Below are 72,089 nucleotides of genomic sequence, written 5' to 3'. Positions count from 1 at the left end.
GGCGGACTTCCGTGTGTTTTATTCCCTGATATATCTACCCCCACCCCTGCCTTCAAGAAGTGCCTGGGAATCCCTGGCCCAAGGCGCTCCCTAAATCGGTGCTGAGTTGACGTGTTTGGTGGCACTGAGAATTTCCATTTTCAGGTGGTGCGTTTTCGAGGGGTACTGCTTAACATCAGAAAATCCCGGTATGCCCCTGTGGGGGTTGACAGTTAAGGCTGAAAAACAAATACGAGAAATAAAAGGCCTGCCAATCAGATCAAGGTAACACGCTGTCCTCCGCCAGTCCCACCTGACAAAGGTGACCTGGTGAACTAAGCAGGTCAGATCTCAAGGGAAGGGGGAGGTTTTCCAGGTGTGGTGTGAGTGTTGCTGCTGAAGACAGCTGTTCCGTGGAGACCTCTCAACGCGGAAGGGGCCACCCCTGGCACAGCTGCTCACTCCTGCGGCGTCCAATCCTCCGCGTTCCTGGGATTTTGAGGAAGAGCCTGCTTGACCTCTTACTGCCGTGGGGCCAACAGCATGCAGGAAAACTGGGTCACGGGGTTTGCATTTCTGAAACCCAGATCTGTCCAGGACGCTGCTTCACATTCTCAATGACCTTGTCATCCGTGGACGAGAACCAATCGGGGGTCGTGGAGAACCCGCTCTGCTTTCTGGAACATTCTCTAGACGCTAGTCTCCACATCTGAGTTTGAAATCCCTCTTGCCTTCTGGTTATGGTTTAAGTATGAAGTTTCCCCCAAAAGCTCACGTGAGACCATGCAAGAAGGTTTGGAGGTGAAATGATCAGGTTTTGAGACCCTTAACCTTATCAGTGAATTGATTCCCTCATATGGACTACCTGGTGGTGACTGTACACAGGTGGGTGTGGCTGGAGGAGGTGGTCACTGGGGACATCCCTTGGGAACTATATCCTGTCCCTGGCTCCATGGGGTTTACATCTTGTCCCTGGTGAGCAGAGCTCTCTCTGCTTCCTGGTGCCATGTCCTGAGCTGCTCTCCTCCTCCAGGCTCTTCCACCATGATGTTCTGCCTCACCTCGGGCCAGAACCATGGAGTCAGCCCACCGTGGACTGAACCTCTGAAACCATGAGCCCAAATAAACCAGGTGGTAACTCAAGGCAGGTGGGGTGTAGTTGGAGGAGGTGGTCACTGGGGACATCCCTTGGGGACTATATCCTGTCCCTGGCTCCATGGGGTTTACATCTTGTCCCTGGTGAGCAGCACTCTCTCTGCTTCCTGGTGCCATGTCCTGAGCTGCTCTCCTCCTCCAGGTCCTTCCGCCATGATGTTCTGCCTCACCATGAGCCAGAGCCATGGAGTTGGCCAACCACGGACTGAGCCTCTGAAAAACATGAGCCTCAGATAAACTTTTCCTCCTCTAGCATTGTTCTTGTCAGGTCTTGGGGTCACAGCAGTGAAAAAGTTCACTGAAGCATTTCCTTTGGAGTATACTTATCCCTGGTGCTCTGACCCACCTCTTAAAGAAAAGGGGAAAGAAAAATGTCTTTCAGTTTGTTCAAGACCCCTAAAGTCACTCTTTGACAGATTGCCATTCATTTAAAGAAAAAAGAAGGAAAGAAAGAAAGAAAGCAAAAGACGGCCACCATGTACCAGGGCTTAACAAGAAGGAAGAAAAGAAACTTTCACTTGCATCATTTCTTTGTAATCCTCCAAAAAATTCTGTCTACATGATTATTGAAGTGTAGGACAGACCTTGAAAATGTGCATGTGTACGTGACCCCAGGACAGATAAATATGGTCAATCAACACAGGAAAAGATGTTCTGCTCACTGGCCATGAGAGAAATCCAAATCGAAACCAAGGTGAGATACTATTATACTGCAGACCCACTAATGAGAACATTTAGGAGAGGAAAAAAAAAACCTGATAGTACCAAGTGCTGACAAGGGTACCAGGCAACCAGGACTCTCACGTGTTGCTGGTGAGAATGTAAAACAGCAGTTACTCTGAAAAAGTTTAGCAGTATTTTATAAAACACTGGTGTTTTCATGCTGCAATAAATAGCCATGCTTTTCTCTCCACACACACATATAATACGGCTGCCACACTCCTAAATATCTGCACAACCAACAATAAGAACTGCACACAAAGACTTGTTTGTAAATGTGCTCAGCGATTCTTCATAATCACCAAAACCTGGAATCGATCCAACATCCTGCCACTGAGGAGTGGATAAAGAAATGATAGCATTTCCATAGGAAGGAATATTACTTGGTGGGAAAAAGAAAAGCTGTACCCTGCATGTAACAATGCTAACGAACCTCAGAGGCATTGGGCTCAGGGAAAAGAAGTTTGACATGGAAGTCTCACACTGCATAGTTGACTTTATCAGAAATTTCAGAAAAGCCAAGACAGTGGGAAAAAAAAATCAGACCAGTGTTGGCTGGAACTGGGATGTGGGAAAGGACCAGAGACAAAGGGACAAGCGGGAATTTGGGAGTGGTGATAATAGGATTGCTCTAGATCAGAAGTGCGATGCGGATTAGGCAATTGTCAAAGTTCATCAAACTGCACACCTAAAACGGGTGCATTTCACTGGTTACAAATTATACAGCAATAAAGCTTAGTGGGAAATATCAATCCGTCAATCAGTAGAACTTCAGGAGTCCAATCCACCAGTTTCTTGAATATGAGAGGTTGGGGATTACAAGGCACACCCATAGTTTAAGCAACTCTAAGGAGCAAAGGAAATATGAGATGTGCCTGGTTGAAAGAAGTATTCTGATTTCAGAAATATGAAATTCTGCAGAAATGGGTATTTTAGAATTGACCAAAGCAACCAAGGGCTGAGCTCCAGGCTCCCAACACAGGCCTGTGCTCCACGTGTGGGAACTGACTCTATGTCCACGCCCACCCCCCTGACCTGCAGGTTTGGGGGTGCACACACCACAGCCGTTGACATAGCAAGGACTTGGGTCCCCATGAGCTCTCCTAGTTCCAGGGTCCTTCCCCCGTGCCCTCTAAAAGCATCTAGTCCTACAAACTCTCCATTCTTCAGAAACCTTTAAAACTCACGCAAACGATCAAGGACACTTAATAAGGACTCCTGGACCTCCCACGTCTACCCACAAGTGTAAGTATCCACAGCCAGACTGTCCTTGCTGGCTGCAGAGAAGATCCTGCTGTGACCTCCAAAGAGGTTGCACCTTTTTCTCCTGCAATGGAGAAGTCCTCTGAGCGGCAGGTACGGTTAACTCGCTGTCTTATAAACAGTGGCCGCTATTCCCAAGACGTAACTCGGTGATGGATGGTTTCCGCCTCCAGATCCTTTCCCCAAGGAACTGCTCGAGGTAGATATTAAACCATCGAGGAAGCTTCAGATGGGGAGGGGCTCAACACACTTGAAAAGATTCATGTCGAGAGCTGAACATTTGTGTCCACAAATTATTTTTAATACTCTTCCTGGCCTGACACGGACCAAAGTCCCCAGCCAAAATATTCAGGCAACACAGAAAGCATAAGTGAATGTCTTCACATGTTGTTGTACCTGAGAAGAAAACGCCCTGCCCTCTGGTGTCAGCACAGAGGACCTCGCTCTGTCCTTCCCAGGGTCTGCAAGGATCCCGCCCTTAGGGGGCTTCTCATTCCCTCCATTCCCTCTATCCTCAGAAGTGCAAGTTGAAGGCGTTCTGTCAACCTCTGAGGAGTGTCCCAAAGCCGAGCATCTCCGGTGTTTGCACCAGCATAAAGAACCACACTTTCCTCTCCAGCATACCCTTGTGAGACGGAACACTTTACACACTTCGTGAAATGTAAAAGACGGCCGCGTGGAGGGCAAGCAGATCGGAAACAGGAGGCCACCAGTCTGTGCGGTGAGGCCGTGCTTCCTCCCAGGAGCCCCCACTTACAAGACATCACGGCTAGAATGTTCCTACCAGGCAGCTCCCTACAGCAGTGCCCAATTCCTGTCGTGCCGTGAACACAGCAGAAGAGATTTCTACCCAAACCAATGTGTTACGCAAACAGCCACCGCTTGAAGCCTTTTTCCTCAGGAGGATACTTGATCCCTACCTGATTGTCCCAGGAGAGCACCCAATAGTAGCAAATCCTCCGAGAGGGTCGAAATGCCTGTTATTTTTAAAACCTGAAACTTAAAACAATTCCAGACCTCTGACCACATGTTGAGCAAACTTCCAGATAAGTTAAACATGTGGAGTTGAATCCAGGATTCTGCACAAGGAGGAGGTCGTTCAGGTTTGGCAGCTTCTCATTTCCATATGGAACAAGTTACAGGGACTGGGCAGAGACGGAACTCCAGGGAGATGAACCATAGTGTACCAACGAGGATGCAGCAGTGTGAGATGTCATCCTGGCAAGAGACGATGCCCATATGAGAAGACTCAGTGGAGAGCTTTCATTATCCTTCAAAGGCAGTTTAAGACATTGGGAAAGTCTTTGAGGTCGTTCTGATTCTTGTGGGTTCTACATGTAAGGTTTGGGGACAGGGGTTAACCTTTCCCAAATCTGAGAGTCATCTGTCCTATATAGTCGATCCCTGGTGTTTGGAAAAGTCAGTGCTATTTAAAGTGTGACTCTGAGCTACTCGTGCAAATTCAGATCCTCCGCACAAGTGGGTGGATTCTGACCCTACATCTGTTTTCCAGTAAGAGCCTCCTTGGACGCAATTTGACGCTCATTGGCCTTGCCCCCGTGTTGGAAGGTCAAGCGATCCGATTCTGAAAATGAAGCTCCTGTCTCATTTCCAGGATTCCTCCGGGATGACCTCAGAAGCAAAGGGGTTCTGGGAGCCCCGGGGCGGAAGAGAGAGGCCATTGTCTGCATCCCAGGCTCCCTGTTGGGTCTGCTTAGAAGACACTGCTGAAGAGAATGTCATCCACAGGCTTTTCTGCTGAGTTTAGGTACATCTTTCCAGGTTCTTTCTGAAATCTGGTAGGACTTTGCCACTTTGGGAAGATCCACCAGCGGTCTCCTTGGTTATGGCAATTGCCAGATCCACTTACAAAGCCTCAGGACCAGGTTCCTCAGCCTCTGGGTGGGGAGGCCTGTTTGAAATGCAGGAAATGCAGAGTCTGCGCCTGCAGGCGCCCCTCACCCACTGAGCTGCAAACTTGATTGTAACACGTTCCTGGGGGATTGGGACCCGCTGGTGAGAGGAGGAGTCTGTAGGCCAAATCCGGCCAGAGCACACTTTGTAAATAGCCTTGCTGAAACAGAACTGGGGCTGTAAACAGATCTATGCTTTTCTGTGTCTGTCTTTCCCTATGCTGGCAGAATTGAGAAGTCGTCCTTTCAGAGGGTGGCGCACAAAGCGGAGGATATGTACTATCTGGTCCTTTACAGAAAACATCTGCTGGCCTTTGACATGAACATTTATTCTGCTTGGGGTGGGGCTGGGGGACACTGGACTCCCACACCTGCAGAAAGGATAGCAAGAAGATATCAGAATAAGAGAGTCTAGGAATGGACTGGAAGACCCACTTGGTCTATGTAGGGAATGATAATCATCGGTGTGTTTCTAGACCTAACAGTAAAACTGTAGCCCCTAGTTTGGTAGTGAGTGAAGTTCTGTTTGTTTGGTTTTGGTACCAGGGATTCAACCCAGGGGTGCTTAACCACTGAGTCACACCCCCAGTCCTTTTTTATATTTTATTTAAAGACAGGGCCTCGCTAAGTTTCTCAGGACCTTGCTAAGTTGCTGAGGCTGGCTTTGAACTCACAATGCTCCTGCCTCAGCCTCCTGAGCCGCGACTGGGATCATAAGCGTGCAGCACCACACGCAGCTGTGAGGGACGATTTTGAGAGAAGTTCCGCTCCCAGGGGCATCTGGAAGGCATTGTGCACCATATACAAATTGAAGCCTCGGTAGAGCTTTGGAGTGTGGACCAGATAAGTTTGGAGGAAAGATGGACCCTCTGCTTTCCACCGTTGGCTGGAAAAAACCTGCCCTGGAGATTTATGCCAACGTTCTCATCAGCTTTCTAGAAAACTGGATTCAGAGTCTAGGAAGATAAAATCTCTGCAGCCTGGAGGCAGATACTCCTTTTCAGACCCTAGTACCAGAATCTTGGTACAATTCTATATACCAGAGGCCCTTGCCAAATGAGACTAAGGCGTGACAAACTGTTTTGAAAAATAATACTGTGTTTGAATTGCGCAAGTTCAAATAAGCCAGCAATAAGCCAAATTGCCTGTCTTTTGGAGAGCTGGAGAGAGAAGAGGGTCAGGAAGGGAAATGACAAAATAAACAAATCACTGTGATGCACATCTCTACGGCTCACCCCACCTCTGGAACCAGAGTTCAAAATAGAAACGCTTCCTCCTTCACGCTGCTTATTCGAGCGCAGCATGTTGAACGCATGAGTTTGCTGGATCCTGTTCTATATTTTTCCATGATGCATTTGAAAGCTCCGCCGTTTCATTTGCTGCCTCCTCCTACACACCAGATACTTGAGAGCAAATCTCATTTAGATGATGTTTTGTCTGGAGGCAGCCAGGCTGCATTATAATAAGGCAGATGTAGAGGAGGCAGTTTGAACGCTCACATTCAAAGGCATGGAGGTAATTAGCTGTAACTGCGACAACAAGGCAGAGATGGATCCCTGTCTGGGCTCCTGCAGAAGGATCTCCGGGCTGGTCCAGGGCTGAGCCAAGCACTTCCTGGCCAGCACAGCCTGGACCCGCCATGCACCAGGTGGGTGGCAAGGGAGGAGCCACCGTGGGGGCAGAGCTCCACCCTCAGTTGTACCAGCTTGGCCCGGCTTGTCATACGTTCTGGCTTTCCAGTTCCGCTCCTTTGGGGCTGGCGAGTTCTCACTCTGGAGACCCACAGAGCTCACTGGCTTCACCCAAATCTGCCGGGACTGCCGCCACCCTGCGCCTTTGTCCAAGCCCCTCCCTTCCTTGCACTTGGCATTCAGCTTCTCCTATTCAAATCCCCCAAGATCACTTCACAGACCATCTGAGAAGGGCTGACAGGGCTGCCTCCTTACCACCCCTTCCTGACCGTGACAACCTTGTGTTTCTTGATAATCCCCATAAACCGAGCAGAGAACGAGACTCCACAAAGGTCTCTTCTGATAATCGAGTCCTTCAGTAGATGGAGGTTGTTATGCAGGGTCCAATCTGGTTACTAAGGTCGCCCAAAACGGTGCCAGACTTGCCACCAGGACTTCGCACAGGCTGGGAAGCACCAAGCCCTCTACCAACAGAGCTAGCTATACCCACAGCCTAGGTTCACCCTGTCTTTGCTCAGTTCCAGTGTGTGTGTGTCGAGGATGTGTGTCGAGGTCAGCAGGTTAGTAAGAGGGCCGGTGGACATTCAAATGGGAAAAGACCGCACCACGCACGCGCCTGTGCATTTGATACTAGCTGTCTTCCCCATCACTCTGCTCGGAATATGCGTGCCCCTGAAAATCCAGCTCATGAGCCACCATCTGGGGTGTCAGGATCCTTCCAAAATTCCTCCTACTAAGAGGTCTTAGCAAGTCCTTAGGGTTTAAAATATCCTCAGGTGGGGAAGACATGGATCCCACGCTTCTTCCGTCTCGGCTGCCTACTCTTCGTACCTAGCAAAATCTGCAGTGTTTGAAATCACAGCTCTTTTTCCTAAAGAGCTCAAGCTACTTTCTAGCACATAAGACCCGGCCCCCTAATGCGCTATCTGCAATTTTCCCTTCTTTTCATCCTGTATTTCTGATTGAAATGGTCCTTCTGGATTATCAGTTCCTTGGGGATAAGGCGCAGCATTGTTATTGTTGCTTTTTTCTCCTTGGAGTCTTTACCATGTGTCTTTTCAACTCTCATTTCTCTGAAATGTTTTCAGCTTCTGCTAAAAGTGAAAGTGGATACTCCAAGCCTTGAACACAGCTCCAACGCCTTCCTGCCCCAGGGGTCTTTCTTAAGAACTGCTGAGTAAATTAAACCGTAGGTGGGAGACAGCAGAGCCATCTCTCCGTGCCCAGCAGAGCTCACTCCCCAAGATCAAGAGCAGAGGGGGACTGGGGATACAGCTCAGTTGGTAGAGTGCTTGCCTTGCAAGCCTGAGGCCCTGGGTTCAATCCTCAGCACTGCAAAAGAAAAAAAAAAAAAAAAAAAAAAAAGTAGAAGGAAAAACAGCATAACACTGTTCAACAACCAGGTTGGGATTTGCCATGAAAGCAAAGAAATGCTTTCCAATTACAAAGTTCCTTTGATTTCCTATTTTCATTTCAGACATGCAATATTACTCTCCATGCTGGGCTAAGTGAATTTAGATTTTTTTGAATTATAGTCAGGAAAAGTAGTGATATTTTCAGTAAATTAATTAGAAGGGGCGTGTGTTAGGAATTCTGCTCTAGTGGAACATATCGAAACTTTGGTTACAGTATCTATCCATCTGAATATGCAAAAGGTCACATACATACGAACACATGGATCATCTACAGGCATGTGTGTAAACATGCATGCACACATATAAAATGATACATGGGTGACTTTTGCTATTATTTAGTTCAGATCACTTTTTATTTTTTTATTTGTTCTAGTTGGTTATACATGACCAGAAGAATACATTTATACATTTTGATAGATCGTACATGAATGGACTATGATCTCTGATTTTTCTGATTATCACTTTTATTGTTTGAGTATAATTACTAAAGTTCAGAGCATGGCCACTCTTCCAAGCTTGAGCTTTAATTTCAGACCCTGACATCCTATAAGAAATTCCAGGGGGGCGCTGGAACTGTGGTTCAGTGATAGAGCGCTTGCCTCGCATGTATGAAGCACTGGGTTCGATCCTCAGTACCACATAACAGTAAGTGAATAAATAAATGTTTCGAAAAAGAAAAGAAATTCCAGTGGGGGCTTTCTGTAGTTGAACCTTTCACCCCTGCAACTTTGCCAAGCACTGAGTTTGTTTTGTTTTGCTATTGGGGTTGACTCTGCATCCTCCCCCAGATCACACACCCCCTTACAGACAGCGAGGAGCCACGCCCACACACCCATACCCCACCGGTTCCATCATCCATCCATCCCACTGTCCATCCTCACAGCAAGGACTCACAGTCACATAGCGACACCACAGCTCAGAAGTTGCATTCGAGGAAGAACATCCACCTATTGATTGTTTGACCCATCAGACTGGAGAAAGTGCGTCTTAGTGTGTGCATGTCTTCATCAAGCAATCAGGTGTCCCAATGTAAAGTTGGGCCTTGGGCCTTGGAGCAATGCCAAAGACAGCTGAGCATGCTCAGGGTCAAGAGCGGGCGACATTCCCTGAAGGGCTGCAACTGAGCCAAGAGGGAAGGAGATTACATTTGGGCAAGCCACCTCAGAATGAAAGGAGGCAGCCACGGAGCTGGGTGCAGGGGTGCCTGCCTATAATCCCAGCGGCTTGGGAGGCAGGAGGATCACAGGTTCAAAGCCAGACTTGGCAACTTAGTGAGTGCCTGAGCAATTTAGTGAGACCCTGTCTCAAAATCAAATATAAAAAGGGCTAAGGATGTGGCTCAGTGGTTAAGTGCCCTTGGGTTCAACCCCTGGTACCAAAAAAAAAAAAAAAAAAGTTAAGGGAAAGAAACCAGATACAAAAGAAAGTATAAGATTCCAGTTACATGAAATACTCAGAATAGACGAGTCCACAGACGCAGAGAGCTGACTGCGGGTTGCCAGAAGCTGGGGAAGGAGAGTGGGGAGGCAGGCCTGGGAGGTTGGCTTTGCTTTGAGGAGATGAACGTGTTTAGAAACTAGACAGAGGTTACAGCTGTGGGACACAGAGGAAGCGCAAAATGCAACTGGCCCATTCACTTCAAAATGGTTCATTTTATCCTATGTACATGTCACCTCAGTTTCTTTAAATGCATGATTTAAAACATGAAATACATTTTGCTAAGTAAACCACAAGGTCTTTGTTCCAAGAGGTTTAGATTTCTTTTTTCTTTTTCTTTTCTTTTCTCTCTCTCTCTCTCTCTCTCTCTCTCTCTCTCTCTCTCTCTCTCTCTCTCTCTCCTTTTTTTTTTTTTTTTTTTTTTTTTTTTTTTTTTTTTTTTTTTTTTCTTAAGAAACTTTAAGATATTTATAAAATCTTCTACTAGGGCTGGGGGTGCAGCCCAGTGGTAGAGCCCTTGACAAGCAAGCAGACAATGTCCTGCATTAAATCCCCAGCACCTCAGGAACATTAGTGTCAGTTTTTTAAATACTCTTAGAGGACTCTAGGAATAGGTGGTCCCAAAAACAAAACATAAAATAAAGAATGCAACCCTCCGGCAAAGATAGTTGCTGTTTCCCTACCCAAAATTAAATAAAGGAAGCAGAGAGGACAGTGCACAGCTGGGCCACTACAGGCAGGTTATAGCAAGGAGATTTGGGTGTTTTTCCTGGTTTGACAAAAATGGGATGCCCGCATAGCCCTGGGCACCTTCATGTGTGCCCCAGAACCACCAACGTCGTCATTACCTGGGCGCCCCTTAAAACGCAGGGTCTCGTGCAAACCAGAAAGCCTGACTTGGAAGCCACATTGTAACAGGGTCCCCCACCAGATCCCGCCACAGGAGGAAAGGCAGACCCTGAAGCTGTGTGCTTTCCCTTCCACAGAAGGTCCCCACCAGAGGCACGTTGCACAAGCCTGTCTGGACCAGGCCCCAGCCACCCTCCAAGGCACCTGGAGTGTCCTCCCGTCGCCCTCAGGGGCCTCCAGGGGCCAAGACTGTCAAGCAGTGCTCCCGACCCGCAGCCCACAGTGAGTTGTCTACCGGTCATTACCAGCCCACCACGCTTTGCTTCCCCAGAACCTCAGCTCTGCCTTTGCTTCCCCACTGTCCCCTGGTAGACCAGCTGGTCCTCTTTCCGGCCATCTGTTTCTCACAGTCCGCATGTACCCGCCAATTGCTGTGTCTCTTTTTCCAACTTTTATCGCCCACGAAACAAAATGACCTCTAATTGCAGGGGACCCGCATTTAAGAAGAGCTCAGAGCGAAAAGGCTCGCGGCGGCGCAAGAAGCAGAGGTCCCGGGTGCGTCTTGAAGGCTAACCCTAAGGATGGCAGTGAGCTGGACAGAAAGGCCCGAGGACGACCCGGAGACTGGCGACCTGAGCGACCAGAGGACGGGGTTCCCATCCCTGAGTCGCAGAAGGCAAGTCCAATAGGGAGCAGACAGCGCACTGAGAAATTCTAGATACGCACATCTGTTGCCATGAGAATGGGCGTGTGGTCTAGAAGGGTGGTCAAGAAGCCCGCCGCACGTGCCTTTCTCGCAGTAGGCCCTACAAGGACCAGCAAAAGAATCCGGGTCCATACTGTGCGCACGCATGCACGTCACTGTAATGGCTAAAGCGAATTGTCAACTTGATGGATTAAGAGATGCCCATGATTAAGAGGCTCTGGGTGTGTCCATGAGGGCGGGTCTAGGAATGATTGGCATGTGAGACAGCCAACTGAAGTGGAGCCCCTCCCTCAGCCTGGGCAGCACAGCCCAATAGGATGGAATAGAAGCTGGAAGAACAGGAAGCAGATGCAGATGCAGCTCAGCTCTCCCTGAACGGGTTCTTGATGGCTGCTTCCATCCTCTGAGGACATCGGACTCTGGCTTCTTCACTCTTCCAAAGTGGACTCTGCCAGGGATTCTCCAGGGAGTTTCCAGAAGCCTTGGTCTGGGACTAGGTAGCACTGCTGAGCCCTCTTGTTCTGGGGCTTCTGCCTCTTGGACTGCGCAGCTGCTGGTTCCTCCAGCTCTCCAGCTGCAGACGGCCACGTGGACTCTCCAGCCTTTGCTGGTGTAAGCCCATCCAATAAATCCCGTTTTTATGATCATTCTTCCTGTGGACTCTGTTCCTCTAGGGGACCTGACTCATACACCCACGAACACAAAGGGACACCATTGGAGAACCGCATTAAAACTGGGACCCTCTAGGCTGCTTTGGGGACACGAACTCCCAAACAGACGGCAGAATGCTTTATGCTGAATGGTGACGTCAAACGCTCAGCTTCTCCGTAATCAATCACCCAATCTGACACTTGAGAAGACCACCCGTAATGTGTGCTTCTTATTTCAGAAAGTGAAAAACAAAGCAAAGCAACAGAATTCAGCTTCTGTGTTGGTATAACGGGGCATCAGCAATCTCAATGCGCATGAGTCCTTGTCTGTAGCAACAGGCAAAGGCCGTATAATTACATGTCCTTTACTGGAAGTACCTTATGTTTATGTTGTATAATAACATTGGTAATTTAAGTGCATATTATGCATTTGCAATGTGTATTGTACATTTAAAATGTAAGTTAATATGTAATGTAGTTACACCCAAGCACATATAAGGGCATTTTGGTCAAGGATGGACCAAACATCTGCACAGTGAGGGTCCCGTAAGATTATGATGAAGCTGAGACACTCCCGTCACCTAGTGACATAATTGTCACACACATCCTTTACACTCCTGCAGCAAGCTGGTGTAAACAAACACAACTGCACAGCCAGTTGCATAAAAGTGTAGCACAATTATGTACAAAACATAATACTTGATAATGACAGTAGGCAATTATGTTGCTGGTTGCTGTATTTACTGAACCACCAATTTAGAGTGTCCTCCTGACAATTAAAAAGAAAGCAGATGAATGGATAAAAAAAACTGTGGTATATATACACAATAGAATATTATTCAGCCATAAAGAATAACAATATTATGACCTTTGCAAACAAATGGATGGAATTGGAGGATATCATGCTAAGTGAAATAAGCCAAGTCCAAAAACCAAAGAACAAATATTTTCCCTGATAAGTAGATGATGATATATAATGGGGGTGGAGGTGGGGTGAGGGAAGAATGGAGGAACTTTAGATTATGTACAGGGAAATGAGGCGGGGTATAAAAAATCGTGGAATGAGACAGACAGTATTACCCTACATACATGTATGATTACACTAATGGTGTGAGTCTACATCTTGTACAACCATAGAAATGAAAAGATGTACCCCATTTGTGTACAATGAATCAAAATGCAGTCTGTAAAACTAAAAAAAAATTTTTTTTTTAATTAATTAAGTTAAATTTTAAAAAGGTCACCGTGAAATGGTTTACATCTCATCTTTACCGGGACTCCTTGTTGCATCAAGAGACCAGGCGCGATGGTGCATGCCTGTCGTCCCAGCAACTCAGGAGGCTCAGGCAGGAGACTCACAGGTTCAAAGCCAGCCTCAGCAGTTAATGGTAGCTTGCCCAGCGTGTGTGAGGCCCTGGGTTCCATCCCCAGCACTGCAAGAGGAAAATCAGCCTCCATGTTCTGCAACGCAACCTGCGGCAGAAACTCTGGTCAGACAGACATGGGTCTATTCTGCTTGGATCGCGCAGTGATGAAGTTGGCCAGTGACGATGTATGCAGTTGTTCTGTGAAACATGGCTGCACGTATTTCGTTAATACGTAATTAGATTTTACATACGTAATTACACGTGTATATTATATAACACCTACGTTAGTGTCATAACATTAGTGTATTATACTACCACACACAACAGCCTTTTAAAATTACCAAATCATGTAGTGTGTCTAACTCCCAAATCAAAGCTCTGCACCTCCCAGCCTGCATCCTCTAGGAGGCCCAAGCCAGCAGGGAGTGGTCCCAGGTGCACGCCGTGGCCCCCTGCTCTTCCTTGATCTTGACCTGCTTTGCGTTCCCGCCTACCCCAGGCTTTCTGTCCTGCTCATGTAAACGGGCACCCCGCAGCCACTTCTGTGCCCCCCGGCGGTTTCTGGGCAGTTGGTCACTAGCACTCACAGGTTTGAAAAGTGAAATAGGCCAAACCCAAAAATCCGAAGGCTGAATGTTTTCTCTGATAAGTGGATGACGATATATACTGGGGGCGGGGGGTGAAGGAACTTTGGATGGTGTAGAGGAAAAAGGGGTGGGAGGGGTGGGGGAGGGAAAGAGAGCAGAATGAAACGGACATCACTACCCTATGTACCTTACGATCACACGAGTGGTGTGAATCTACATCGTGCACAACCATAGAAATGAAAAGTTGTACCCATTTGTGTACAGTGTATCAAAATTCAGTCTGTAAAAATTTAAAAATTTTTCATTAAAAAAAAAGATACCAGGAAAAGTGGACTGAGCCATGGGCACAGGCTGAGCCAGAGGGCATGTGGCGAGTACCCCAAGGCGGGGCGAGCGTAGGAGGGGCCGTGCGCCCTGCAGCACCCTCATCAGCTCTCCCCTGCCCCACCTCCGGGCACACCTGTGTACACACAGCCGTGTTGAAGTCAGGCTCCGCGGTCCAGATCCTCAACATCCACCTGCCAGCTCCGCCTTCTGGCTTCCTCTGAGACACAGTCCGTTCTCCTCACATACGTTAAACGTGTCTTTCTCTTTTCTCTTGTGCTTGCTGGTGCTGCGTCTGGTGCCGGGGACTGAACCCAGACCCTGTGTGTGCCAAGCATCTCATTTACTTCAAGTCATCCCTCGATCATGTGTAACACCTCAGACGACATGACCGCGATAGAGTAGTTGTGGTACTGTATTGTTGAGAGAACAGTAGTGGGGGTGGGGGACTTTACATGTTCACTATAGCTGCAAGTTTTTAAGAAGTATTTTTCTGTCTCTGGGTGGCTGAATCCCTGAGCACAAACCTGGAGATTTGGAGAGCTAATTCTTTTTCTTTCTTTCTTTCTTTCTTTCTTTTTTTTTAATTTAGTAGTAGTAGTAGTTTTAACCCACAGTCAGCCTGGAAATGCAGCCTTTCCAAAGTCCTGCCACGCTGGACAGATTTCCTGATGCTTAGGCCCCCTCTTTGTCCTAAGTCTGTCTGGCAACTCAGCTCCCCATGTGCAACAACTTCTGTAGCTGTGCCTATGGCAACTTCTGTCATCCCTTCTAAGTGACTGCTACCATATGACGCCACTCACGTTTCATGCATTTGGGGTCCTTTTCATTCTTCCACACACCATTTACACTGGCCTTGCGTCACGAAATCTTTCACTTCCACACGCTCACTAGTGGCCACAGAGTCGCATAATCACTCAATAAAACTCTCAAAGCTTCCAGGTATTTCAAAACAATGAAGAAGAATAAAATTACAGCATTTGCTGGTAAATGCATGGAGTCAGAGAATATCATGCTAAGTGAAATAAGCCAAACCCAAAAAACCAAAGGCTGAATGCTGTTTTTTCTCTGCTATGCGGATGCTAATTCACAATAAGGGGGGGGCTAGGGTAGAGTAGAGTTACTTAGATTAGGTAGAGGGAGTGAAGGGAGGGAAGGGGCATGGGGTAGAAAGGACAGTAGAGTGAACAGACATGATGACTCATGTGCATGTGTGACTGCATGACCATGTGATCCTGCAACATGGACAGTCAGAAAAATGAGAGATGACCCTCCACTCATGTATGATCTGTCAAAATGTATAGATGCATTCTACTGTCGTGTACAACTAATTAGAACAAATTGGGAAATTTTAAAAAACAGTATATATATTTATTATTAAGCAACAATGGCCCTTGGTAAAGTCTTAAGCCAATTTCAGTTATGTAAAGTTACAAATACTGTTATAAAATGACCACTTTTCCTGAGAAGGAAGATAAGAGAGGGTAATCTCAGCTATCCAGATCTAGAAACAAGTCACACAGACTACCACACCGTCTTCGACAAGAGCAGACGCAAACATGTCCTAATTCAGCCAAGACCTTACTCCAAGTGAACGCATGATGGCAAATTAATAGAGCTTAAGGGAGAGAGCAACTTCATTACATCTCCACCTAACCTAGACGTCAGATGTCAAGTACACACAAATGGATGGAATGTGACTTTCGATTATTGCTGAAATTGGTCCATAATGGGTTTGCTTCAGATTCCCGTCATCCTCAGACTTTTTGAATTTAAACTACTCTTTTAAATCCATCTGAATATATTCGAGACAGCCCTGGGGCCTCCTGATTTATGCTAACAACTGATCGTTCTTTCCTCAGCAAAGATAACTGCATTTGAATATCCTGAGCAGTTTAACTACCTCAACAGATTTCTGATCCAAGCAAGTGTGAAATCATTTCGCCTGCTTTGCAGAGCCAAATGCTTTCCGCGAGTAAGTCAACAACACAGAGAGGAGATAATGCGATTCCAAAGGCGTGGAGATGGGGCTTACAGAAGAAGTATTTGCTAATATCATCATAGGAAATTGTTTCTTTTGTTTTCTTAAGTCTCCGCTGGAAAACGGTGGCTAGGAAAGCAATGTCGGTCCCAGATGCTTTGTAGAATGAAATCACTCATGAAATCTACTCGACTGTAAAGGAGCCCACTAAGAGAAGCTACAGAATTCGCGGCAGCTTTGGGCCACTTTGGAAGAGGAGCCAGGACCCCTACCCCTGCCCCTCTGCTGACTGATGGGAAGGAAAGCCAGGCTGAGTCGGGGTGATGGTGGGAAGAGGGGACCCTGCCTCCGGGCCTCAAGGGCTAGCACCTCATCCTCATTACCTGCAGCTCCAGCGGCCAGGAACTGGGCAAAAGGGAAACTACCCACAGAGAAGGAAGAGTCTGCAGTTTCTAGTAAAATCTAAAAATCAGCCCCTTTTGTCTAGAATCTTCTAAGGCATTGATCATAAATAATGACCTTCCAAAGGTTTGGTTTTCTAGTTGGATGGTTGTTGAGCTGTAAAATGGATTGCCAAAATTGGCAGCAATATACACTCTCCTCCGCCCCGACCCCACCCTGTTGTTTAATGTGCCCATTCCCCACTCCACCTCTTAGGTTCTGAGTTGGGATCGTACTGTGAAAAAGAAAGAGAAAAAAAAAAAGGCCTCAAAAATGTAAAACAGGGGGTGGCGTTCTCCCAGAGCCGCGGGCCCCAGACTCTGGCACCAAATGAGTCAGGGTCTGCTGGAAGGTTTTCAGAAAACCTCAGGGGTCCACAGCCCAAGTCCTGGAAGGACCAGGCATGTGCATTTCTGACGGGCTCCCAGGTGGGGCTTAGGATGCTTCTGTATCAACCTTGCCCTTCCAGAGCCGACACCTGGGATTTAATTAAATAAGCCACAGGACAGATTTGAATTACTAATTGCAAGCTTATCCGAAGACACGCCTCTTGGTTTGGGCACACCGCTCCAAGTTCTCTTTGATCCGTTGCTTTCCTACACATTTTAGATTCCAACCAGAGATCCATAGCCCCGGCTTAGGATCTGGCTTTGCAGTTACCTTGCATACTGGAAGACAGGAGCCTCAGAACAGAACGCTTAGGGGGCATGTCATATTTAAGAATAAATATTCGTCTTTGGGAAAACTTGGTTATCTATCAAGGTAAAGGCTCTACCAGGTTTTCTGGGATTACCATGAGGGTTGCCAGGGGGGGAAGGGGGATTTTTGTAACCATTTGGATTTTTTTGAGGGAGGGAGGAGTCAGAGAGAGAAAAAGGAAAAGAAAAGAAAGGGAAGCAAAAGAAAAAGGAGGGTCTATGTCCAGGCGCCAGATGGATATGGACCTTCTGTGGTTGGATATGGACCTTCTGTGGTTGGATATGGACCTTCTGTGGTGGCTCAGGTGGTGGCTTTTTAATCGCCCGAGGCACCTATTCAGCGCTCTTATCCAGTCTCAACAGCCACCTAACCAGTACAAATACACACAGGGCTTTGTAGCTGCCTCAGTCCAGGCCCTGAGGCAGTTGCTGTCCTACTGGACATCTTGTGTCACCTGAGCTCTTAACTCTGAGTTTCCAGGCAACAGGCCCTCCCCATCGCCCATCTTGGGCCAGGAGGCACCTGCTCCCAGGATCCCCGCAGGCTCTCCAGTTCCTTCCTACCACCCCTGATTGCTCTGGAGTTCTGTCTAAATAACCTCTCTATTTTGTAATCAGCATGCTCCTCCTGACCCATTAATTCCGCAAGGATGCTGTCTAGTATTTGGGTCCTCAAAATCATTTCTGATTGCATACAAATATCCAAGTGATCATCCACGGTAGAGAAACAAACAGCAACCAAGGTGCAGCCCAAGTTGCCTGGGGTTATAGACAATAACCAACACACACACCAACGGGGGCACGTGCCTAGGTGCCAGCACGCACAGATACACCTGTGTGTGCAAACACGTCCCCATGTGTGACTGGTGTCAATGAATGTGCACACATACACACAAGCACACAAACAGGTAGACACACACACCCATACCTGAGGGCACATGTGCACATACCTACAGCTCTACACAAATGTGCATGGACCCATGACACCCCTAGACACACATGAACACACTTAGGCGTAAACAGATACACTCACCATATACACAGAAGCACATGCATCCAGACCCACAGGTATTGATGTGATGAGTTCTCTATCAGCAGCTGAGAGGTCGGATAGACCAGAAACCTTTTTAAGGTGTTCCTCCAAGAAAAGACGATGAAAACTCACAGGTCAAGGCAATGCCGTTCGACAGACCAGGACTTGGAACGGGGACCTCCAATGTTCGGCAGTCTGGTTTCCATCTTGCAATACGCTGCTGTTCAGGGACCTTTCTTCCCTGACCACTGGAACAGACAGCCTGGGGTCCCTAACTGGCCCTGCCCTGTTGGCTTATCACGATGATAAGGGCCTTGCCCTCGGTCCCTCCTGGCCACTTCCAACTCCGGTTACGCACAAGGAAAGCGAGTCAAAGGGAAGTTACGTACAAATGAAATGACCTCGCTTGCAGGAAAATGGATGGAGAACGTCATGCTCCATGAAATAAAGCAGGCTCAGAGAGCCAGGGGGTCAAATGATTTCTGTTGTATGGGGAAGTTGGGGAGAAACCAGGAGGGGAAAAAAAGAGACCTCGTGAAAACAGAAGGGAGACCAGTAGTGCTGAGGAAGGTGACCAGGAGGAGGGAGGAGGGAAGAGAGGGAAAGGAACGGGTGAATGAAATGGACCAACTGTGTGTGTGTGTGTGTGTGTGTGTGTGAATCTGTCACCACGAATTCCACTGCTACCTATATTTACAATGAACCATAAGAAAGCAGAAGGCAATGGCCCTCCACCTCCCCTCTTCTGCCACTTAGAGGCAGATCATCGTTAAGCACAGAAGCCTGCACCTTGTGCATCCCGGGGCTCACTCCCTGGCCAAGGGATCCGACCTCTTCTCCTGAATGGAGGCAGGAAAGCAGGCCAAGGAGCAGAGTGTGGGAAACCGAGGCCAGATCCAGAAGCTGCAAACAGCGCTGCCACTCTCTCCTCCACCTGACTGCCCTCTACGCCAGAAAAGAGGTCCTCCCAGCAGGTGGCATGTGCCTGGGTCTGGGTGACTTGGGGGAGGAAAGAAACAAAACACAGTCTGTGCCCCGTCTCCATCTGCAGATCAAAGGGCAGCTGCACTTTGGTCACTGGGCATGGGTAAAGAAGACAATTAATTAGAGGCTTTCTGGGTCCCTAGTCATCAAAACCCACCCAGCCAACTGCCTGTCTTCTCTCCCTGGAGTCTTTACTCTTATGTAAATGGATGCAGAATAAGCCCCCTCCTCCTGCTGTGTCTTCGGCCAGAATGACACCGCTCTGGCCGTCTGGGTGCTCAGCAAAGGTTTTAACATCCCTATTCAAAGGCAGGAAGCCGGCTCTGCCCTCCAACTCAAGGAGATTAGCAGCAGCCCGGTAGGCTAAGCTGGGCCACCGAGGGGAGGCCGCTGTGCCTTATCTCCCCGGGGCAACTTTACATAATCAGGAAACCTGAGCTCCAGAGGCAGAGGGGAAAAATGGAGAGACATGTACTAATCGGTACGGTTTGAACCCCATTGAACAACCCTAGGAGTTATGCAGTCCTGATGGCTGACTTTCACCCTCCACGATGCGTGTGCAGTCATGACGTGCCACGTCCTTAAAAGCTGGTGAATTGAACACAGGGATAGCGATTTGGAGGCAACATTAAATTTTGAAGATATGATCCATAGAAAGGCAGAAAAGGGGAACAAGCTCCAGTGTTGTATTTCCTAAATCTGTGTGTGTGTGTGTGTGTGTGTGTGTGTGTGTGTGTGTGTGTGTGTGTGTGAGAGAGAGAGAGAGAGAGAGAGAGAGAGAGAAGAGAGAAGCCCCTGGGTAGCACACTGGATCATCATTTCAGGAATGACAGGAAAGAGCGGCATTTCTCAAGTCCCATCTGTAGCAAGAACCGTTTTTGATCTCCTGTTGCTGCGCGGGGTCTGGAAGCCAGCAACCCCAGCACCCCATACTTGAGAAGCGCTGCACCACTGAGCCACACCTCCGCCTAGGGAACAAGCAGGGGAGGAGGGTGGGAACCGGGGTAAGAGAACCATTCCACACAGTGGGCCTGAGGTGCCGACCCCCAGATGCCTTCTCTATCAAGAAGCAACTGACCTGCAGCCCTGCCTGGCTTAAGTGGACAGGATATGTCACATTCCTCAGCAAACTACCTGTTATCTACAGGAGAAATGCAGGCCCAAGATAATATTGATAAGAGGAACCCAAGTTACCCTGAAGGGGGAGACTTTCACGAGTCTTTTCACAGACCAGATCCTGAAACTCTGGGAGATAAGGAAAATTCCTCCTAACCATAAACCTTGTAAGAACTTATGGTTAAGAATTCCATTAGAACCTGCCTGCATGGGCCCAGGTGACCTAGTGTGGTCATGGCAGAGGGGACTTGAACATCTGAAGTCACCCTCCTGTCCGTCAAATGTCAGGAGGTAGACCTGGGCGGGCCTCTCTGGAAACTTCCCTGGGATCCTCAATAAAACTGAAATGCAGGAGAAACATGCTGTCCCTCTCCTGAGAGGACCCCTCTCTCCCTTCAGAGTGTCCCCTGGCCCTTTCCAATCCTAACTCATGCCTGTCATTCTGAGTGACATGACTAAAGTCTTTCTGTCTTGATTGCAAGAATCAGAGTTTGAAAGGGGTGGTCTTCAAGCTGCCTCAGTTTCCCGGGAGGCCCCAGCTCTGTAGCACGCCCAGCGCAATTGATCAGCTTTTCACCATCATCAGTTGCTTATAGTGAACCATACCTTGTGGTGATTGTCCAAGGCAGAAATGTAGAGTGGATTGGTGTGTCGTGTGACCCAATTTTTGTTTTAATTGTATTAAGGGAGTCCTGTGGTTTAGTCCCAGTGATTGGATTAGGTTAAGCCAGTAAGAGCTTTCTCTATATGGGTCACCAAGTGTTGTCTGTCTGTCCCTTCAAGACGCTCCTGTGTGTGAAGCATACTGCAACATAATCATGTCAAAATCAGAACAGGCCAGCTGTGGTGGGGCACATCTGTAATCTCAGCAGCTTGGGATTGAGGCAGGATTGCAAGTTCAAAGTCAGTCTCAGCAATTTAGCAAGGAGGCCCTAGGTCATTCAGTGAGACCCTGTCTCTAAATAAAATACAAATAAGGGCTGGGGATGTGTCTTACTGGTTCGGCACCTCTGGGTTCAATCCCCAGTACCAAAAAAAAAAAAAAAAAGAACAGAATGAAGGAAGCAGCAGGAAATTCTCTCCTCTGACCTGCAAGAGAATCTTCCTCTATCACCCACCTTTGTTTGAGAAACAAAGAGATGAGGAGGATACCCACAAGATGCCCGACCCCGCTAAGCAGGCCGGACACAGGCCGGACCTGGTGCTCACAAGCTGGCCCACCTCACCTGGCTAGGTTCACCATCCATCTGCAGATGAAAACACTAATCCTCACCTGTCTCCATTTGGGCTCCTGGGCAGGGTTCTGACACCTTCTCTTCACAAGGAAAAAAGAAAGACATCTCGCTACTGAAAGTATATACAGGATAAGGGAGACTTCATACCCATTTCTAGCAGCTTCTGGGACTGGCCCAGAACTGGCAGCACATCGTACCAGTTCAGATCCTCAGAGCATCTCAGCAAAGATTCTGTCGGACTTCCTTGATATTCTTAATTTTTTAAACTCAACTACAATTTTTAGACATCAAATTTTAAAATATTATTTTACCTTTTTTTTTTAGTTCTTATTCAATTTCTTATTTTTCCAAATTAATAAGTACCAAAAAGTTCTTGCCTACTACGTTTCAGAAGTACTTATTCGTGCCCCCAAATGGAAACTACTATATGAACATCACCACAGCACAAACAAAACTAGAGTCCAGCAAAATTCTGGTGGCCATGACTGGCCTCCAACTATTGTGTATTCGTTCTGTGTTGCTGCTGTAACAAAATGTACCCAAACTTAGCAGTCTATAACCATATTGATTGTTAACCCCCACACCCTCTGCGGGTCATGATTTGGGTGCTGCATAGCTGGCTAGTCTGGCTCAGGGTGTTCCAAGAGGTTGTAGTCCAGCTGTCCCCTGGGATATCTGATGGCTTAATCAGGGTTGGTGGAGGTCAACTTCCAAGATGGCTTGTGCACATAGCTGGCAATTTGGGGCTGTGCGTTTTTAGGAGGGTTCACTTATCCACCACAAAGACCTCCCCGTGGGGCTTCTTGATTGCCACCATGTTAAAACACCTGGCTACACCAACTGATAGTGATCCAACGAAGAAAAAGACTGAAATGGTGATGTGTTCTATGCTCTTGCCTCTAAAATAACACCCCATGTTTTCACCATATTCTATTGGTGGTGATATTCTGCTGGTTAGTCTTCATCAATGTGGAAGGACACTACACAAAGAATATCATAAGAGGGAAATTATGGGGCACCATCTTGGAAACTGGATACTCCACAGTTTCCCAGAGAATGATGGGAATTGTCAAAACTGGAAAGATCAAGACCACGTTGAGGGCCTGCAGACTGACTGACCTTGTATCAGAGGCCACCAACTCAAATGTCACCATCCAAAAGTACATGGCAAACCCAGAGTCCATCTGATGCAATGAAGTCATTAAAGATCAAAGATGATCTACACCAATGGATGACTGAATCAGCAAAAACTTTGGAGCAAGAGAAAGTCTTGGGGTGAAATAGATGGCAGTGCTGTTCCAGATGGTCCAGTGTGGAACAAGATTCCAGGCAGTAGCTGGGGAAAGGGTCCAACCCACCCACTGAGAGGGGAATTGGCTGTGGACGAGGGTAAGTCTAATGAATGTCAAGGGCACGAATGAGCTAATTAGGGCAAAGACGTAAGTGGGAGGTCAACACTGACTATAGTAGCCCCACAGATGCCCACAATCCTTCCCCAAAACATTGGTTATGAGACCAGGAACACCAGCACAAGTTCCAGAGCGCATGCCTCCATGAGTCTCAGCTTCTGGCTGTCATGGAAAGCTCAGGATAGTTTAGACCGAGCTGCCAATTGAAGTCACATCATGCCTGAGGGTGAGGGGAGTTGAGGAAGTTAGAGGCTGATAAGAAGGTTCTTACTGACATCCCAGGATCAATGAGGATGTTTTTTCACCTTAAACTAATAGTTATTGTTGCTTCCGTGACAAGAATCTAGAGAAGCAGCAGCTTGCCTTGGTTTGATGGCAGGTGTTTCCACCATTCTCTGTCCCTTTCACTTATTTCTGCAAATTAGCCACTGTCACTGCAGGGGTGGTGGCCATGTTCAAGGCAGATTTGGAGGGAGGTGGCCAGTGCCCACACGTCATGAAGAAAGCAAAACCTTCCACTGGAGGCCCCTGGAAGATTTGCATTTATGTCTAATTGCCCAAAGCAAGGTTCCAGGACTTATCTTAGCTACAGAGAGGCCCGGAGAGTGGAGAAAAATGGGCAGGAAAGACGTTGGATTAGCCACATGCCATTAACCTTAATCCTCATGCATGTTGCTCCATGTTTGAGAGTTGGATTCCCCAAGAGTGTGTGATCTAGCATCAAAGAAACAAGGGGGAGAGGAAGGGGAGGCAAAAGAAAGGGCGGGGGGAGGAGGAGAGGGGGTTGGTCCTCCACCGACCCCTCACTGGCTACTTTCTGGGGCACACCACTTTGCCAGAATTGCCCAATAATGCAACTGCCCCCAAATGGTATTCTCTAAAACAACAGGTCTCCAAGATCCTCCATGAATCAATGAGGATCTTATGGGAACAAAGGAGGTAGTACCCACACAGGCACGGGTTAAATATGCAAAGCAGAATCTCCAATAACTCACCCCAAGGAAAGTTTTTCCTCCATGTGGCTGATGCAGAGCATCCATCCCTGCTTCCATGTTTTCCTTTGTTCTCCTGAAGAATAGGTTATTGAGTTCCTCATTATAATGGAATCTGCTACAATATTCATCATTTCAGGATTCCTGGAAGCTGCAGGCAGTCACGGGATGTAATTCTAGCTATTGAGACCTAAGAAGTCTCCTGGAGATCCCTGGCAAAGGCTTCCATTTCCTGATGAAGACCTCTTCTCCCCGCCCCTTCCTTCCTCCTCCTCTCTTCTAGAATGCACACTAGTGGAAAAACCATCTCACAAACACAAAGCATCCAGTGTGAGGGTTAATTGCAAAGTGAGGGCAGACCCACGAAGGGGACAGAGCCCGGGGTGTTGCTGGGCATGTGGAGCTGCGGCAGGCTTGGACCACCTGTGTCTGGACCTTCTGCAACGTGAGAAGAAATTCCTGCTTGGTCAAGGCTATGAGTTCACTCTGTCACATGCAGCCCAAACCCAGCGTGGTCCGTGAGATTTGCCCAGTGTCCTCCAGCTCATTTGGACACAGAGACTCCGTCCTCATAATGTACGAACAACATCCAGCAAAGCTGTGGTTCTGTGGATCACAATTTTGAAAATAGTGACCCCATTAGTATCAGGACGGTTCTGAATAAAGGGAGGGGTGTCCCTGGACCATGACAGGGTAACAGTACACACGCTGCTCCTTTGCAACGGGGGAGAGGAAGGGACATCAAGTCAAAACGGGATGTTACCATAATCAAAAAATAACTCAAAAATACTGGAAGCGTTATGCCAAAACTTGCCTTGGTCACCTTTATCTTCAGAGCACAAATAGTTTACATGCTATGAGCCATTGCAAAATGGATCACCTCCTTTTATTACGGATTTGCATTATTTGGACAGGAGTTATAATTTTAAAATCAACCTCTATGGACAAAACAGATTCTGCAGCTGGTTGCTAGCCCCTCTTCTGCACCATCAATAACTCAAAATAAGCACCAACTCTTACTGTAGCTCTTCCCAGTGCCAAGCGCATCTGGAAGGCGGTGTGGGGCTTAGGACTTAGCCTTCCTGAAGCTGAGTCTCCCCATGAGGAAGCCACCAGGTGCAAGAATCCATCCAGCACCGGGAGAGGGCCGGTCAGAAGAGAAGCCACTGTAAAAGTTGGATACAGAAATGTGAGAAAAAGAATAGAAAATGTCCATTAGTCATTTACATGTTAAATACAAGTTGAAAGATAATTTTGTGATGTATGGGCCCATGGTGTGAATTATTAAAACAAGTTTCATTTGGGTTTTTATTGTTTTGTTTTGGTGTGCGTGTGAGAGAGAGAGAAAGAGAGAGAGAAAGAGAGAGGAGAGAGGGAAAGAAGAGACTGCTAGGGAAATTCAAATTGCAGATGTGGCTGGTAGAGTGGCTGACATTATCTCTAAGAGGCTCGTTACGGTTTTATGACCCTGTTCTAGCCAGGGGTCTAGCCAGGGTTCTCCAGAGGAACAAGACCCACAGGTTATATGTATGGGTATGATGATAAAAGGGGATTTATTAGGTCGGCTTATGCAGCCGGAAGCTGGATAGTCCCATGATGGCCGTCTGAAGGCCAGCTCCTTGGGACGAATGCCCAGGGGCATAACTGCAGGGCAGTGTGCTGAGTGCATGTTCGGAGGTGCCAAGGGATTCAAGAATCAGGGGCGCCAACTCAGAGGGGTTTGAACTCTCTCTGATTGCAATGGGAGATGACAAACTTTGGGATAATAAGATACAAGCAGGGTACTACTATATGAAAAGGAATTGTCTCGTGGAAATAAGGAGACTGCTGCACACGAGGAGCCTGAGCCGGTTCCATGACCACAGGTAGAGACAAACACTGGCAGGCCAGGAGGGAGTGAGTGGGCAGGGCAGGAGAAGGTATCCCAGGGGCAAGGTCTTGGGGACCTTGCAAAGCCAATGCCCAGGTTAGGAAGGAGGTGCCCCTATAGAAGGGGCCCCTGAGGACTCTTCAGCTCTCAGGAAAAGGTGGGCGGAGAAATGCAGAGCAAAGCACAAGAGAAACTAGATGTGAGTCAATCCATTTCCAATCAATGTGTCCATCCGACATTCAAAATGATTGCTATAAACAAAAGCTGCAGCTTCCATCAAAGCTGCGAGAACATTCTCCACCTCGTTTTCTCCCGTCTGCAGCCTCTGAGGACTGCTTTTAATAAAACACAACACAACGCGCCTGTGTGGGTAAATGGTGATTTCCCCCTAATATATTCTAATTCAAACTATTTTCAGGCAGCCTGATTTGAAAATTGCTCCCATAGCTATAAAAAGCACATGTATTTTGAGAAATAAAATATGAGAAACAAGAGGAAAAAGATACTGGAAAAAAATAAAATAAAAATGTTCCAGTCTGTCTGGTCGCAACTCAAGCCAAATCTGAGGTCCCGAGAAAATAATTCCACCGGTTTTAGAAAGTGGAGAACCAAGACAAAAATAAGCCTCTGGCAAATGGAGCCTGTTCAAGAATCCATCAGAAGAGCCTCATTTAAAAAATGTATCATCTCACTTGCACATTTTATTTTGGAATCCTTAAAAACAAATTACTATTAAATCCTTTTTTAAAGAAGTGTTCCCACCTTATCTCTTGGTAGTTTCTTATGATTGTGTTAAAAGCTAATTGCTTTGTCTGTGTGGGTTTTCATGGGGGTTTCTTTCTTGGGTTTGTTTTTTTTTTTTTTTTTTAATTTCATTTATTTATTTATTTATTTATTGTTAAAATTGTTCTTTCCCAACAAAATCTTCAAGGTAGAAAGCAAACCTACCATTCAGTGTTTTAAATCTGACTGCTGAGGAAAGCCAGTTTCAGGTAAAGAAGAAAAAGAAAACAAAATCAACAAGGAAAACAGAAAATCTGGAAAGATATATTTGCACAGATGTTGAGATTTGGTTACATAAAACCACTCTGAGCAACCCCAGGCGAGCAGATCACCGGTTGGTGAGACTGGGCGTGGTTTCCCCTGCGGGCTGTGATCCTCAGAGCCGGGCTCTGCAGGCTGTCCTGCGTTCCACTTATTACACAGGGAACCTGCAGTCCTTGTTCCAAGAGGGAATCTAATGAACATCAGGTAGCTCTTCGCGTACAGAGCCACCCCAGAGCCCCTGGGCTGCTCTCCGTGAAGATGTGTCAGGAACACCCCTAACACCCAGGGGCTGGCAGGTCTGATTCCTTGTGACTTATCTGCAGATGCCTGCCTTCTCCTTCAGAAGGCTGCCAAAGCTGGAGAGGCTTTCTGGAGTTTGAAACACATCAGGGTCTTGCAACAAGCTTGCAAATTCTGCATTTCCAGATCTTCTTCCCTGTGACTAGGCTCATTGCTGAACCACAGCAGGAGCAGTCTCCTCTTCCATTCAGTCCCAGTTATGTGCATTACCATCACAGGCGTTAAGGTCCGCGAGCATGTATAACTCGTAGTCAGGAATGGGGGGAAAGGTTTCATTTCAAGTGTAAGAATGAGCCGGGCATGTGGCATGTCCCTGATGGCCCAGCTGATTGGGAGGCTGAGGCAGGAGAAACACGTGAGCCTAAGAGTTTGAGACCAGCCTGGGAAACATAGCAAGACCCTACCTCCAAAAAGAAAAAAGGAGCGATTGTATATATATATACAAGCTTTTAAATCTTTTAGCCATTAAACAGCATAACTTTAAAGCTACTCTTTTGTTCAAGAGCAGATCACATTTATAGTTTTTGAATCTGCTGTTTTTGAACTCATTGTTGAAAATCCCTAAATTACTTTTTTCAGTGTGCTTATGGTCTTGAGATCCAGTATTTTATGGTAAATTTGGTATATTTAACAAGCACATTCTTAAATGTAGCAAAAAAAGCCTGGACTAAAGTAAGGATGCTCTGCTGGCCAACCTTCAAGATGGTTCCAACAGTCAGAAGACGCCCCATCCTTGAGGACTCCTTTCGTACCCCGAACCAGGCCTCCCCAAATATCCAAGGGAAAATAACAGAGACAATGGCAGGTAATTTTCAAGGATAAGTTGGAAAAGGCATCCAGGTTTGTACCTTGACTTTTTGATGGCTCCCTTTGGAAAACATAGCCACCATACTGTGAGGAAGAGATCCACAGAATAGAAAGAAGCTAACATGGCAGCCAGGGAGGGAGCAGTCCGAGAGGGGCTTGGAAGCAGATCCTGGGGCATCCCTGGAGTCTCCAGATGAAGGTAGCCCTGACTGACAGCTGACTGCAACCTCAAGAGAGACACGGAGCCAGAACCACTCCCAAATTCCCAGCCCATACCGACCCTGACAGATAGGAGATAATTACCCTTGTTTTGTTTGAAGTTGCTACATTTTGTTATGCATCCATTTTGACTGTAACACACACACACACACACACACACACACACATCAAAATAGATTACTCCCCAAGATTACCCCCAAAAGACTCACTCCTCTCAGGAAAAAAAATTTGCCAAGGTATTACCTCTTTCTTCCATCAGATTATTCAGTGGATCAGATGCCATATATACATTTTTTTTTCACCTCAGTTTTTAAAGCATCAACCATTTTTGTGACTGTGGATATTTTTCACACATCAATTAAACTTTGCTTCTCAGAGCCAATGTTTCTCCTTCTATAAAGTTCCTTTTCCTGGTTATAGTCTGATAAAGGGAGTAGCTATAGTTCTTTGGCCTCTCTTAATTTCTAATAACTGTCTAGATCCAATTGCCAGCAACCCATGGGAATTATGAAATTGTGACATATTGTTTAATTGGCAAAAACTACAAATCAAATTGAGACAGTGTAGAACATAAGCTCACTTTTTTCCCCTACAAAACAAAGCTTAATAACTTAATTGAGCTTAAGGGAAATATTGAAATAAAATTCCATGTGCTCCATCAAATATTTGTCTTCGAGATAGATTCAATGCAAGACTTTTTCATTATTCAATGCATGTAATGGGCTGAATATTAAAAGCTATGTTGTGAACAAGAATATCCTGGATTCCACCAAGCCCTCTATTTTTAAGAAACAAATTATTTCTCTTAATAAAAAGCAAGTCCTGTGAACGTCTATTTCTTATCTTGTTACACGTATTCCAAACCGTTACCTTGTTGGCCAAGGTCATTTTTAGCCAAGTGTACCAAGTGATATTCATAGAATCCAGCATAGGGGAGCTCACAGAGAGGCAGAATACCTCGGCTCAGGAAGCTGTCTGAGCAAATCCAGCATTCAGAAGGCCTCCCAAGAGAACAGAGCCTGTCCCACACAATAAATTTTAAAACAAAAATTAAGACAATTCTCCCACCATAGGAGGGAGTTCCTGAAGCACAGAAAACTGCCTCTGTATTCTGGGTAATTACCCAAAATGTAAAGGTCGGTTTAATAGTCCTTTATTCAGCCTGAAGTTTCTCCCTCCATAGCACCACCACCCCTGTCCAAAGCTCCCCCTCCAAATCCATGAGGAAATAGCCCATTAAAATAAGGAAGATCACTTAGTCAACAACTAGCCTATAATCTTGGGTTTCTGGACTCTATTTTTCATTCTTTGTCTCCAGGGAAAAGAAACAGGCTAGCTGGCTTTTTTGGTGTAACTTTAAGAAAAAAAAAAAAAAAAAAAAATACTGAGCACCACTTTCTATGACCTGATAGTTGTTCTAAACATTCAACTATCCAACCAATTTTTCACTCATTTAATTCTTCAATGACATTTGGCCTGGGTAGAGTTGATAACCCCCTTTCCACAGTAAGAAAACCAAGGGAGAATTTTTTTTTTTTTTTTTTTTTTTTTTTTTTTGGTACCAGGGATTAAACCCAGGGTCACTTAAACATTGAGCTACATACCCCTTTATTATATTTTATTTTGAGACACAGTCTCACTGAGTTGCATAGCCTTGCTAAATTGGTGAGGTTGGCTTTGAACTCACAATCCTCCTGGCTCAGCCTCCTGAGCTACTGGGATTACAGGCATGCACCACCACACCTGGTTAGAGGAAGAAAGTCTGCCCATTTGGTACAGCTGGTAGGAGTCTGGTTAAGGATTTGATTTTTTTTTTTTTTTTTTTTCCCAGTGGCAGGGATTGAACCCAGGGTCTTGAGCATGCTAGGCAAGCGCTTTACCACTGAGCTACATCCCCAGCTCCAAGGATTTGAACTGGCAAAGTCTGACACCGAAGACTATGTACCCATAGACCTGACTGTACACCTTGATTGCTGTCATTAATAAATCTCAAGGACTTTCAAACCATTTTTTGATCTACGCCAAAGGGCAGAACAGAGTAGAAATTCCAAAAGCCTAAGAGTTCCACATAAAGGTGTTTTACGCCTTCTGCAGGTCCCTCAGACATCCAGCAACCTGACAAAGATGACGCTGATATTAATAGTGTATATATCACTAATGTATAAAGTAATTCACTGAAAAGGGCTTTCCCTGATTTCTAAGACTGCTATTCATAAACCATTACTATTACATAATTCACGGCCATAAGAGAATGGCAGAGTATCACTTAGGAAATGTTCACCTAGATGCCCTTCAATTGATGAATGGATAAAGAAACTGTCATGTGTAAACACAATGGAATATTACTCAGCCATAAAGAAGAATAAAATTATGGCATTTGCAGGTAAATGGATGGAGTTGGAGAATATCATGCCAAGTGAAAAAAAAACAATTCCTAAAAACCCAAAACTGAATGTTTTGTCTGATAAGTGGATGCTGATACATAATGGGGGTGGGGAGAAGAATGGGGGAACTTAGGATTGTGTCAGATAAAGTGGACTTCAAGCCAAAGCCAGTCAAAAGGCATAAAGAAGAACATTTCATACAGCTTAAGGGAAGCACAAATCAGCAAGACATTACAATTGTAAATATTCATGCCCCAAACAATGGTGCATCCATGGACATCAAACAAATCCTTCTCAATCCCAGGAACCCAATAGACCACAGCACAATAATACTGAGTGACTTTAACACACCGCTCTCACCACTGGGTAGATCTTCCAAACAAAAACTGAATAAAGAAACCATAGAACTCAATAACACAATCAATAACAGACTTAACAGATATATATAGAATATTCCATCCATCAACAAGTGAATACACTTTCTTCTCAGCAGCACATGGATCCTTCTCTGAAATAGACCATATGTTATGCCACAAAGCAGCCCTTAGTAAATACAAAAAATAGGAAATGTTCACAGTCAAGAATGAAGATGGATGGATTGATGTCAAGTAGCAATGAGAACAGATTTAATTATTGTTGTGGACCTGGGTGTTTTAGAGCAATGCATTATACTGTCCATGTTTTTGATCAGTTTTTAGACAAGAGGCATCATACTGGCCAATTCAAAATCAGAACCAACTTCTAAAGCATCACAAATCTATGGAAGTTATAGCAAATATGTAACTTGAGAAAATATACCATTTTGTATGCTGGAAAATGAGTCCCGCCTGCTCATGCGATTTGTTTGCTGGAAATACATACAACTACAAAAGTGCAAAGAATAAATTCAATTCCTTTTGTGCTAGGGACTGGATTATTCATTATTAGGAAGATTTATAAAAACTCATCGCACAGAGAAAATAATGATTCCTGCAAATGCTTGCCAAGGTCAACCTCCTTAGGAGAATAACAGCAATCACATTGATAATGTTACTAAAAATATCATCCTGAGTGAATGCAGTTTCCTTAAAAAAATTATTGACTGAGGAATCATTGCTGGATAATGTATAATGATGACAGAGGACTATGGTAGGTCATGACCTCTGTGTTTTGTTGGGTTTATTTTTGAGATATCTAGTTCAATGTCCAAAATTATAACGTAGCCTCAATTGAAACATTAAACCTAAAGCATCTTGAGAGGGCATTAACCCAATCATTTTACACCAATGGATCTAAGCTTGGGCGTCTTGGTGGAATTACACTTGGCATCCATTTGTGGCACTGTTCATTCATGCAGCTGGTGCAACGTGAACCAGTTGCGTAAATGATTCTGAGAGCCCTGGGCCAGTTCAACAATTCCAGAAACACCTACAGATGCATTCTGGAAAAGTCCATGCTGTACCTGGTTTTCTGCAGACTGAAAGCAGGTGGCAGAGCCATCAATCACAGAGACCTGAGTGCAGGTTTGATTAAGTTGGCTGGAACAAACCAGGACAGTTGCAAGGAACGGGCTCCGTGGGGATTGCGTCTTGTTCCTCAGCCAACTTTTCTCATCCTTTTTGGCACTGACCTTTGGGAAGGAAGGCGAGGAAAAGGACGGTTAAAAATGACCAATGACCAAATGACCAAAGATGAGGGCCTCCACCCAAAGCCACCCTGTGAGTCATTGTGAAAGCAGATCCTCCCGCCCCAGCTGAGGCTTCCCTCTGCAGTCTCAGAGAGACCCTGGGTCAGAACCACCCAGCTGAATTCCTACACCCAGAAACCCGACAATGCCGTTTATTGTTGTAAACCATGAGGTGACGATTTGTTCTGCAGCTGGAGATAAATAAGCAATGCACCAGGAATTTGAACCCAGAGGTCCTGACCCCAAAGCCTGTGTCCTTTCCTTACAGCAGTTCTTGATGCTGGCTACACTGGCCAGGCCTTCCAGACCCTCAGAGCCGCGAGGATCATCACCCCAGGAGCATATTCAGTGCTGACATGTAGTAAGAGTGGACGCGGATTTCTGGATGAAGAGGAAGGATCGGGAATATCCCTGGGGCACCAGAGCTTCCCAGGGGCCTCAGCTCTCCCTTCTGGCTGACCCAGAGGGGACTGAAGTCCACATCGGATATTTATTGCTCTGAGCTGCCCAGAAGTCTGCTTGCTCTTTAACCCAGAAAATAATTTTGAGGAGCAAGACCTCTGACTGTTTTTCAAAAATGCACAAAAATAAGAAATACCGTCCTAAGCCAAAGCATCCTGCTGGGTCCTCTACCGTGCCTGGCAGCCTGGAGATTGGGGGCAGCAGGCCCTCAGACAGGAGTAGCCCAGCCTGGCCGTGACCTCACCCAGCCCCTTGCTGCAGAGGGGAGCAGAGGGGAGCAGGAGTCTTTTTCGGGGCAAGCAAGCTGCCAGTTTGCACACGCGCAGTAAATCAACACTCAGTGGCAATGGATCTTCGCCTGCGGGGAATCGCCTCCTCACCCAGATTTTATTTCACAGCCAGGATGGGGGGTGGGGAGAAAATAGTAACGTGTGAAAGAAACAAAGCATCGGAAGCTTTGATCAGATACGGCTGAAACAGGAAACCCCGGAACACCACAGGCTGATCTGATCCAAGACCACATGTTTCTACAGTAACCAGGGAAACAGAAGCCCAACCTCCTTCCCCAGCCTCCCATGTCCCACCATGTCCCACCACTTCCCCCACTGCTGCCGGATACCTGCGGACATGGAGCCCCCAAAATGTATCAAGTGTGACTGAGAAGCCAACCTTCAGTGCGTTTGGTTTTAGCTACTTATTAAGTCATGACTAATTATTACATCTGTTCTTAAATTTAAATAGTCGCCTATGGTTAGAAGATATGGCACCAGGAGTCGCTGCTTTAGAACAGTTCCCCAGAGAACTTTGGGCACTCTCAAGTAATTGAGAGCAAACACAAACTGCGAATTAGAGGCTTCCCCCTCATCCTTAGGGGATACACTGCAAGACCCCCAGTAGGTATGTAAAACAGCATCATGTCAAACCAAATATATCCTGTACCTACACACCTATGACACAGTTTAATTACAAATTAGACACAGTAGCTGGGCACTCAGGGACACATCTGTAATCCCAGCAGCTCAAGAGCCGAGGGAGGAGGACGGCAAGTTGGAGGCCAGCCTCAGCAACCTAAGCCCTAAGCAACTCAGTGAGGCCCGGTCTCTAAATAAAAGACAGAAAGGGGCTGGGGATGTGGCTTGGTGGGTAAGTGCCCTTGGGTTCAAGCCCTGTACTAAATTAATTAATTAATTAGACACAGGAAGACACTGACAACAACTAATAATAAAAGGGAATAATTTTAACAATATACCATAATTATACTGCCAACATCACTCCTCTTGTGCTTTGGGGTTATTTGAAGTAAAATGTGGGTTACTTAAACATAACGCATAGTTCAACATAAGCAATGTAATATTCTGACAGTCAATCAGGTAACCCGGATGCTACAAGTTGTCTAAAGGAGGGCAGCATATAGTGTGGATACACTAGATGAAGCATCCCAAAGTGGAATGTCAGAAGGTTTCATTTTTCTTTCCAGAATGATGTACAATTTAAAACTTGGGAATTATTTTCCCAAAAAGGGATAGAAAAGAACTCAAAACTCTAAGACTTCAAACCACATTTCAAAACTGCTAGGAAACCCTATTGATTGACTCGGTCTGGAGTCTCTTTAGCATCCACAACTAAGAAGTAAGGCAAGAAGGACTGAAGAAGAATGTCCACCCACTGTCTTCAATCCAAGTTCCTCTCCAACCACGGAAAGATGACCCCGTCTGTTCTGCAAGAGACCACTAATGTATACCTTTGGGGTTCAGTGGGGCAGCAAAGTGAAGCAAAGGCTCCCTGGATCAGAAATCATGTTCCGGTCACAAAGGAAGTACAACTGGGACACAAGAATGCCCTGGGAGGCCCAGTGTGGCCAGTGTGACTTTATAGGTCACCTGGGGTTAGGCAGTGGAGCAATTGGAATCTGATTCCTTATAGGCAGGAACATCAACTTACATGGGCACTAGGGGACACTACCTATAGGTTTCTACTGAAACTGCCCACCCTATTCCTGGGCATATGACCACTATGGTTTGGCTAAGTGTGCCCCAAAGGCCCATGGGTCAGCCTGTGGCACTATGGGTTAAGGGTCAGCCTGGGGCACTTTTGGAAAGTGGTGGAACTTTCAAGAGGCGGAGCCTAGTGAAAGGTGGTTATGTCATTGGGGCACGTCTTTGAAGAAGATATTAGAGCCCTGGTCTCTTCCCCTCTTTCGCTTTCTCCCTGCCAGGAGGTAAGCAGCTTCCTCTGCCATGCCCTCCCTTCCATGATGTTCTGCCTCATCATAGGCCCAAAGACAATGGGATCAAGCAACCATGGACTGAAACCTCTGAAACCATTAGCCAAAATGAAACTTTTTCTTTTTAATTGATTATCTCAGGTATTTTGTGATAGTAACAGAAAACTAACATAATACCCAGCAGAAACATGTACATATGATCACCCTAAGACTTGCATCTGAAAACCCATAGCAGCACTCTTCAAAGTACCCTAAAACTGGAAATGCCCCAAATCCTGATACCATAGAAAGAATAAATTTGGTGTGATTATACAGAGGGAATTACTACATAGCAGCGGAAGAAACCATCTGTGAGCAATCTGCCACCCTACATAACAGCAGTGTTACATCTCACAACATGATAATGAGCAAAAGCAGCCAGACCCATATGATTCAACAGAAAGGATCACCTTATCTGAGTCACTTTCAGTGGCTCCAGCTAGCTGAGATCAAATATGGTCCCAAAATATTACATGGAAAATTCTAGAAACAAACAATTTGTAAAGTTTTAAATTTCTTGCCATTTCGAGTAGCGTAATGAAATCTCTCATTGTCCAGGTACATCTCACCCAGAACATGAACCATCCCTTTGTTCTCTGTATCCACTCTTTATATGCTACCCACTCATTAGTCACTTAGTAGCCACTTCATTGATCAGAAGGAGTCATAGTAGCACAAGGCTGTGTTCAAGTCCCCTGTTGTACTTAATACTGGTCCTGAAGTGTAAGGATAGTCAGACTGGTAATCTGGAGATTCAGGAGAGAAGGGCTTCCTCTAAGGCAAAAGGAGAAAGAACAGTAAAATATTTTAAGAAAAAAGAGAGAGAGAGACCATATTCATATAACTTTTGTGACAACACACAGATACAACTGTTCTATCATTGGTTACTGTGGTCCCTCTCTTATGAGACCTAATTTACAAGTTAAACTGTATCCTAGGTGTGAATGTACAGGGAAAGAGTATCCCACTTATGACACACAAATCTTTTCTGTATATATTCTTCAGTTCCCATCTTTGGTAAGACAGGGTCTTGTTAGGTTGCTGAGGGTCTTGCCAGGTGGCAGAGTTTGGCTTTGAACTTGCTATTCTCCAGCTCCAGAGTCACTGGGCCTATAGGTGTGACCCAGTGTGCAGGGCTTCAATAGCTCTTTTTAAAAGGAAGCATTGTCCATCCCAAAAAAATACAGCTCAAAACTCACCCCTTCCATGAACTGTGAAAGTATTCTAGAGCAAACTTTCATTTTCTTCCCATTAATAAAGCAAAACTGCAAATTATTTCATGTGCATGGATCTTATTGTATTCATCAGGATTTTAACCTAACAGATTTTTAAACCTCCCTTGATGTTTAGCACAGCATTGGTGACAAATACCATTTATTTCAACTCTCTTTAGCCAACTACATCTCTTCTGGTATTAAAGTCGCTTAAATGGCAAAGACAAATATTATTTCATACTTTCTGTGAATTTTCAAACAGCTGAGTCCACTTAAACACACATTTTGTTCCATGTATAAAAATGGAAACCATCACAAGAGAAAAGACTCCGGAATTTTCCATCCACACGACTGTTGCTACACAGCATCTGTGGTGTAAACTGCACTCCATGGAGCTCACTCCTACTATCCCACGGGAGAAAAAGCATTGCATTGCATTATGGTCTCTGTTCAGGGCAAAGGCATTGGAAATGATCAGAAGAATGGACCCCCCAAAAAGTGACAAAAAAGCATGCAGATGGTTACAATGTGCTAGATCAAGAATCTTACATTTATAAAAGCCAGGCACAGTGGCACACGCCTGTAATCCCAGCAGCTTGAGAGGCTGAGGCAGGAGGATTGCAAGTTAGAGACCAGTCTTAGCAATTTAGGGAGGCCCAAAGCAATTGAACAAGACCCTGTCTCAAAATAAAAAATAAAAATGGGTGGGGATGTGGTTCAGTGACTAAGTACCCCTGGTTCATTCCCCAGTACGGAAATAAATAAAGTATATGGGAGGATGATTTATGCAAATAGTGCATAATTTTATATTACAGACATGAGCCCCTTTGATTTTGGTATCTGGGAACATTCTGGAACCAACCCTCCACAGATATCGAAGGATGATAGTTTAATGGGGAGTTTAGGAGCCATTGGACATTGAGTGGTCTCACCTATTTATTAACACCAGAGGGAAAGCAGAACAGAACAGTAAGCAAGACTCTTCCTTTAAAAGACTTTTCTCCACCTTGGTAGAGTTCCACAGGCTTGGTAACTGTATAGAGTCCGTGAAGTCAAGAATCAACCTCTGGTAAAGCCATCTGGAGTGCCGTATGGTAGCCTGACCCAAGACTTTCCATTTGATAACAACTACATAAGTCTTTGTCCTAGAAACATATGCTTGGATTAAAGAAATTTCTGGAATGGTCAAATTTATCACCTTAGTTCTTAGGAGTAAACTAAGTGCAAACAGACATACTTTCTCTCTCCCCTTTGGTCCCTGCCTCTGCCGCCCTCTTGGTCTCTGGGGATTGCTAGGGGCATCATTTCCATCTGTGGGGAAGAGGAAGCCTGCCACCTGGGAGCCCCCTCTGGCTTGCTCTGGCCCTGCCACCTGGGAGCCCCCTCTGGCCTGCTCTGGCCCTGCCCACCGGAAGAAGGATCCATGGGACCAAGAGGAGACCAGAGGTGGAAGGGACAGTAGGAAGACAGACTGTCTGTGTGTTCTGAAGGTTCATCAATATGAATCTATGACTTTTACATATTTAGAAAAATAACTATTTTTTCCATTGTCTTTTTCCTTAGAAAAATGCCTAAGTGTGCAACATTCAAGATCCAGAGACAGTTTCCAAAGATTTCCCAAGTGTTTGATGGCTCGCAGAGAAAAATGATCCAAGACTGAAGGGCGACTTCATGGTGCAGGGAACATCTCATTGCGTGTTTCTGCCCAGGGACAAAGCCTGTCCTCGCCAATCCAAGGGGAATCCAGGAAAAACCATCATCGGGGATCTTCTGTCAAGAAAAGGAAGTTGGCACATGCTGTATTGCAGAACAGATCTTGACCATCTGACCTACTGTTCTTGCTTCTCGCTATTTTTACACTCTGTAATCATTCTTGATATTTTACTAACTTAGCAAAAGGTTTTAGTGCTCTCTGTGCCTGATTAACAAGCAAGGAAAGGAAAGGCTAGGCCTCCCCCAGAGTTCAGCTTTCACGGTGAAATTCACACTGGGCACTAACCTGCTACCATTTCAAAGAGCACAAACGAGGCCGGGTCTGTGATTCGTTACCCACTCTGTGGGCTCAGAAGTCGGGGAAAACTGTGGCGCTTAGTGATCTCTCCTGGGTCTGTTTGGCTCTAGGTCTGAGCATGAGGCTACACCCCAGATTTTTGTGTGTGGAAGCACAGGTAAATAATTGCTCTCCATTCAGGATCAGCTGCTGGCTTGGGCATGTGGAGACAGGGTCTTTAGGTTGCATTCCAGATGTGCAAACATAAACTGTCCTTCAGAATAAGTACAGAAAACTCTTCAATATAAGTTGATCACACCCAACCCTAGTGACTTTGTATGTGAAGGGAAGACAGGGAAAAGTGGAATTGCTTTTTAAAAGTAGATTGCTGGGCTGGGGGTATAGCTCAGTTGGTAGAGTGCTTGCCTAGCATGCACAAGGCCCTGGGTTCAATCCCCAGCACCACCAAAAAATAAATAAAAGTGGATTGCTGTCATTCAGAAGTCAAACAGCACCGTGATCTAAATGTCTGAGTCCTCTGCAAAACTCATAACTTACAAGGCAATGGTGTAGGCAGGCGGGGTTCTGGGAGGTGCTGAGGTCACGGGGGTGGAGCTCCAAGAGGGGGATCAGTGTCCTTACAGAAGAGACCAGAGAGCTCCTTCCACCATGTGAAGACCCCGTGAGAAAGTGCCACCTGTGAACCAGGAAGCTGCCCTCAACAAACAGAATCTGCCAGCACCTTCTGGGTAGACTCCCAGCCTCCAGGACTGTAAGAAATGTTTCTGGCTTGTAAAAAATTCACTTTGTGGCGTTTTGTTGTGACAGCCCAAAGGGACTAAGATATCTCATGAGCTCAAGAAGCTTACAATGGAGCTAACCACACATACTAGGCACATAGGCCATCTATAGTGCAGGAATCTATGTGTGCACACACCAATAGCACGTGCCCTCTAACATGCATCAGTGCACATATGCACACACATGGGCACACACAGTACAATGGGTCAGTTCATGCATGCACACTCACATAACAGTCCACGCCCTCTACCGTGGGCACATATACATAGGCATATGTCCCACCCAAATGAACCACAGCAAACACATACACAAAATTTCTAGGAGTTTGGGGTTACAGCTCAGTGGCAGGGCACTTGCCTAGCATGCTTGAGATCCTAGGTTCCACCCCCAGCACTATAAGAAATGGTGGAATTTCTCTATTATTAGTACTTATGAAAGATGCCTTTCTTCTCAAACCATAGCACTCAGAGTTGGGGCTTTGTCTCATGTGTTGATGTAAAAACTCCCTTGGTTGGTCAGTGAGTTCCATATGCCAGAAAATGTTCCCCAAATTTGACTCATGATGTTTTATGAAAATACAGCTTCCCACCAGGCACAGTGCCTTATGCCTGTAATCCCAGCAACCTGGGAGGCCGAGGCAGAACTGCAAGCTCAAGGCCAGCCTGGGCAACTTAGGGAGACCCTGCCTCAAAAGAAGTAATCAAAAGGACTGGGAATGCAGCTCAATGATAGGGCACCCCTGGGGTTCAATTCCCAGGAAAGAAAGAAGAGAAGAAAGAAGAAAGAGAGAAGAAAAGACGATTTCTCATGGGTCCAGGGCAAGCACCTAGGACGTGGATACCATTCAATGCCAACATTCAGTGCAGCGTGCCATCCGGCTAAACCAAGAGATCAGGTGAGACACAGTAACATAACAAACCTCAAATCCACAAGTAGTCTCTTTTTTAAAAACCATGTAGCATGTAGAAGTTTCAGAGGGGAACTAGCTACCTTTTAAGTGTGATGGTAGGCAAAGGGCCAATCTGGAGACAAACTGAGCATCAAAAAGAATCATGACAGTAATTGATGACAAGACCAAACAAAAATGAAACCATGAGTCAATAATGATGCTCAAAAGTCAAGTGCCGTGAAGTAAGATCTCTGCTCCCTGGAGAGACTTCATCTAAGAACTCGTAGCAGAAACGAGAGTGTCCGTAATTCACCATTCTGTGACTTACCACAAACAGAAAAGGTCGTGCATGGGTGTGAACAGATCTTCACTGGCTCAGAACACCACCCCAAGCTACTCATTCATTGCACGGGACAGAGGCACCTGCTACTGGGGAGGTCTGGCAGACGCAAACCTTACCAGCTCACCATACCCAGCAAAGGCAAGACAAGGCCAACCTGAGCACTGGATGCCATTCTGCACCTTCCTGAGAGGGACACAGCACCACCTCTGCAGCTGGGGAGGCTGAGGCAGGAGGATCGCAAAATGTCAGGGGGATTCTTGCCAAAAATGTCCAAACCGAACGGAAGCAAGAAGCAGCAATTATACACGCACAGATCACAGGACATTAAAGAGGCTCACTGGCCTAGACTTTTCCAGAGATATGAGAGCCATGCGAGAAACTCTAAGAGTGGCCACATATCATAGCTGGAGAAAATCACCAAGTTGTAGCCAAATGTGGTACACAATTCTGAACTGGAGTTTCATGGCAGGGTTTTTTGGTTGTTTTTTGTTTTTTGTTTTTTTTTTTTTTTTTTTTGGTTTTTTTTCTTTTTACAAAGTCTATGGATATTTTTTGCTGAATTCAAAAGGCCCTGCCAGCTACCAAGTGGTCACAGATGTCCAAGCAATGTGACAGCCATCTGTTGCTCTAGAGAATCCCTCCTCGAAGGCTTCTGGGGCAGGTTTGGGCAAGCTGCATTGGTGGCGAGGTTTGGGCAAGGGGGAGACACAGCTGTACGAGTCAAGCCCAGGTAGGAAGCACCAGGATCCACCCAGAGGTGCCCCTGGAAGAGGCGCTCAGAGCACACCCACTGTCCTGGGGTTAAAGTGCAAAGCACTAGGATCCTGGGGACTATCAGAGGAAGCAGAAGTCCCAGGAGAATTGAACACTAAGTTCCCCCATCCACTCCCGGCTCCGCTTTGCTAGGGCAGCTGCAGAAAGAAAGAAAGAAGGGAAGGAAGGACAGATGGAGGGAGAGAGGGAAATCCCCATTAACAATTTCTGAAAGGCAACGATTAATTTAAGACGTCTCAGGCTAACATTTGAAAATGAGCATGCTGGTCATTTGTGTCTCTATACGCCGTGGTAAAGTCACTGCAGAGATCTCGCACGTAGTCGGAGAGCTGAACGGAATCTGTACTTAAACTCTACATAGACATATTTATCTTACTAAGGATTTTGCATTTCAGCACTGTTCAAAGGGTGATTTTCAAGATGGGGAAAAAACCAGGTGAAATGCTGAACCCTGCTCCTCCTCATCCACCACAACACCCAGGCTTTAGGCAAATTCCACACTAAGAGGTAGGGAAGAGCCGCTCCTGGTCCTGGGTCTTCCTCCAGAGCTGGAAACTCTAAGTGGGAAATGTGCAACAATGAATCAAAACTCACAGCAGCCACTGCTACCCAGGCATGATTCAGGCTGCCTTGCTGAAGGTGCTACAGATTGTTTCCAGTCTCCCTCAACACTGAGGAAAGAGGCATAAAACAGGCAATGAATCAAACTTCATTTTAGAAGTTTCCTGGTATTTCACTTTTGTTTCTGATCCTGATAGACTGCTAAGTCCCTGCCACCCCCCACCAAAAAAACAAAAAGTAAATAAGCATCCATGTACGGATCATGCCAATGGGCATCAATCCCCACCCATCTCACTAAAATATATCCGCGCCTGTTACAATTGTCTCTTCTCCCCACCGCAGCCAGCTGGGGATCAAACCCAGAAGTTCATGAGTACTACGTTTTGCTTTTTGTTTTGTTTTACTGAAAGTGATCCCAAGAGCTTTTACACGATAGGATGTTTTCCAGTCCTATGGAAATCAGTTCTTCTGGGGTACAGCCTGGGTGTTCTCAGCAGATAAAGCATTTTAATTGGGTGAGGAAAGTGATTTGCCACTTTAACAGCTCTTTGTAAAACCTCCTTTGACTTTGCCAGCGACCAAAGCCCCCAACTGTGGCGGTTTCATCTCTTTTTTGGGATGGTGTTACCATTTTTCAAATGAAGTGTATATTACGAGTGCCTTTATGCTTTTATGGGACTCAGGACAATAATCTCTCGCTTGGGTTTTCTTTGTTTCTTCGTGGTAGATGACAGCCGATCTATGGTGGGATCCAAGAGGCTTTGACACAGTAAGGGACCCAGGCTAGCAGTCTCATTCATGAATTTTCTTCTCTTTCCCCGTCCCCAGTGCTGGAGATGGAACCCAGGGCTTAAGTGGATTCTTGTGCTATGTTCTAGCCCAGCACAATAATGCGTGGCGATACACTCTGAGAAGCATTTTGTCAGACAACTTCATGATGGTGCAAATACCCCCGTGCATTTACACAAAATTATACGGCTATGACATCTCTTGGTGACATCATCAGACCACCACTGCATATGAGGTTCCTTGGTGATCGGAACATTATCGGATGGCTCATGACCACATCAGCAAAATAACATTGCTTCAACATGAGAAGATTCAGAGTGATTAATGAGAACATCTCTGTTGTTTTTCCAAAGTCTCCGAAGTCGGGTGGGCTTTACATATGACATGCATATAAATTCAGACTGGCCGCTGTTCCTTCGAGTGCTGGGTTCCACTGGCAGCCACATCATATCCGACCTGACGGGCAACCCATGAAAGACAGGTCTGCCGAGGTTCCTCCCCTAGCCCGAGGTCCCCCAAAGATGCTGCCCGAGCCTCCCCTCTGCCTGCATCAGGTCGCCCTTTAATTGATTCTGAAACTCGCCTGTGCAAGCACACCCGCCAGCCTGCTAAATCCATTAATGTGAACTGGTCCAGCCCAGGGGCTGCCGGGGTCACTCAAAGCGCCAGCCTGCGTCCCTGAGGATGACTCAGCAAACCATCAGCCATGGACCCGTGTACAATTGGAAGCACAGGCCTCTCCTCTACGCAGACTGGAAAAAGAAAACAGACATGTTTTGTATCACCAAGACCCTAGGAACAGCTTACAAAGAAAGAATTCACAAATGCAAATTCTGCAAGAAGAATTGACCTCAAATAACTTCCACTGTCCCTGTAAAAGAAAAATAATTGCCAACTCCTTTTTGCCTCTAGGAAATACAGGCCAGCCCTTCTGAAAGTGTGGAAAGAAGAGCTTGGGAGCGCACCAGGAGGGAGTAACCGTAGGCTGTCCCAGAACAGCAGAAAGCCCCAAGCCTCAAGCTTTGCCTGACCTGTTTCCTGTATTTCACAATCAGTGAAGCAGCTCAGTGACACAGAGTCTTCTGAATGTATTTTCTCCTTAAGGCAATGATCACAGAGGTCACGACACAGGAAGAAAATGGACTCAGAGATCACAGGTCAGTTGCCAGAGCAGCTGGGTCCTGCAGTCAGGGGATTCCTTGCCAATGGGTGAATAGCTTTGCCATGGCAGCATGGTCAAAGCTGTCGATGCAATTTAAACCACTAAGAATAGGCCTGAAGAGTGAAGGAGAAAATAATCAAGTGACTGCCGTGATCTGGCACTTTTCCTTTTACCCGTCCTGAAAAAACTACGTGGGAGACACTTTCTCACAGAAAAAATAGAGAGCCTTTCTTTATGTCCTGCGTTTTCCAATTTACGGAGATGAAGTTTCCAGGCCCTCCAACACAGGTCCATTAGTTAATGACGTCTCAGAAGATGTTTCCTAAAGAGTGAGGGTGAGCTTGCAGTCGGAACAAATTATAAAACAACAAACCAGAACTGCATCCCAGGCTCACCACCGTGGACCCATGCCTGTAACCCCAGCTACTCGAGAGGGTGAGGCAGGAGGATCACAAATTTGAGGCCAGCCTCAGCAGCTGAGCAAGGCCTGGTTTCAAAATAAAATAATTAAATGGGCTGGGGAGGGGCTCAGCAGGAGCACCCCTGGGTTCAACCCCCAGTATTGTCAAAAACCAAAAAACCTGTGTGCATATTGATGAGGTGAAGTGCACTCTAGAATCCAGGAGGATAAAATAATTCCATCCCTGGCGAAGTCAAGAGAATTGTCCCTTTGCAGGGTTTTTCTTAGCATTTCAGTGGATGGCCTCAATCACCAAGGAGGTATCAAGAGACCACGTCCAGCGCCCAGAATCGCGCCGACACTGGCCCACACCCCCAGGGCCTGTGGCATTTGGAGCGGTGCCATGTTTTAGCCTGGTTTTCCTGACAGCACATCCACTCTATCTTGTGATCCTTTTATCCTGCAAACCAGAAAGCGTACTCCAAAATAGAAAGCACAGTTCCACCGCAAAAAAACAATAGCAGGTCCCAGGCTTCTAAATGAGCTTTTTTCTTTTCTTTCTTCTCTTTGTATTGGAAGAAGAGAGTCCATCAAATTCCCGGATTTGTGATTGGACATGAAGGTTTCTTTTTCTCACAGGTTTAAGAAAGGTGGGGAGGACGGAAACATGGAGCACTTGCCTAGCACGTGTGAGGCACTGGGTCCGATCCTCAGCACCTCAGAAAAACGAATAAATAAAAATAAAGAAAGGTATTGTGTCCACCAAAAAAAAAAAAACAAAAAACCTACTGAACCTCTGTCCTTTCAACTAGCTTTAAGTTATCTCCATTCATGCCAGACTTCCTCAATAAGATGAAATGAAATCATGGTGAATGTACTAGGTGCCATGGACTATAGGCTTTAAGTGGTAACTTTTGGGTTATTTCTATATTATCACAATCAGAAAACAAATTAAAAATGAAATAAATCCAAACAACTCCTAAGCACTGCCCACAACTCAGTGTGAACCATGGGTCTCAATCCTGTGTTCTTGGCACCTGATTGATGCCAATGTTGACTTTTCCTTCCTGACTGGAAGTTCTGAAAACTGTTCCCCCTACTAAGTCAGATTGCTGGGAGGAGGAAGTGCCGGGATGGAACCTGGGGCTTGGCACAGGCTCGGCCAGTGTTCTACCACTGAGCTACATCCCCCACCCCGAGCCATGGTTTTTGATCATGCTGGTGCTTCAGTCCCAGCTGTAAATACAAAATCTTACTCCATCACTCAAAAATACTGTTAACATCCAAGTCCAGAGCCTGGCACAGTGGTGCATGCCTGTAATCCCAGCAGCTCAGGAGGCTGAGGCAGGAGGATCACAAGTTGGAGGCCAGCCTCAGCAGCTTAGCGAGGCTCCAAGCAACTTAGCAAGACCTTGTCTCAAAAAATAAATAAATAAATAAATAAAATAAGATAAAACATCCAAGTCCTAACTCTGAGAACATCAAATGTGACCTTATTTGGAATGAGGTTTTGTAATTAAGGTAAGGTTCTAGAAATGTGATCTTTAAGGCAAGCCCTAAATCCAGTGACTCATGCCCTTACAAAAGAAATGAGACTGGAGCACAAAAAGACCACCCTCTAGACAGAGCTGAAACCAGAGTGAGAAGCCAGAGAAGGGTAAGGGCTGCTGGCAGCCATGGGAGCCAAGAAAGAGGTGGAGAAGCTGAGAGGTGGATTCTCCCAGACCTGCCCAGAAGGAACCAAGCCTTGATTCCTGAAGGGTGGCCGCCAGGACTGAGAGCAATAGCTGCATGGCTGTGGCAATGTACCAGGTGACAAGGGAAAGTCGAAGAAGATGAGGTCATTATGGTGGAGGACTTCATCATCAAGCTGTTACAGGCCAGCGGAAAGAACAAGAAGCGGGAGGCAGGAGCTACAGAGTAGAATGGAGGCGGGAGGGCAGGTGGCCCTGGACCCAGAAGACAAGGGACATCTGGCCCCTGGAACGCAGGGTTAGGATGCAGACAAGGTTCATCTTCATCACTGCCAAGTCGAGAAACAGAAGGACCCAGCCATGGCTGGGGGAGGCGAGGGCCACAGCAGAGCGTGCAGGGCGGGGGCTGCAGACACCGGGGACGCACAGTCGCGACCGGCGGGCGAGGGAGCACACGGCACCGCCTGCTCCCACCAGGGCCCAGCTGGGGCTGCAGATCATGATTCTGTAGTAACACGAATCCGCTCGGTTGTGCAAGTTTTCTCCAGCAGCCATCGGCAGCTTGGACGTGGACCAAGGACAGCAGATGGCTGGGCTGGTGGAAGACGGGGCTTCTGCGAGCGCCGCGCACGGCATTTCGGTTGTTTCCGACAGGAGCTCTGTTGGACCGACGGGCTTCGATCGGTAAATTCTGTACAGTAAACACGGGGTAAAAAAACTACTCTCACGGGCTGAGCGGGGCGGGGCAAGGGGCTGTAGGTACTGCAGAGAGATCGGCATACGGAAAGTGGGGTCACCTGCAGGGCCCCCAAGATACAAGCTGCATGATTCCACAGCGCAGAACGCATCCTCTTTAAGGACGGCGATTGTGGGAAAACTATAAAGAAGCCACGGAGATGATTTTCCCCAAAGGTCGAAGTAGTATTCAGGGTGAGTGGGGGCGGGGTGCTCAGGGCACCGAGCAGGGGGCCAATCTGGCTTCTGGACCAATACAATGTGTACGTCTCTGAAACGGTCATGCATCACAATAAAAAATAAAAGAAACGCAATGTTCTGTGGCTATAACAGCTTTCAAGTATATGTTCTGCAAAGTAGAGAGTCGGCATTTCCATAAGCCAGGATTTTTTCTTCTTCTTCTTCTTCTTCAGCTGCAAGCATTAGAAATCCAAAGCAAGGTAGGCACCACAGTGGTAGGGCACACCTTACAATCACAACAACTCATGAGGCTGAGGCAGGATCCCAAGTGTGAGGTCATCTTTGGCAACTTAGTATGACCCTGCCTCAAAATAAAAAATTTAAAGGATTTGGAATGTAGTTCGGCAGTAGAGCATCCCTGGGATCAGTCCCCAACACTGCAAGATAAAAATAAACCCAAATCGATGGAAGAAAGGGAAGAAGAGGAGGAGTTGAAGAAGAGAGGAAGAAAAGAAAAGAAGAAACACATTGGTTCATTTAACTGAAAGTATCATATGTGGTCTTCAGGCTTGGCTACATCCAGGTGCTCAAATGCTACCTAGTGAGGATTTCTCCATATTCCTCTGTGCCTTAATACTGCCTTCAGTTTCAAAGAGTGATACTGAAGACATGTTTTCATCTTCACTAGGTTTACCTGTACCCACTTAGCAACCCCAGCACAAAACAAAACTCTATCAAACTGTATCAAAAAGCCGTGATCCATCTGTCTCTAGATCATGATGGACCACGGATCCTTCCCTAGCAACTCTCCCTGACTGACGGATGTGAGATGCCATTTTTGGCCAACCTGAGCCCCAAGTCCACCCTGGGAGCTCTACTGCACAGTACCCGAAAATAGCTGGATATTGTCCAAAGAAAACTTTCATTTTCAACCCAAACACATGAGGTGGTCACAAAGCCAGATCAAAGACACCCAAGGCTCGCTACAAGTACTTCCACCTTCCTTGGTGCCAGCAGACTCTCCTTTCATTTCCCACGCATACATATGCAATAAATAGAACACACAGAGACAATGAGCTTCCAGCTCCTCCTCCCTCTGGCCTCTGTTAATCACCTAATGCAAGTTTCTGCAAAAGCTTAGCATCAATCTGCTCAGGTATAGAATTCCTAGCAGTCCCCCAATAACAGGCTTCTGCCGGCACAGTGGAGTAGAATGTGACCTTCTACCAGGAAGAACATCAAGGGACCAGATGGATCCATGCCCTCCAGCTCTGCCTAGTGACCCACAATGTCTATCCCACAGCCTCAGGGATACTCAGCCGGCTCCTTACGGTTAATGAAAGCAGGCAGCATGGATGCTCTGGAAGGATCCAGCGCCCAGGGAAGACAAGCTGGTTTTGCTGAGCAAGCCTGCCAGTGGCCCAGGGATCCTCCAAGAGCATCACAACCAAGAGTCTCCCAATAGAGTGTGTTACTGAACCTCTGTCATGCCTCTGTCAAGACCGCCAAGGCTGGACGGCTGGGCTCACCTGGGCACGATTCAGAGCACACTGCAATCTCCAACCGTCCTGAGCCACCAGCCATTGGCATCGAACCTTAACAAAAGCCATCCAAGCACAAAGTCCAACAGATTTTAGCCTCTGGTCATCCCCTTGCTGAGAAAATCCCCAAAGCAGAACAGCCACAGCTTGATATTGATCCCCAGATTTCTGGGTTTTGTTTTTTTGTTTGTTTGTTTGTTTGTTTGTTTTTGTTTTTTCCTGGTGGGAAGTGGGTACCAGGGATTAAACCCAGAGGTACTTAACCACTGAGTCCCAGCCTTCACTTTTGTTTTTGTTGTTGTTTTATTTTGAGACAGGGTCTCACTAAGTTGCTCAGGGCCTCACTAAGTTGCTGAGGCTGGCTTTGAACTTTCAATCCTCCTGCCTCAGCTTCCAGAGCTACTGGGATTACAGGTGTGTGCCACCATGCTGGGCTCACATTTCTAAATAGTAAAGCGATCAAGTCTGGTTTTGAAAATTATCAATAATCATTTGACCCAAGATTCCTTTCAGCAGGACCTGGTGGCACACGCCTGCAGGAGGATCCGCTGCAGGAGGATCACAAGTCCAAGTCCAGCCTGGGCAATGTAGGGAGAGCCTGTCTCAAAATAAAAAAGTAAAAAGGGCTGGGGGAGTACTCAGGGCTGCAGGGCTGCTGGTTCAATCCCTCGGCGCTCAGAATGCTCCTTGCGGTAAGCAAGCTTTTGGTTTCCGCCACATACAATCAATGAACATGAAATTAACTTCTTGAAAACACGCATGAGCTTTTTCCTGTCTTCCTTTATTCCACAAGACTACCCAGGGCTCCTCCCAGGTGCCCAGGACTCTGCAGAGAACCAGAAAGACAAAAATTAGCCAGCCACGCCCCTGCCAAGGAGACGCTCCTCAGGAAGAACTTGATGTCTGCTGTACTCAGCTGGCCCCCAGGCAATGGCGGGGGAGGAACACGGTGGTAACCTTTCCAGAAAAAACAAAACCAAAAAGCAATTCCTGGTCAACGAACCAAGAAGTAAAAATGGGCCCAGCTGAGGGTCCACAGAGGCCGACCGATCACCCACACTCCCCCTCCCTGAGACCAGCCCCTTCCTCCAGGCTGCCTGCTGCACTCGGGAGGCACCCAGGCAGGGTGCAGAGGGTGCTGGCTCCTTCCCTGCCGGCTCCCCCTTCCCTTGCCACATCCAGGAATGTTCTCCCCCAGTCCAAACCAAGGGCATGCAATGTGTCTGTATTTGAAAACAGGGTCTCCAAAGGGGTGACTGAGGTAAACAGAGGTCTCTAGGGTGGCCCTGATCCAACAGGAGGTCTTCATAACAGATGAGGACACAGGCACATACGGCTTCTCCCTGTGAGACATGGTCCTCCACAAGGCAGACACCCTGATCGCGAACTTCCAGGCTCCAGGGCTGGGTAACCACACCCACATGTGACATGTCCACACTGAAGTCCTGGCGCATTGACACCAGTCCAGAGCACCACTAGACCTTCCCAACTTCGAGGCCCTGCAGAATCTCTCAGGAGCGGAGAATGGCCTCCCCCATTCCCAATTTTTAAAGCCCACCAGTGGTAGGGCGCGGGCTTTCTTGCTCTTTGCCGGGGCACAGCTTCCCTAATCTGAGCAGCCCTGGAACCTACAGGCAACGCCCACATCCGGACTTTCCCCCCAGGGCGCCCTTCCTCCTCCCCGTCCCCAGACACATCCCCAACCCCTGAGAAGAAGCCGCAGCACCTGGCTCAGAAGAGGAGCCGCCGGAGACTTGACCGAGTCCTGCTTCACAGGATGGGAACAGACCCTGAACTATACACTGACCAAGGGACCCCCTGCCAGACCATTTTAAGTTTGCGTGCAGGGAATGACATTTAAAGGCCTCAGTCTCTCTCCAGGGGAGAAAAGAGCAGAAAATAGCCCAGGAAGCTCGCCTACGTGCGCGGGAGAGACGGATGAGCGGGACGGGTTGTTTTCTTCTCGTTGGGGGAGGGGGTGCTGTTGGGGTTGAAGGGGGAACAGGAAACAGAAAGATACCTAGTTTACAGGCAAATATCAGGAGAGTCATTTTTCGATGATGGGAGGGCAGGCTTGGGGCTGCCTCTAGAGCGACCCTTTGGGGATGGAGGGCCGGGGGAGCAAGCCCCAGGGAGCCCGAGGTGATCACCGTGCAGGCCCTCCCCTCCCAGCCCACCGACAAATCTTGTTTTAAAAAATGGCTTTTTTTTTTTTTTTAAAGCAATACTTCCTGTTATGTTCAAGAGACTCGGGGCCGTTTCATTATTAAGCAATTTTCTCTCTTTAAGTAAAGAAACCCAAAAAAAAGACAACAACTAAGACCACACGGCTGCAAGGCCGGACGGCCGCAGCCCAGCCCAGCATGGATGTTTCAAAGCTCATATTCTCTTAAGCCCTAATTAAGCCTTCCAAGGGCCTGCCTATGTTTAAGTTGCATTCGGAAACGGAAAATCCAATGTGTTTAACATTGTCTGCTTCAGCTGAAAAGGAAACTGTACATTTATACAGTCCTGGTTTGTTAAAAAAAAGAAAAAGCCAATTGCATCTCAATCAGTGTCTGGAATGAGGCTGGGCGGCGGTCCCCCCAGGGCTCCCCCGACTTTCCACCCCCACTGTCCGCTCCGCTTCTATCCCCCTCCCCCCCACCCCCTTCCTGCTCCGCCGCCCCTCCCCCTCCCCCACCCCCTTCTTGCTCCGCCGCGTCACCCCCCTCCCCCTCACCCCTGGCTGGCTCCGCCGCCCATCCCCTCCACCCCTTCCAGCTTCGCTGCCCATCCCCCCTCCTCCACTTTACACCCCTCCTTCCTCCTGCAACTCCCATCCCCCTCCTCCCTACTTTCCAGCTCTCTCCCCCTCCCCGCTTCTGCTGGCGGCTGCCGCAGCCTGGCCTCCCTCCCTTACCCTTCGTCCCCTCCCCCGTGATCCGCCCGGGCTGCCAGCTCTCCGTGGGCGCTGCCTGCAAAGGTCACGTGGCCCCTCCGCCTCCCGGGCGGGGGAGGGGCGGCGGCAGAACCTGTTCTTTGTTAAGAGGTCACCGCCAGCGCCCCGCCGCGGGCCGAGCTACCGAGGACCTTGGAAGAGCCGCGCACTCGGCGCCCCGCCCCCACGCCGTGCGCAGGCCGCAAGACGCGCGCCCCAGTCCCGGGCCTGGAGACGGGAGGGGCCCCCCAGGGGTGGTGCGTTGGCACGGTTGGCGGGGGAGGGGCGGTGGGCGACCGCTAAAGGAAGGGCTGAGGCGGGGTGGACTCCGGGGGACGGCTCTGAAGTTCTGCTCGATATCTTGGAGGGTGGCTGGCCACCCCGCCCCGTAATGAAACCCCCTAGCCCCGCAGTAGGGACGCGCTGCAGGCTGGGCCTGTGAGGCGCGCACTGCGCATGAGAAACCCCCACTGTAACCTCAGAGGTTGCAATCCTGCAATCCTGGCAGGAGAGCATTCCTCAGATTATTTAAATGCCTGCGTTTGTATGGGGTTCTTTGGGTTGATTTTGTTTTGGGGGACTGGGGATCGAACCCAGGGTTGCTTAACCCTTGACCCACATCCCCAGCCCTATCTATTTCTTATTTTGACACAGGCGCTCGCTGAACTGGTGAGGCTGGCCTCGAACTTGCAATTCTCCTGCCCCAGCTTCCCCAGTCAATGGGATAACCGTGCCAGGTCAGAGTTCTTTCTGGAGAAATCTTTTGTCACTTTAATACTTATATGTTAAGAAAGTTTACCATCCTCCTAATCTGTAATGGAGCGTCGTTCCTTTTCTGTCCAAAATTTGTTTTTTAATTCCCAGAGAAAACATGTTAACATTTGCAAGTATAACATGCCTGTCGTTTTTCTCTGCACGGAAAATAATTTCCGTCCCCAAAGGGAGTTGAGGATGTCAGGGAGGTGACTAATAAAATTGGGCTCACACTGTAAATAGTTTGGCGGTCTGATTTGGTTACCTACCCTTAGAAATATTTTTCTAGGTCACTAAATGTTTTTCAAAGTCATACTTGGAATGAAGGCTTAAAATTCCTCTGTGAAATCTTACACGCCAGAATCTATCAGCCATTCCCTATTGCAGAACATTCTTCGCCTTCAACATTTAAGAAATGTAATGCGTGGGCCGGGTGTGGCTGGGGGAGAGCCCTTGCCCAGCATGTCTCGGGTCCTGGGTTTGACATCCCTCCCCCCATACCACACACACACCCGGAAAGAAACACTGTAGCCTAAGTTATACCCACTTGCGTAAATTACATAAGTAACCTTTTTCTCCGTCATCCTCAATGCAACAAGTGGATACAGTTTCCTCCTGGCCATGGGTAAGTGTGTTGCCGGCTTCCGGGTATTTGGAATTCCTATTTGTAACTTTTTAGAGTTAAAGGAAGAAAATGTTAGTCAAGTGTGCAAGCCAAGTGCTGCTCTTGAGAGCCCAGAAGCAGGTGGGTCAAGAGGTGGCCCGGAGCATTGCAAACATCTGCACATCCTAGCCTGTTTCTGGGAGTGTTGCTTGACATGCGCAGCATGTGCACCACAAAGCCCCAATGTTTATAGTAAGGAATGGAAGTTTTCCCTTCTGTCATGTTCACTGCTAAATATAGCATTTTATATTTATATGCTTTGCACATGAGCAGGATGGTGGATATCACTGATTACATGTCAATTGAGTGATTTTAAATGGAAGCCATAAGTCTCCATATGGTAGGACGAGACAGGCATCACAGGGATACAGAACAAGTCACTGTTCCCGTTAAGACTGAACTTGGCAGGCCTAAGAAGCTCAGGCAGTCTACAAAGAGTCCTCCAAGTGACTGACTGGCATCATCCGTCCTTCTGCATCCTTCTGTGTCCATCGCACAACTGGCATGAGGAAATTCTATCCAAGATACTTCCTCTCAGGTTGCTTCTGTTTCAATATCAAATATGAAAAGAAGAAAAATGAGAATGCACAGAGTTACCTTTCCTAAAAAGCATACCCCGCAACTAGTTTTTGCTTGCTTGCTTTAGGGGGTACTGGGGATTTATTTATTTATTTGGTACTAGGGATTGCACCCAAGGTGCATACCACTGAGCTACACCCCCAGGTCTTTTTAGTTCTTGAGACAGGGTCTGGCCAAGTTGCTCAAGCTGTCCTCAAACTTGTGAGCCTTCTCCTGATTGGGGATTGAACCAAGAACTTCCCATGTGCTGGGAAATCGATCTGCCACTGAGCCAAACCGCCAGCCCTCAAATTCTATTTTTAATAGGAGGGAAGCAATTCTAGAGCATTTTTTAAATCCCCCAGTAGCACTCAGAAAGCAGGGTTTTTAATTGATAACGTCAGTGTTATAATGTGATCAATCATAGAGACTTGGCTAAGAAAAATGAAAACATACATCTAGAGCCTACATCATCTCGTACATGAATGCTCATAGCAAAGGATCAGTCACTAGAGCCTTAAAGTGAACACAACCCAAATGTCCATCAGTGGACAAAATCGATTTTAAAAATATGGTCTAGCCATACAATGGAATATGATTCAACCATAAAAAGGAATGACTCTGTAATACACTAAAACATGGTTGAACCTGGAAAATATACTGAAACTCAAAAAGATACATGGTGTATGATCCCATTTCTATGCAAAGTCCAGACAAGACTGAGAGGTGAGAGGTGGATTAATGGCCATCCCTAGGAAAGGGGACAGGTGGGGAGGGACTGGAATGGGCTCCAGGCTTTTTCACAGGGTGATGCAAGTGTTCTCAAGCCAGATTAGGATCATGATTGCATGACTCTACAAATCACTCAGAACAGAACAATGAGTTACGCAGTTACATGGGTGAATTTTATGGTGTGTAAAATATGTCTCAACCAAACTTTTTAAAAATGCTATAGTATAGCATTTTTGCAGGCACTGACGTGAGGAGGAAAGGGGCTTTTAACACAGACCCATTAAAGCCAAAGGGAAAAGACAAAAAAAAAAAAATTTTTTTTCAAAATAGGCCACCCTAATGCTAGCACAGGCTAGAGGACACTGGCTTTTTCTGTGAGACCGTTTCTCTGTTCCCTACCAGGGGTAGACCTGCAGCGCTTGGTCTCTGTCCTAGGTGCCCATATCTTCTGCACATTCCCAAGATGCTCTGGGGTGGAGCACCCTTGCGTGGTGCGAGTCTTCCGTTGGGACTGCATCCTAAGTTGATCTCCCTGGCGGTGGGCTTGGTGAACCACCTCCATTCCTGGGGCTGCAGGTCTGGCTTTCCTTCGCTAACCTCACCTACTACTCTGAGCTCTTTTGAGATCTCTCCTCCCAGAGAATACCTCCCCACCAGAGAAGGAGACCCCTGTAGAAGCACACGACCCACCGGGCTCTGTGAAATATTCCTTTGTCCTTGCCACGCGTGAGACGCTCCAGAATTGTCTTGCTCATCCGCTTTCCTTGTGTGGATTTTTTGTTGTTGTTTGCTTTGGTTCTGGTCACTACCCATGCATCTGGCTTCACAGCCAACTAATTTTTGAGACAGGCCCCTCCCCTCCGTAGTTTGAAAAACACTGGTCTAGACCAGTGGCCCTCCGCCAGTGGTCATTTTGCCCCACAGAGGATATTAGGCAACGTCTGGAGGCATTCCGGGTTGTCACAAACAGGGCTGGGGCCAGGGCGGGTGCTTCGTGTATGCAGTGGGCAGAGGCCAGGAATACTGGGATCCTGAGATACTGGGATGATACTGGGAATGTCCCATGGCGCCCAGAATAGCTCACACCACAGACAAGGCCCTGGCTCCAAGTGTCATGCTGCTGAGCTTGAGAAATTCCGTTTCACTAAACCCTAAAATGCAGTGGAAGGAGAAGTCTTGGCATTAGATAAAGGTGACTGTTCCTGCCTTTTCCGCCCGCCTCTCCCTGACAGCCCCTGGTTGTTGTTTGTTTGGTACCAGGGATCAAAGCCAGGGGTGCTTCACCACTGAGCCACATCCCAGCCCGGTTTATATTTTATTTGGAGACGGGGTCTTGCTGAGGCTGACTTTGAACTTGCAATCCTCCTGCCTCAGCCCCGCCCCCGCCTTGTCACTGGAATGGCCTGCCTGTGCCACCACACCCAGCTTCCCTGGTAGCTTTTGTCACTGCAGGCTGGGTGGCCCTTCCCTGAAGTGCACTGGGACCACCAGTTTTGCAGTTCAGGTATTTTGGGGTTTTGGGATAGTTGCCCGCTCCCGATGAGGTGTCTTGGGATGGGGACCCAAGTCTAAGCATGAAATCTATTTATGTTTCATACATACCTTATACACAGACTGTAAAGGTAATTTTATACACTATTTAGTAGTTTTGATTTTTAGTAGTTTTGTACAGAAAGCTGTGGAACTTTCCCCTTGAGGCGTCATGTCAGAGCTCAGTAAGTGTCAGATTTGGGAGCTTTTCAGATTTCTGGGTTTGGGATTAGGCATGCCCAAAATTGCATTCATTGTATCCTGCAGTTTAGGGTCCCAGCCCAGACCAAGGGACTCGACCACACAGTCCTTACTTCCCACACTCGTAGGCCGACGCATAGTGGGTCTACAGGGGCGTCAGCCAGCCTTGCTCATGGAGAACACGTCATTTTCCTAAGTCACTGCTACTGTGACCACTGCTCACAGTCGGACTCACGCCCTCAGCCCAGGTCTGGTCTTTCTGTGTGGCCTGAGGTGGCCCCTCTGGCTTGAGGCTAAAATTGTTCTAAAATCGAGGCCAACTCCTTGGAGGACCTGGCCTGTGCTTCTGTTCCCTCTTGTCCTGGACGGAGCAGGACACAGGCCTGGCTCCCCCAAGGCGTCTTGGCTACAGTGTGCGTCCCCCTCTGCCGCTGGCCACCTCCTGGCTCCTGCCTGTGCGCCCCCCCCGCAACCCCAGTGTCCTCTGGGAAGTTCCTCTTGGGCTCCTGCCTGCCTCTCTGGAAGTTACAGCCTCTGGGCTCTTCTTCTGACACCCTGACCAGCCAGTCCTGCTCACCCCCCACCTTAATCCTGTGTCCCCATGATTCTCCAGCTTGGTCCTAACTCCTACTGCCTGAGACCCACTCCCAGAGATTTGATTCTCCTTGGTCTGGCATGTGACCTGCACGATGGTTTTTGTTTGTTTGTTTGTTTGTTTGTTTAATTTCCAGATGGGGGAGACCCCAGGAGATCCTCTGGCAGGGCCCTTGCTTGGCTCTTTAGCCTAAGCAGAGCGCTCGCTTGGTAGAGACTAACCCTAACCGCCTGGACGGAAGTATTCTCCGAATTCCAGCACGCAGGCCTCTGGGAGGGAGGCGCTGATAGATTATTTGCTGGGGGATGGGACTGAGCGATGTTGTTTAAGATTTTTTGTTTTCATGCTCACTTTGGCAGTACATACACTAACATTGGAACCAGAAAATAGGTGGGCCCTTGCACAAGGACCCATGTAAATTTGTGGGGCATTCCATATTTCTGCAAGGCCTGAGGGGCTCAATAAGACTTGTCTTTGTGTGTGTGTGTGTGTGTGTGTGTGTGTGTGGTGTAGAATTTCATTTAAATCAGATCTGACACTATTGGCATTTGGGACCGGATAGTTCTTGACTGTGGGGAGCTGCCAATATGTTGTAGGGTATTTGACAGCATTCCAGAGCCCTACCCACTAGATGCCAATAGTGTCCCCAATTGCCGCAAGCACAACTGTCTTCAGACATTGCGGAACATCCCCTGGGGGAATGGGGAGCAAAAGTGCCCCCAGTTGAGAACCACTGAGTTAAAATATATACAAACATGTGTTTCTGTTTTGATTTTTTTAACTGCCTGAAATTATTTTGAAAAATTTTTTTCAATACATTTTGCACCTGGGCACGGTGCATGTCTATGATCCCAGCGGTGCTGGAGGCTGAGGCAGGAGGATCACAAGTTCGAGCCAGCCTCAGTCATTTAGCAAGCCCCTGTCTCAGAATGAGAAATACAAAGGGATGTGGCTCAGTGGTTTAGGTCCCTGGGTCCGATCCCCACTATCAAACAAGAAAACTATTTTCCAAACCAGTCAAACCAGTCATGTAATGCTGGCAGGAGTGGGGAGAGAGCATCAAGCCTGTTCTCCCTGGTACGCAAAGACTTTAGAAGACCTGGCGGGAGACAGTTTGCTTGGCTGCAAAGCCTGGAGCTCAGTGAACGTAGCCAGGCCCAGGGATGCAGCAGCTCTGGCCTCGCCTCTGAACCTCCTCCTCCAGGGCCCCAGAGGCTCCGCGGCTGACCTGTCCGCAGGGCACCTCCTGAGATCTGTTCTGATTTCGCGTCACACGGTGGTGTCTTGGGGGAGCCTGTGCTTGTTTTCCTCTGAGATGCCATCCTTCTGAACACCAGAAGGGTGACCTGAATGTGACCAGCAACTTGCAGCTGCATCGGGGACAGTATGTCACTTCTGCATCAGGGACAGACTCCAGGAGTGACGCCCTTCAACTGCCCATCCCCACACAGGGCAGACCAGGGAAGACAAGCAAGGAGTAGCTGCTGAAAACCGAAGCAGCGCTTCCTTGGGGTTTGAAAATGTGCTTTGTGGAAAAATGTTCAACATCTCTAGTAATAAGAGAAATGCAAATCAAAACCACCCTAAGATTCCATCTCACCCCAATTAGAACGGCGATTATCAAGAACTCAAGCAACAATAGGTGTTGGCGAGGATGTGGGGAGAAAGGTACACTCATACATTGCTGGTGGGGCTGCAAATTAGTGCAGCCACTCTGGAAAGCAGTATGGAGATTCCTTAGAAAACTTGGAATGGAACCACCATTTGACCCAGCTATCCCACTCCTTGGTCTATACCCAAAGGACTTAAAATCAGCATACTACAGAGATACAGCCACATCAATGTTTATAGCTGCTCAATTCACAATAGCCAGACTGTGGAACCAACCTAGATGTCCTTCAGTTGATGAATGGATAAAGAAACTGTGATTGATATATATATATATATATATATATATATATATATATAATGGAATATTACTCAGCCATAAAGAATGACAAAATTATGGCATTTGCAGGTAAATGGATGAAATTGGAGAATATCATGCTAAGTGAGATAAGCCAATCTCAAAAAGCCAAAGGACGAATGATATCGCTAATAAGTGGAGGATGACACATAATGGGGGAAGGGAAGGGTTAGTGTTAGGGTTAGAGTTAGGGTTAGGGAGGGGGGCAAGAATGGAGGAAGGAAGGACTGTATAGAGGGTAAAGAGGGGTGGGAGGGGTGGGGGAAGGGAAAAAATAACAAAATGAATCAAACAACATTACTGTATGTAAATTTATGATTACACAAATGGTATGCCTTGACTCCATGTACAAACAGAGAAGCAACATGTATCCCATTTGTTTACAATAAAAATAAAGAAAGAAAGAAAGAAAGAAAGAAAGAAAGAAAGAAAGAAAGAAAGAAAAAGAAAATGTGCTTTGTGGCATTTGTTAGGCGTTTAGAAGAGACTTTGCTCCTTTGGATTCTCACCCTTTCATTGTTTGTGGAAAGATGAGTCATTCTGGTCCTCTTCCTCTGACCTGCATCCAGCATGCTGTAGTGCAGGGACTTATGCACAGGACCACGCCCGGTGTGGTGTGCAAGACCTGGTGCAAAATGCAAATCAGGGCCTGTCACTGGCTAGCAGGACTTCCCCCTCTTTTCCCCGCCCCCCGCAGTCTCTCCCATGGCGGTTTTTACTTTCAGTGCCTTTTGGAGCTACTGTGCATCGTCACAGGTACCCAAGGTCCCTGTGCGTGGGACACCAGCCTGGTGACCTTATCCCTTTTGTGCCTGATGGGGGAAGGTAGCTGTGGTCGGAGGGGGCAGGCAAGTGGGCTGCAGAAAGCTCACAAGAGGAGGCCATTTAACCTCTCCAGCTGGGGCTGGGCGGTCCCCACAGACAGCACTTTCAATTCACACTCAGAGTGGTGAAGAATTTCCGAATGGGGGTTGTGGACCATGAAACCCCAAGCACAGGATCCCATCCAAGCACAGTTCCCATGTATGTGACGCAGCTGTCACAGCCAAGGAGCTGGCCCTGCTTGTGCATAAAGTACCAGCTAATCTGTGTGTGTGGGGGGGGGGTGCAGGGTGCTGGGGACAGAACCTGGGCCTCACGCATGCTAGGCAAGTGCTCTGCCTCTGGGCTACAGGACCAGCTGATTTCCTGTGCAGTTGTCCCCTGTATGCACGGGCAGGGGTCTGTCCCAGGACCCCTCTCAGATACAAAATCCAGGAACGCCCAAGCCACTCATATGAAAGGGCACAGCACGTCTTGCCTGTAACGTCCTGGAGTGCGCCTTAACTCCTGTCTAGGTTTCTCGTGGTACCTGAGGCCCAGTAAATGCTGCGTAGACGTAGTCGTTAGACTACGTATTTAGGAATGAGAACAATAAAAACATCTGTACGTGTTCAGTACAGATGCAATTTTTTCCAAATATTTTCCAGCTGAGTTGGTGGACATTGAGGATGGACATCCTCATGGGTGGAGGACAGACACCATGATTATGCAAAGGATACAGGGAAATTATCTTCCAAATCAGAAGGCTAGCGGCATCATCAATTGCTCAAATAATTCATTCTTGCAAGTTTTGTTTTGTTTTGTTTTTTTTACAAGTCAGGGTCTGGCTGTGTTGCCCAGGCTGGCCCTGAACTCCTGGACCCAAATGAGACTCCTTTCTCAGCCTCCCAAGCAGCTGGGACTCCAGGTGTACCCCGCACCTGTCTTCTTTCAAAATTAGAACTGACATGTGAAGCATGTTGATATACTGACGTTTCCCTTTTCTGCTTATCGTTAGTCTGTGCATAATGAAAACATGCAGGGTGCTTCTTTTTAAAATGGACCTTCCTTTTTCTATTGTTTCTGCCTTATATTTCTGGATAGCTTTGTAAAAACAGTCAAAAATAGCTCGGCAATTATAATTTGTGTGGCAAACGAAACAGACACCCCACAAATGTATTTTTGTCCCTTAGTTGAAACATAAAATGACAGCGGTCACTGGTGGGTTTGAACGTGGAGAAGCAGTTCGCATGGTCAATGGCAAGGTCACACAGAAGCAGTTGTCACCGAAACCTGCCACTTGACATCACCCACTGTTTCTTGGAGTCGGAACCTGGAACCCCCATACCTAGATGTAAACCACTTGGAATTGCCCAGTTCCGTGGATCAGACTCCAGGGTGAGGCGCTGGAAGTCTGCAGGTGGCCGGGACACCCCCACTTCAGGCCTAGTGTCCAGGTTAACAATGTCCCCTCGCATGGTGACCCACAGGAGCTCCTCCCGGAACACTCGGCCCCATCCAGCCCTGGCTTTTGGCTTGGCCTTAGCATCTCTTGGCTGAAATGCCAGGAAGCCACGCACACTCTGTGTGAAGTCCCCACGGAGCAGGCCACCATGCAGTGACTTCCGGGTATTGTTCACTGCTGGCCCTCCTCACCCCTGTAGCCACCGTAGGTGCCAGGCTCACATGCAGGAGGTCACCACGGTGCCTTTCTTCCCAGCTTCTGAGCCAGTATGAAAAACCCAAGCACTCTGTTTGTGTCTGTGTTCAGCTGCCCCGGCACAGATCCTACTTGCCGGGTAGAAGGAAGAATTGAAAACATAAATGCTTCAGCTCAGAAATCACATTCCCTGGTCATTTTTTTTTTTTTTTTTTTAATTTGGTACCAGGAATTGAACCCAGGGGTGCTCTACCACTGAACCACATCCCCAGCCCTTTTTACTTTTTAATTTGGGGTCAGGTCTTGCCGAGTTGTCCGGTGCCCCGCTAGATTGCTGAGGCTGACCTTGAACTTGCAATCCTCCTGCCTCAGCACGCTACGGCTACTCTTCTTTTCTTGGGAGTGTTAATTAGGCTTCACAGAGCATCTGCAGAGCGGTCTTCCTGCTACTCCTGCCTGTCAAGCCGTGCACACACGGACACCTAGGAGGCTCAGAACAAGGAATGGATCCTTGCTGCCCCTGCACATTTACCCATGTTTTCATTTATTTGTTTATTTATTCATTTATATTATTATTATTATTATTATTATTATTATTATTATTATTTAAGAAGAGGTCTCACTATGTTGCCCTGGCTGCCGAACACCTGGGCTCAAGCCGTCTTCCCTCCTCAGCCTTACGCGTAGTTGAACTACTGGTAGGAGTCACTGCACCCAGCTACTTTTAATTTTAACTTTAATTTTTTTTTTTTTTTTTTTGTAAAGGGGATTGAACCCAGGGACACTTAACCACTGACCACATCCCCAGCCCTTTTCATATCTTATTTAGAGACAGGGTCTTTGCTTAGGTCCTTGATAAGTTACTGAGGTTGGCTTTGAACTCACGATTCTCCTGCCTCAGGCTCCGGAGTTGCTGGGATGACAGGCATGCACCACCATGCCAGGCTTACTTTTTAAAATTTTAATTGACATATTTCACTTAGCATGATATTCTCCAGTTCCATGCATTTACCAGCAAATGTCATAATTTCATTCTTCTTTATGGCTGAGTAATAGTCCATTGTGTTTATATACTACATATTCTTTATCCATTCATCTATTGAAGGACAAGGTTGGTTCCATAGTTTAGCTATTGTGAAATGAGCTGCTATAAACTTTGACGTGACTGTGTCACTGTAGGATGTTTATTTTAAGTCCTTTGGGTATATTCCAAGGAGTGGGTCAAATGGTGTTTCCATTCCTAGTTTTCTGAGGAATCTCCACACTGCGTTCCAGAGTGGCTGCGCCAATTTGCACTCCCACCAGCCATGTGTGAGTGGACCTTTTCCCCTGCATCCTCGCCAACATGTTGTTAGCTATATTCTTGATAATTGCCATTCTGACTGGCGTGAGATGGAATCTTAGTGAACGGGATCCTAATTAGAAGAAGTTATAGTCCATGTAAGTATAATGTGTTGAAATACACTCTACTGTCATGTACACCTAAAAAGAACAAATAAAAAATTAATTTTTAATTGACAAATAATAACTACATATTTATGTGGTTCCAACACTTTTTTTTTTTTCTTTTGAAGGATTCCATCTGGCAAAATGTTCGAATGCCTTCTCTGAAATGTCTAATTTTGCCCCAGGTGATGTGTTGGTTGCACTATTTAAATTATGAGCACATTTTAAAATACAAGAGAACCAGGAATCCTAGAAGCAAAAGAAATCCCGGTTCCCACCACCCCCTGCAAAAAGAAAAAAAAAAAAAATCTGTGAAGGCAAAACAGGGAGGGCAAAAAGAAGGGAGTGGGGCAGATGAGTGCTGAGGGGGGGTTGATAAATTCTGCAAGGGGTGATCATTCTCCCCAAGCTGGCACTTTTCAGAGAAATAAACAGGAAGCGAACTTTGCTGGGGTCCTCAGGGGCCCAGCACAGCCCTTGGGATCCTGAGAGCTGTCAAGAACCCCTGCACTCCAGGCCCCCGGCCTCCACCTGTCCTCCAGCCAACCTCCACCTGTCCTCCAGCCAGAGCTGCCTCTAACCCTCTGGGGAGGGCTTCCTGTGAAACAGAAAGGGGCAGGCCAGAGGAACCGGCTCCCCGCCCAGAGTCCCCGAGCCCGGCTTCCTCCTCGTCTCTCCCATCCCCCACCGCCTGCTCTCCATCCTTCTTCGCCGTCAACAGAGGAAATGTGCAGAGGAACCCGCGTGCGAGGCGGAGACCCAGAAGGCAACGTTCTGCCACGTGGAAGTCCTTGGGCCGAGCAGGCGCTGCCCTAGAGCCCTCCTGGGAGATGCTCCAGAGACACGTGGTGAACCCACCCAGGGCCGCAGCTGAGGTTCAGGTTGGCTTGGTTTGGCAGCCCAGCCCTGGGCCCTCCTCCAGAGCCCTGAGCGCGCAGTCACTGGCTTGCTCCTTGCACAGAGTCACTTTGTATAAGGATCCCAAAGGTGCAGGGACCATCAGCCCAGGTCAGCTGCCAAAAAAGAGCTTTCAGAGAGCTACAGAGAAATGGAAGACCAGCATGAAAGGAGGCCAGTCACACCCTTTATGTCCAACAGCGGGCTCCTCCGGTCCCAAAGCGCACACGTGCCTGTTGGAGCAGATGCCACGGGCTAGGGAGGGAAAGGTGGAATACCAGTGTCCATGCTGCACTGGGCTCAGGGTCTCCCTGTGTCGCGGCCTGCCCTCGGGAGGAGAGCATGCTAGGGAGCCGGCTCAACAGTCCCAGGGTTGAGGGATTCAGCTGGCCACACCACCCCCAGGCTCCACGAACCGAGGGGAAGGACCCAGTTCCCAGCGTGATCCAGCTTCACGCACAGGGTGTCTCCAGCACAACTCTTCAGAACAAAGTGAGCACTTTCCAAATCACCACACTGACCATTGACGTCTTTAGATTTTATTTAATTGGACAACTACTTATGTGGACAAATCCTGTGCCAACTTTGAAGGAAGGGAGAAGGGAAACCTGCAGTAGAGACGGGGGCTTTGTGGAAGGACCTGTAATTGAGAGGGACTTGCAAAGAGCCACTGCACTGGAGATGCACAGGCATAACCCCGGGGCAAATGACTCCTTTCGGCCTCAAGGTTTTGAATAGGTAAGACCTCGGGAGCCTGCAGTCTCTTAAAATCTGGAGTTGGTTAGGTTTAAGGACGCTGCTTCGAAACTTCATCATATGAAGGCATGCTCAGAGCCCCCCAAGCATCCAGAGAAGCCAGCTCTACAGGAGGCTAAAATTTAGCCCAGCAGACAGAGGACAGGTGAAGATTGGCAATTTGAGAAACACAGGTGGGGGGACAGTGGCTTTCCTGACCTGTGGGGCACAGTGCTTTGTAAGGGGGTGATTCCCACGTGGCTTTCCCAGAGGGGACTTCTTAGTGAAGACCCCCACTCTGCGGACACAAAGCATTTTTATTAAGCAAGTGAATCCATGCTGCCTGATGGTCACAGATGACTTAAAACTGTTCTGTGGGAAGAAGTAGATCCAGGTATAGGGGCAACTGCCATGTAACCCCATCATCATCCTGTGTGACAAATGCGACATGGATTCCTATTTGGGGATAGAGGTACTAGGCATGAACCCAGGAATGCTGCACCACTGAGCCACATCCACAACCCCAGCACTTTGTGTGTGTGTGTGCAACAGGGTCTCGCTAAGTCGCTTAGGGCCTCACTAAGTCGCTTAGGGCCTCGCTAAGGTGCTGACCCTGGCCTTGAACTCATGATCCTCCTGCCTCAATCTCCTGAGTTGCTGGGATTACAGGCGTGCACCACTGCAACTGGATTCATATTCTTTGGAATGACTTCCAAAGGTCCCTCACTCAATACCATGACATTCCCTGCAGGAGAGCCAAGAGAGGGAAGAAGAGGGAAGGTGGAAACCACCATCTATTAGAAGTCCACCCCGTGCCGCAGACACCCTGGCCACAGTCTGATCCAACAGCTGTGTGTGTGATCACAACATTTCCCCAGCACTAGGAATCGAACCAACAGCCTCACCCGTGCTAGGCAAGCACTCCACCCCTGGGCTACATCCTCAGCCCTATTGTGCCCATTTAACAGACGGGAATGAGGATCTGAGAGTCAAATCTATGGTTACATATATCTGTGGAAGACCCTGGATTCAAACCCAGATCAGATGAGCTTTAAACGTGCAGTATCCAGTCAGGTGGGTGTGTCCATTGTCCCAGCTCCTCTGGAGGCTGAGATGGGAGGATCGCTTGAGCCCAAGAGTCTGAGACGAGCCTGGGTCACATAGTGAGGAATGGAGCTGGCCACCTATGGACTGAGACCTCTGAATCTGGGAGCCCCAAATAAAATTTTCCTCCTTAAAATTGTTCTCGTCAGGTCTTCTTGGTTACAGTGGCAAAAAAAAGAAAAAAAAAAAAAAAAAAACAGACTAAAACACCATCCCAAAAGGGTACTTTGGGAACCAAAATGCAGGACTGCTAATAATTACGATAAACCAAGATGGCCCTGGGCGATGGAGACATACCATCACCCCCGCCTTAAAGTCTCTGCACAAGGTTACCAGCTCTGCCCAGACAGGTAACCTTCGCACCTTTGAGTCATTGCCCAAATGTCATCTTCTCAACCAGGCTGAGACTGACTGACCACGGTATTTCCAACTCATGTCCATCCCTCCATCCTGATACTCCAGAACGTTCTCCACCCTGCCCAGCTTGGATTTTTCTGCTACATGATTCCAAGATGTTGTGTTGTTTTCTGATTTTATTGCAGCGATGCAGACTTGAGGGGGACCCGGGTCTCGGCTGTGTTCAGTGTGCATCCCAAGCTTCTGAACGCCATCACTGGCGAACGCTCAACTGGATATTTGATGAGTTAATGAGGACCAGGGATGTCTTGACGGAGAATGTGGCAGGCAGAGGAACAGATCTGGAAACCCAGGTTCTGAACCTGTCCTCCCCTGTAAATGGGGTAGCGCTGGACATCTTGGAGCCATACAACCACAACAGCACTGCTTTTCACCGGCAAAACCCCTCTTGCTCTCAACACTGATGTAATGAGCTGATCACTAAATATCCTAAGCATAGTCCAAGCTCCCGTCACTTAGCATTTGGTCACCAATAGCACAGATAGGATTCAATGGCAGGAAATGGCCCCATGACTAAGATTTTGTTTTAGTTAAGAGGCAAGGGTCTCCCTATGTTTCTCAGGCTGGCCCCAAACTCCTGGGCTCAACTGATCTCCTGTTTCAACCTCCCAAGTAGCTGGGGTTACAGGCATGAACCTCCAAACCCACCAATCATAGGGTTTTTCAAATGTTTTTACTGATGCATTAGAGTTATAGATGATGGTGGAGTTCATATGTCATATGAATATTGACATATTCATAAATGCATGTAATATAGTTTGCTCCATTTCAGTTCCCAGGACTTTCCCTTTCCTGCCCCGTCCTCCAACCCCCATTCCCTTCTTTGACTATAGGATTTTAAGGAAGAGTATCAATCCATTGGAATGTGAACTAGAGGCAGCTACAACTAGAGGCAGCTACAGCTCAGTCAGTTGTAACAAGTCACCCTTAGCAAGGCACATTTAACCTGCCTTTGTTGACAGATTAAAATGCACAAAGGGAAGATGAGATTCAATACCTGCCTAACTTCTTGCACCAAAGCGACCCCAATTCTGTCCCCCAAGAGGTGTCTTGAAGTTCTCAGGTGTCTTGAAGTGAACAAATTTATCTCTCTTAAACAATTGACTTGAAGGATCAAATTGTGGGGGAATAAGTATTACATCAATGACAGGTTTCATTGAGTAGGGACAGACACCCAGGTGAGGCTGGTAATTACCCCCATTCGTATCAGTTCCAATAGATTTGCCATTGTTACCTCTCGTAGCAGGACAGGTCCAGCTCGAACCTTCTCTTGTTCTTAGAAGCCATTTAAGCCAGGGCTCCAAAGAGACCACTGTTATTATTGCTAGTGAGTTTTCTAAGGTGCAACCAGACCCCTTAGCTGTGTTTATTTGCTTACCCATCTGTTTAAAGTTTCAAAAGGAGAATAAGAGAGCCTTGGAGAGGCGTAATGAAAAAGAATTACAAAAGTTGAATGTTTTTCCCAAGAAGTTACCTTTGGGGAAAAGCAAGAGCAATGGTTGAAAATGCTATGATTCAAGGAACAGTCAAGGAACAAATCAGGGTAAGTTGAGAGTCCTCAGCTGTCACTAGTGACATTTGGAACCAGAGATTCTTTGCTGTGGGGGACTCTCCTGTGCACGGTACTGTATACAGTAGCATCGCAGCTAGATGCCCCTAGTAGAGCAACTTCCTGCGTCCCCACTGGAAATGTCTCCTGACATTGCCAAATGCCTTCTGCAGGGGCATTAACACCTCCAATTGAGACCCTCTGTGGTTAGTTGAGTAGCATAGCATGGCGATTAGGGCCATGTAACACACTGGTCGACAAGCATCCCTGCAGGAAGAGACTTCTGCTACAGACAACCATTTGGGGACCCCAGGTCTTGGGCTCCACCATCCACTGTCGTCCACATGCTGAAAGATAATAGGGAAGAGGACAAGAGAGGGTAGGGGACATCTGCGAGTCCCAGGAGTCAAGAGTGGTAGAGAGGACTCCACCAACACCCCCACCACCTTCCACCGGCCAAGACTCAGTCACAAGTGCCCACACAGCCACCAGGGATGTTGGCATGTAAACTAGCTTGGTGCTCGAAGAAAAAAGAACCCATAATGGGGTTTGATGAAGGTGGTGTGCTCTCCGCCACATCTAAATGGATGTAAATGGCCCTTCCTCCTTGACAAAAAAAAAAAAAAAGATCCTAGGATACACACAAACCCATGCATGAAAGTAGGGGTGAGAACCAGGTGCCGGAGAGATGCAGAGGATGCAGGGTGCGCATTTTATACCCAGAGCAGGCGAGCCTGTTCCAAACCAGTGTAATTTGTTCTCAGGCTCTGGGAAAGCCAGGATATGCGCAGACCGCAAAGTAGACAAATGCTTCCACAGGCGAGTGTGAGGTTGCTTGCGGTGTGAGGACCAGGCTTTGTCTTCTGAGGGCATGAGGAGCCCAGCGCCTCCCTTCTGGTTAATGGGAGAACTTTCACGAGGGGCCGGGGAGCCTGGCTGCCTCCTGTAAGTTACAGTTCTTGATCACCTTCGGAGTCATGGGGAGCAACGTGTACCTTTATGAAAATGTATTATTCACACACCTCGAATGAGATTAATGGAAGTTGCAATATGAAATGACTTGGAAAGAGTTTCTCCTCTTTTCCAGGTTCACAGGCTCTTGCGTCACATCCGTTCTCATTAGGATGGCTGGGCGTGTTTTCCTCGATGTTCCTGAGCAGGTGATCACTGCAGGGAAGGTCTCCCAGAAGGTTCCCAGGTCTCAGTGAAGGAAAATAGAGCCTGCGTTCCTTCCTTCCCTGTTGACTTGCAGAATGCATGTCCTAGGAGAAAGCACAGTGGTTGAGGGAGGGGTGTTGTTTTTTCTTTCTGCAATTTGTTGTTGTTGTTGTTCTTCTTCTTCTTCTGGGGATTGAACCCAGGGCCTTGGACATATGAGGGAAGCTACTAACTGATGCAATATTTCTTGATATTCAAAGTCCGTGCCAGAAACTACCCCCCCCCAACTCCTCAGAATTTCCAATTCAGTTACTAACTACAAAGAAGACATGGACTTCATGGGGCACAGGTTAACAATTGCAATTGCTCCACCAAATAGACCATTAAAATTGAAAAAAAAAAAAAAAAAGCGGGGGGGGGGGATTTCTTCTTTTTAAAATCTTTTTAAAAATCACTAAAAATACTGCTGGTTTGGAGTAATCAGAATATATATTTTTTGGACCATTACTATTGATTGCATGCCCCTAAATTAAAATTTGAGAACCTTTAAAATATTTGTATCAGTCAGCATATTCTGCAAAACAAACATTCCCCAAAAGTCAACCAAACAAGTCATTACAACAAGTTAGAATGAGTCAGCAATCGCCTTTGGGGTAGCCTGCGGGTCTGTGGATCAGGAATTTGGGCTGGTCTCCGCTCAGTGGTCCTTGACTGGGGCCAGCCGTGAGTCTCCACTGTCCTTTCAGGTGAGCTGCAGGTTGGCTGCTCCTCGGCGGGCCCATCTCAGCCTCCAGCAGGTTTGGCAGAGTTCCTCAGTCCTCCTGACACCTGGACTAGAACTTACGCATCGTCTCTGCTTCACTCTCTGTTAGCCAAAGCAAGGAACAAGTCCAGACAGAGGCAGCAGCATGAAAAATAGATTTCTCCTATTAGCGGATTTCACATCCTACTAGCTCCTACTCGTGGGAGCGTCGTAAGATAGTGACCCCATGATGGGGCGAAAGCTGAGACAATGACAGAACCCCCTGGGCACCGTGAACTATTACCACTGGTCGCCAAGCATGCGGCTCCTACACCCTGATGCTCTGTTCAATAGACCCACCGTGAGACCCTGCTAAAACCATAGAAGCTGAACATTTGCACAAGATGAAATTGACGCTGGAGAGAGAACCTAAATACACCCTCCCTTGTCACTTATTCGTAGTAACTTACAAATTCCTAGTTTTGGAGGTCACAGGCTGGGCAACACCGTTTCCCACTGATAGAGGTAGAGAACAGCCCTGATCCAGCGGTGAGGACAACACTGGCTGCCATGCTGCTTTTCAGGGATTGAAGGCCAACTTCACTGGAGAACGGACTGTTCCCTTGGGCCTAGAGACGTCGGTGTGAATTGGAAGGGGCTCTCTGCTTCATATTGTGTCTGTCCCCTTTGGTGCCTTGCCTCTGGGGTCAGGTTCTGCTCGCTCTGCAAGCAGACATGCTGGTTTCCCCTTGGCGTGGGTGTGTTTTCTCGGGCCCAATCCTGTGCTTTCTCAGCAGCTGTAGCAGCCTGAACACCCCCAGTCCTTCGGTCCTACGGTAAGACCAAATTAAGCCCGCTCGTTTGTTGTCCGGGAAGCTGGAGCCAGTTACGAGGTAGCTCAACATTCCCAGGACAGGTTGACTGGGACCATCCGATGATCCTGGTCTCATGCAAGAAGAAACATCTTTTGGAGAGGTGCCCCTGCCGTGCATCATCACCAGACTCTAGTAACCCCAGCAAATCAAGAAAAGCTAGCCTTGGCCCCCGGTCAGTGCTGTCTCCCTTCACTGAAGTCCTGGTTACCTGCTTCAGCTGAAGCCCCCGTTAAGAGCTCTGCCTGTCTGTTTGCTTTCACCTGACTTGATTTCATTTCTACTGTCACCAAGTCAAAGGTTCCCTTCTGTATCAGTTGGAAAACAGCAGGCATGTAGGCAGGGGTGAAGATCCGTGGCCAGTTTTGCAATTCACTGTAATATTTATTTGTATTTTCATAAACACATTTTATTTTGTGGTTTTAAAAATTCAACCCTACAAAGACAAAAGGGCCAACCAGTTGAAAACTGAAAAAGCTCTGTGGAATTCTGATTTCATTTAAGCCCAGATGTTGACTATGCTTTGTGTTCGAACTTTGAAACATCCAGTGAAATATGTCCTCGAAATATATCACCTTGAATATCAGCTCTTTTTTTCTTTTTTCTGGTACTGGGGATTGAACCCAGGGATGCTCTACCCCTTGAGCCACATACCAGCCCTTTTGATCTTTATTTTTGAGACAGGGTCTCACTAAGTTGGTTAGGGTCTTGCTAAATTGCAGAGGCTGGCCTCAAACTTGCAATCCTCCTGGCTCGGCCTTCTGAGTTGCTGGGGTTACAGGCGCGTACTCCATGCCCTCTGAATATCAGATTCTTAAGGTGCTCTCAGAGCAGCATCCCTTATTCCTTGGTAAAATCATTACCATTTCCCACGCAGTGGAATATCATACAGTCCTTAGCAAGTTCAGTGCCGTTACAGCAATGGAGGCAGCGGGGTTGGGGGTGGATATGTAAGTTTCTATGTAGCCAAAGATCATTGATGTTGAGCAGAATAGCCTCATTATTTTGTATTCCATTCCAAAATGTGTTAGAGGAACAGGTGAGACACCTTTATGAAAAGGAAAAAGAAAACACATGGAGATAGTCACTAATTTTTTATTCACGTGTAGGGGACATCAACCAGAAATAATGAAAAGGAAAATCAGCTGCTTCTGCCCTGGGGGACGTGGGGTCCTACCCCAACCAGAAATGGCCCAGGTGTGTTCCCTGAAGTCATTCGGTTTACAGGATCATCCACCCACTGTCCACACTAGCTGCAATCTTCTAGTATGGATGAGAAGCACCAACTTACTTCACTACCGGGTCACACGTTTTCAAGAGATTAAAAAAACAACCATCCCTTTACCCACAGCATCTTCAAATAAGAAGAAATGTGTTTGGGGGGAAGGGTCATTATACATCCTGAACAGATCTTGAAGTCACAGCCCATTGAGACTAGGAACATCTATGGAAAACCAGGGGCTAGGGCCTGGCTCAGTAGTAGAACCAGTGGCTGGCAGGTGGGAGGCCCTGGGTTCAATACCCAGTGCTGCAAAAGAAAAAAAAAAGACTCAAAAACAAAAATGAAACCCAAAGAAAAGCCAGATGCAATAAAGAAATGAAACGAAGCGTCCCTGAGCTGCAGGTACTTCCTCCCGTTTATTTTAACAATCATTCACTGAGCACCTAATATGGCTAGGCGTTAGGCTAATTGTGGGGAATTGCAGAAATGAATAGAAGAGTCTCTCAAAGAGATTGCCATTACTAGGAAAGCACTTACTAAAGAAATTGTAATAAATAGTCAATCCTCCTTATTTGTGGATCTCATATTTGCAAATGTGTCCACTGGCTAAAATGTATGTGTAACCCTCAGTGGGTGTCACAGACATCGTCCGACAGGCAGAGGAAAGAACGCCTTAGTCCTTTGGCTGGCTCGCCGAGCCTCTTCCCACCTGAGGTTGAAAGCGGTGACCTCAGTATTCTCCGTTCAGTTCTCACGTGGTCAACAAGCATCCCTTTCTGGAACCTATGCCAGGCTCTTTGCATTTTGCACGTTGGTGATTAAGCACCCGTAGGCTTAGCAGGTGCCTTGTGGAAAAAATCCGCAGCAGATACTCTTGGCTCAGGTGTGGTCCATGCTCTCCACCGTGACTTCAGGCTGAGTCAATCAACACTGCATAGGAGGTAAGGGTCTTCCCACAGGAACACGCATGAAACAAAGTTCTATATTGATGGCTTGGTCAAAAGTGGGTCAAGAGGCTGCCTATCCCCGTGTTGACCCCAGGAGGAAGGCGTCATCACGTGGTCTGCGTGGACACTTGATAGTGCATCACTACTTTGAATAATAAGAATACATATTTGTTAAATGGATACATTAAAGGATGTGTGTCACCGAAAGAAAGGGTAAAATGCTCTGCGTGTTCCAAGACCTCATCTAGCAACAGGAAGAACGCTCTGGGGCGGGAGGTGTGTGGATGGAACCTTTTGAGTGGCTCAGATGTGAATAACAAAGGTGGGTTACGCTTGTCCTTCAGGGAGGAAAGCGTGCACAAAATCCTAGACCTGGGGCACGGTGGCACTTGGCTGACAAAGAGCAAGCCCCAAAGTCGACCCTGGGAGTCTCTGTGGCCATTCTGCAACCTCTGGGGTGTGTGACTCCAGGAAGTTGCTTGGTTTCCAGTGGAGTGGGGTTAATAACAGCCCCTATCTCCTAAGGTTGATAGGAAGATTAAAATATGTTCTCCAAGAGCCTTGGCCAAGAGCCCGATGCATGT

General features: G+C 47.2%; 1 long non-coding RNA gene across 1 annotated transcript; it reads right to left on the bottom strand.

Annotated features, from left to right (window-relative positions):
• Window positions 1–31,713: 31,713 nt before the first annotated feature.
• LOC306650878 lies at window positions 31,714–51,179 on the bottom strand. Its single transcript, XR_013761048.1, has 2 exons — window positions 50,939–51,179; window positions 31,714–32,181 (listed from the first exon to the last, which is right to left on the bottom strand). It is a non-coding gene; the product is annotated as an uncharacterized lncRNA (long non-coding RNA).
• Window positions 51,180–72,089: the final 20,910 nt, after the last annotated feature.

The sequence above is a fragment of the Sciurus vulgaris genome (assembly GCF_902686455.1).
Source record: "Sciurus vulgaris genome assembly, chromosome: X".
In the NCBI taxonomy this organism is placed as follows: Eukaryota; Metazoa; Chordata; class Mammalia; order Rodentia; family Sciuridae; genus Sciurus; species Sciurus vulgaris.
Note: the sequence above shows the minus strand (reverse complement) of the source record. Positions and strands in the feature narration are given on the sequence as shown.